Source organism: Pyrus communis, chromosome 1, assembly GCF_041283825.1.
Source record: "Pyrus communis isolate YQ-2024b chromosome 1, ASM4128382v1, whole genome shotgun sequence".
NCBI classification, from domain to species: Eukaryota; Viridiplantae; Streptophyta; class Magnoliopsida; order Rosales; family Rosaceae; genus Pyrus; species Pyrus communis.
Window position 1 is genome coordinate 10,828,101 of NC_142565.1, and position 69,736 is coordinate 10,897,836.

General features: G+C 36.4%; 8 protein-coding genes and 2 long non-coding RNA genes across 11 annotated transcripts; 3 read left to right on the forward strand and 7 right to left on the reverse strand.

Annotated features, from left to right (window-relative positions):
- Window positions 1–228: 228 nt before the first annotated feature.
- LOC137720652 (desiccation protectant protein Lea14 homolog) lies at window positions 229–1,297 on the reverse strand. Its single transcript, XM_068459740.2, has 2 exons — window positions 943–1,297; window positions 229–686 (listed from the first exon to the last, which is right to left on the reverse strand). The coding sequence occupies exons 1-2, from the start codon at window positions 1,278–1,280 to the stop codon at window positions 392–394; spliced, it is 633 nt and encodes a 210-aa protein (XP_068315841.2). The 5' UTR covers window positions 1,281–1,297; the 3' UTR covers window positions 229–391.
- Window positions 1,298–3,026: 1,729 nt separating this feature from the next.
- On the forward strand, window positions 3,027–4,293 carry LOC148699141 (uncharacterized). Its single transcript, XM_088697038.1, has 2 exons — window positions 3,027–3,481; window positions 3,564–4,293. The coding sequence occupies exons 1-2, from the start codon at window positions 3,191–3,193 to the stop codon at window positions 4,161–4,163; spliced, it is 891 nt and encodes a 296-aa protein (XP_088553164.1). The 5' UTR covers window positions 3,027–3,190; the 3' UTR covers window positions 4,164–4,293.
- A 362-nt stretch (window positions 4,294–4,655) lies between these two features.
- LOC148699142 (uncharacterized) lies at window positions 4,656–5,751 on the reverse strand. Its single transcript, XR_015964261.1, has 2 exons — window positions 4,989–5,751; window positions 4,656–4,885 (listed from the first exon to the last, which is right to left on the reverse strand). It is a non-coding gene; the product is annotated as an uncharacterized LOC148699142 (long non-coding RNA).
- Window positions 5,752–9,709: 3,958 nt separating this feature from the next.
- LOC148699143 (uncharacterized) lies at window positions 9,710–10,429 on the reverse strand. The gene is made up of 2 exons (XR_015964260.1): window positions 10,236–10,429; window positions 9,710–10,092 (listed from the first exon to the last, which is right to left on the reverse strand). It is a non-coding gene; the product is annotated as an uncharacterized LOC148699143 (long non-coding RNA).
- Window positions 10,430–12,270: 1,841 nt separating this feature from the next.
- On the reverse strand, window positions 12,271–13,674 carry LOC137720651 (desiccation protectant protein Lea14 homolog). The gene is made up of 2 exons (XM_068459739.2): window positions 13,373–13,674; window positions 12,271–12,660 (listed from the first exon to the last, which is right to left on the reverse strand). Exons 1-2 carry the CDS (start codon window positions 13,582–13,584, stop codon window positions 12,420–12,422), a joined length of 453 nt encoding a protein of 150 aa, XP_068315840.1. The 5' UTR covers window positions 13,585–13,674; the 3' UTR covers window positions 12,271–12,419.
- Window positions 13,675–18,348: 4,674 nt separating this feature from the next.
- LOC137721345 (desiccation protectant protein Lea14 homolog) lies at window positions 18,349–19,833 on the reverse strand. Its single transcript, XM_068460443.2, has 2 exons — window positions 19,518–19,833; window positions 18,349–18,938 (listed from the first exon to the last, which is right to left on the reverse strand). Exons 1-2 carry the CDS (start codon window positions 19,721–19,723, stop codon window positions 18,611–18,613), a joined length of 534 nt encoding a protein of 177 aa, XP_068316544.2. The 5' UTR covers window positions 19,724–19,833; the 3' UTR covers window positions 18,349–18,610.
- Window positions 19,834–21,917: 2,084 nt separating this feature from the next.
- LOC137719501 (hevamine-A-like) lies at window positions 21,918–22,910 on the forward strand. Its single transcript, XM_068458551.2, has one exon. The coding sequence runs from the start codon at window positions 21,953–21,955 to the stop codon at window positions 22,847–22,849; it is 897 nt and encodes a 298-aa protein (XP_068314652.2). The 5' UTR covers window positions 21,918–21,952; the 3' UTR covers window positions 22,850–22,910.
- A 3,650-nt stretch (window positions 22,911–26,560) lies between these two features.
- LOC137721344 (putative WRKY transcription factor 24) lies at window positions 26,561–29,461 on the reverse strand. The gene is made up of 2 exons (XM_068460442.2): window positions 28,853–29,461; window positions 26,561–26,984 (listed from the first exon to the last, which is right to left on the reverse strand). Exons 1-2 carry the CDS (start codon window positions 29,329–29,331, stop codon window positions 26,807–26,809), a joined length of 657 nt encoding a protein of 218 aa, XP_068316543.1. The 5' UTR covers window positions 29,332–29,461; the 3' UTR covers window positions 26,561–26,806.
- A 2,928-nt stretch (window positions 29,462–32,389) lies between these two features.
- Window positions 32,390–36,879, reverse strand: LOC137720527 (alpha/beta-Hydrolases superfamily protein). The gene is made up of 10 exons (XM_068459608.2): window positions 36,408–36,879; window positions 35,059–35,195; window positions 34,786–34,959; window positions 34,271–34,507; window positions 34,077–34,177; window positions 33,917–33,989; window positions 33,754–33,822; window positions 33,530–33,637; window positions 32,977–33,102; window positions 32,390–32,784 (listed from the first exon to the last, which is right to left on the reverse strand). Exons 1-10 carry the CDS (start codon window positions 36,733–36,735, stop codon window positions 32,590–32,592), a joined length of 1,548 nt encoding a protein of 515 aa, XP_068315709.2. The 5' UTR covers window positions 36,736–36,879; the 3' UTR covers window positions 32,390–32,589.
- Window positions 36,880–41,683: 4,804 nt separating this feature from the next.
- Window positions 41,684–44,533, forward strand: LOC137721269 (3-methyl-2-oxobutanoate hydroxymethyltransferase 2, mitochondrial). 2 transcript variants are annotated; one of them, XM_088697083.1, is made up of 6 exons: window positions 41,790–42,282; window positions 42,680–42,886; window positions 42,985–43,131; window positions 43,492–43,545; window positions 43,634–43,896; window positions 44,405–44,533. In XM_088697083.1, exons 1-5 carry the CDS (start codon window positions 41,869–41,871, stop codon window positions 43,865–43,867), a joined length of 1,056 nt encoding a protein of 351 aa, XP_088553209.1. In that variant the 5' UTR covers window positions 41,790–41,868; the 3' UTR covers window positions 43,868–43,896; window positions 44,405–44,533. The 2 variants fall into 2 exon arrangements, with proteins under 2 accessions (XP_068316472.2, XP_088553209.1); XM_068460371.2 differs by lacking the exon at window positions 44,405–44,533 and having other exon boundaries at window positions 41,684–42,282; window positions 43,634–44,257.
- Window positions 44,534–69,736: the final 25,203 nt, after the last annotated feature.

A 69,736-nucleotide genomic window follows, 5' to 3' on the forward strand; every position in this document is an offset into this window, starting at 1 on the left:
CAAAAATTTAGAGTGTAAAGTGATTTTTTTAGAGTGTCAATAACATTCTTCAATGGATATTCAAAATGTTATCTAACTCAAAACATCTATTTATATTTAACATCCATTCTTTTCGTGACAACCTCAAAATGACAAACATATGAAGGCCTTAAAACAATTGCGTTATGAGCATCCTGTGGGGGCAAGACATTCACCTAACAAGAGAGATAGAAGATAGATAAAACAGGGTATTGCAAGAGTTGCATCCAAGATTTCGCCTTACTAGAAGATTATAAATTGAGTATTAGTTCTGTTACAAGGAGAAACCCTTAAGACTCCACCCTCCCTCTTATAATTCTTTTACCAGATGTATAGGATGGGACCTATAATATATAGAAACTATATTTCATGTTTAAGGCACCAGCTGCTGAGGATTGATTTGGTCCAACAATTTGGAAAACAGATGAGAAAGCTTGAGTTCGCCCTGTTGGCATTGGCAAGGAATTGGTAAGGATACAACGTTCCCAATTACAGGAAACTTAATCTTGATACTCAAATCGATCTCATAGTTAATATCTGCATCTCCAGATATGTCCTTTGCGAAGTTTATGAACACTCTTAATGGCACCTTCACTAACACAAACATAATCGACTCTTCTCCGGGCTTCAGTGACGCGGCATCTTTCAATGTTCCTGTTAAGACCTCGCTACACCACACATGAAGTGAAAACAAACAACATATTCAAACGCGTATGCATTAAAAATTTCTGTATTGACATATATTGACATGTTATATATATTATCGGACATTTGACCTACTAACCATCATTTTTAAACAATCGATATATACAACTACTTTGTCATATTTAACACAGTTATGTGACGGAAATGGTACATAACAATTGTACACAAGAACGTCTCCAGGATGGAGGATGTGAAAAGGAGATGTGGATCAAAACCTACCTGCCGGCGCTTTTGAATTTGAAAGAAGCCTGACTGACAGGGAGATAGAACTCAAAGGGGTTGAAGATAGATATCTCGAAGACGAGTTCTGTGGAGTCCAAGCTTTGGTTCCCAAATTGAAGGCCTACAATAAGTGCAGATCTTTTCTTCATCTCAGCCAATCTCGATTCCACATACCCCTGCGCCTTGCTCGCTACATAGTTCTTGGCACTGCCCGCCAATCGTGACACGTTCAAATACCAAGAAGAAACGAAGGAGGCACTTCTTTGCATTTTTGAAGAAACGAAAGAGGCACTTCTTTGCATTTTTGAAGAAACGAAAGAGGCACTTCTTTGCATTGTTGCTGAAGGGCAAAAAACTGAATTTAAAATATTTAGTTATGGGACCGATTACTCTACTCCCATTCATATATATAGGAGTTGGTACATTTGTAGAACCTTTTGGCTTTTGGAGATGGGGCCAACCATGGTCCTTTTCTTGCATTTCTTCCTTGTAAAGTGTCCCGAAATATAAGTAAAGAACTGGGTTCCCTCTTACTTCCCTCCAAAAATATAGTTGGTGTTCTTTAAGTTCATCATATTGTGGAATCAGATATATGTTGTGGGAGACCTTCCTTGTTTAATATGGTCATTGATTCCAAATTATTATCCCTTTCCCCTGTCATTGATGTTGTTCCTGTTCTGTAATTCCCTTCTTTTTGCTTTGGTCAAATTTGTGGATTGCCCTAGTTAGGGCATTCCTCTTCACGTATTGCGTTCCAGAGTCAAACCCTCATCTTTCTTGGTGTATATTATGGCTTGTAATGAAAAAAAAATATATGATTTACTTGAGTTTCACGTTTATCCTAGTAATTTTTGTCATTGCATTTTCATCCTTTTAGTTTCAACAGTTAAACTGTTAGTTCGATCATTCAAATGAGGCAGACTTTCACCACACATGTTTTTCAAATGAGTATACGTGCATAAAAATTGAGGAAAAATTCAACCAAGGGCATTATTTGATAACTATTGTATGTTAAAGTACACACAATAGAAGTTATAGGATAAAAGAGATCATGAACGGTCATCCTTGAAAGATTCTAGAATATCATAAATTTGAGAAAAACTCTTGATAATGAATGGTCTTCCTCTTCACTTGTAAGTGAAAGGTCTTAAGTTTGATTTTCGCCAAATGTAAATTTGAACTACACTATTACCAACCCCATTATAAGGCTAATCCATCTATTTCTTTTTAATGTAGATAATATTATTTAAAAAAAATACAAAATACAAAATTAAAAAAAAAAAAAACAAAAAAAACAAAAAACAAAAACGAAATAGTTATCGCCATGTCCACAAGTTAAAGTATTAGACTAATTAAAAACACGACAATGCGACAAAAGAAATGATGTGGACATTTCGAGTGTAGTAGTAAACTAGAGTTCGGAAAAAAAAAAAAAGTGACCCTACTGATAAAATTGTCTTTTTTTTCATCTCAAAAAAAGAAAAAAATAGGTGAATTATACAAAACTACCTCAATTATGGATCGCACCACAATCTTATCTCTCATATTTTAAATATTACAATGCCATACCTCAAATTATGAATTCTTTGCAATGTCAAATCTCCATTAAGACCATCTCCAACAATGGCTTATAACCTAAAATTCCCCTTTTTTTTCCCCTCAAAACTCACTCTAACCCATGTGCTAAATAAAACCTAAAACCCAAAACTTAAAAGAAGGCCAAATACCAGCCCGTTTTTAGGCCAAAACTCATTATGGGTCCTACCTGTTGTGAGTGAAACACGGGCTGTGAAGCCCAGTTTCCTTTCCTCCAGACGCGCACGCGCCGCACGCGCTAGCACCAAGTCAATGGCCGACAGCCCCACGTGGGCCTGTTCCTTCCGGTTTCAATGCAAAAGTAGCCTAACGGCTACTTTTTGTAATCCAATGGTGAATTTTAATGGGCCGTTGGTTAATCCAACGGTCCAGGTTTAAATTTTTTTTTTTAGTTTTATATTTATGTATTTATTGAATCCAACGGCTTAGATCAAATATAATTAAATATAACGGTAAAAAAAAATCTAACGGTCCAAATTTAAATCCAACGGCTAGAATAATTTAAAAAAAATTATTTAACTTAAAATTCAACCAAAAACTCTATAAATACCTATGTATTTGTTCAAACATCCACACAAAACTCACTTTTCTCCTACAATTCTTCCAATTTTTCTTTATACCATTTATTCTCATTTCTAGAATTTTCAAGATGGCAAAAGAGCATGTTAGAGGTCGTAATTGGACATTTGACGAAGATATTGCTTTATGTTTGGCATGGATTTCGATTAGCGAAGATGGTGCCGTCGGCACCAATCAAAATAGAAAGGTTTTATGGGGTAAAATCGTTGATAAGTTCCATGAAAACTCCAACGCCGGTCGAAGGGAAGTTGGTGGTGTTTATGATCGGTGGAAGATTATCAACAAAGCGTGCTCTTTGTGGAAAGGAAGCTTGGAGAGAGTCATGGTTGACATGCCTAGTGGAAGGGGCGCCTCAGAAATTGTGAGTTTATTTGTTGATATTTTAGTTGTCATGTACATAATAGTATTTTGCAACTAATTGTTTTTATGTATTTGTTGCATAGGGTGACAAAGCAATGGCAATTTACAAGACAAGAACTACACCAAAAAATCAAGCTTTTAAGTTGCATCATGCTTGGAACATCCTCAAGGATTGTCCGAGGTGGGGAACCGATGCGAACCAACAATGTGGAAGATTATTTCATAATGAAGCCCCACCCCCAAATGATGTCAATGAAGGTGTGAATTTTGCCGACAATGAAGGTGTCGAACAAATGACCCCAACTTCTTCTTTTGCAAGGCCCCCGGGTAGAGATAAGCAAAAGGAAGCAAAGAGAAAAGGGAAGTCCCAAGATCCGACACGTGCACAATTTGCTAGCGAAATGGCAATAATGAAGGAAATCCAGTGCCGTCGGCAAGAAGAATCAGCCCAAATGCTTTTGGCCATGAAGGAACAAGGGGATAGGGAGCAAGAAAGGTACGAAACTAATTTGATAATGGAGGACCTCGACAAATACACTCCAGAGAGGAAGAGATACTTACGTGGTAAGCAAAAGGAAATTTTACGAAGGAATGCCACAAGGAGTATATTTCAAGATGACGATTCATCTCAAGACTATCACCCAAGTCCATCACCAAGTCAAGATGGTGAATATCATTATTAAGTTTACGTAGTCTATGAGTTTTCGATTGTATTAAGTTTATGTAGTTTATTAATTGTTTTTTTTTATTTTTTAAGTTTATGTGGTTTATTAATTGTCTTTTTTATTTTTTAAGTTTATGTGGTTTATTAAATGTCATTGGTATTAAGTTTATGTGGTTTATCTTGATTTTCATGTATTGATTTAGTGATTTTTCAAAATTTATCGGAATTTAAATATTTTTAGGTTAAAATGTTCATAAAATTAATTTAGGATAGTCTACATAAATTTTTTTTTTTTTAAAAGTTAATTTAAAAAAAAATAGCCTTAATTCATTCTTTGATAATCTGGGGCTAAAATTTTAAGTCAGAAGGGTTGGACTAGAAAAGCTGTTTCTGGGCTAAAACCTAAATTTTCTGGGCTAAATATTTTTAGGTTTTAGGTTACCATTGGAGATGGTCTAATGATTCTGTCAAATTGGTAGTTAATGATTTGGCAAATTAGAGGACCCATATATTTGCTAGCGTGGCAGCCAACTCATGCCATTATAAATAAATAAATAAATCATTTAAAAAATTAAAATTTTTATGTGTCAAAAAATAAATAAAAAAGAGTGGGCCCCACTCTCTTCAAATTCACAAAATCCATTGTCTTCTCCGACTGCAATCCGCCATCGCCGATCTCCCCTCTTAGTCTCCGACCTCCCCAAAACCCCACTGCAGATATTGACCTGCCTTACACTAAATCTGTCATTGAAAAAGAGTGGAATTAGCTATGCAAAACCTTAACCATAAAAAATAAAAAAATAAAAAAAAAACCCATTGCACAATTTAATTTCTTGAAATTCACCCAAAATCTCAAGCTTTCTCCACGGACCACCATGAAGTTTTTGATAAGTTTCCTTCTTTTTTCCCTGCTTTGCATCGGGTTTTCTCAGAAGACCTTGAACTCCACCTCCTGTCGCGGCCGTTGATCTCGAATACCTAGAAAACACCGATACCCACTTCAAGGAATTCGAGGATGAGATGGGTTTTGGGGATTCGGGTTTGGGGCTTTGTGGTGAGAGTGGCGTAGAGGGCTTGAGGGAGAGTTTGGGGATTGGGTTGGTGTTGGATTTGGGATTGAATCTAAGAGTGGAGTGGGAGAGAAGAAGGGTTTCAATTAAGGGTTTGGTTTCAGTTTGAATTTAAGGTTTCGTTTAAACGGAGGCGTGGGAGAGAATGGTGGAAGAGTGCAAGGATTTGGAGAGTAATGCAAGAGAAGAAGCTGGCTCCGAGCTTACCGTACGTGAAGGCGGTGAGATGGGAGGTCAGCGAAGGCGGAGGATAGGTCGGAGAAGACAGTGGGTTTTGTGTTTTGACGGGGGTGGGGCCCACTTTTTTTAATTTAACTTTTGACATAAAAAATTAAGAAAAATAAATGAAAATGACTTAAAAAGTTTTAGTTTTAATAAAAAATCATGTTATGAGTTTTGTTTAATAATTAGTACAAGGTCCATACTAAAGTAGTACAATTAAAAATGTCTTAATTATAATAAATTATGATTTATTAATTTTATCCCTAAATTTCTTAGGTTGAGTTCCAAATTTTTGTCGTTAATGGAGTTCATCATTGTTTTTAGGGGTGGTTCGGTATGGGATCCCATACCGAAACCATTGTCCCGATTCCCAAACCGAAATTTTTGAGAATCCCAAATTCAATCCCAATCCCAAACCAAATTTTCGGGAATCCCAATTTTCGGGAATCCCGAAATAATTTCGGGATTTCGGGTCAAATCGGGAATCCCGAAATGCTTTTGGGCTTTTGGACTAAAATTTGACATATTATGTTTTTGGGCTAAAATTTGACATATTATAAAGTAATAAATAAAGTAACAAACTCAAAAGTAAAAATAGTAGTTACAAGCCAAGGTTTATAAATAAAGTAACAAACCCAAAATCAAAAAAATTAGTTATGAGCCAAAGTTTCAATAATTAAGTTACAAACCAAAAGCTAAAAAGCAAAGCTTAAAGTCTATAAATATTGTTGGCCTCTTCGGCCCCTTCGTCCCCTTGATCTTGTTGATGCTTGTGGTTGCTCCCTTCTTGTTGGTAATTGTACTCTTCCCCTTGATGTTGATGGTTGAGCCCTTCCCCTTGCAATGGGTGGTCGTGGAGGTAGTGATTGATTTTGACGTTGTTGAACTTCAACTTGGAGTGGTCGAGGAGGTGGAGGTGGCATTTCATTTTCTTGTGTTGTATTCTCCTCACCTCCCAAATTAGCCGTGCCTAAAACAATAAACCACAAATCATTTACATTGAATTATAGTCTAATAGATAATAAATACTAAGAAAATAAAAGAGGAAATTAAATTGTTTACTTACTTCTTTCTAAGCGTTCAAGCTCCTTGTAGAAATGGAATTCGTCAAGTGTAGGCTCCTTGTAGAAACAAAATTATTTTCCTCTAAGCCAATCACTAGTACACACTAAAGCCTCAACCGTTTTAGGTGTTAAGGAAGTTCTAAAAGGATCAACAACTCTCCCACCAAGACTAAAGGCATTCTCACTAGCAACGGTGCTACTAGGAAGGGCCAAAACATCTTTAGCAACTTTACTAAGAGTTGGATATTGAGCACAATTTCCTTTCCACCAATCCAAAAGATTGAAACCCTCATATGTTAGGCTTTGATGTGGATCATTGAAGTACATATCCACTTCATTGGCTATCTCATTTTGTTGTGCCTCCGCTCTCTTTCGTTGGATCTTCTTTGTCATCCTTGAAGCAACATCAATATCTACAATCACACCCCCCACATCATCTAGTACAACACTTGATCTTTACTCCACATTTGAGGTAGCACTACTACTAGTACTACTAGTACTACTACTACTAAGGACCACTCCCTCCTTGTATGCATTATACAACTCGGTTACATAGCCTTTAACCCTTACTTTCTCCTCCCTTATTTTGTCCCATCCATAGCCGAGCTCTTCTAGATTTGTCTCCAACATATCAAATTTGTACCTAGGGTCGAGTACTTGGGCTACAAAGAGAATAGGATTCACCTTTTCAATGTGACCCCAATATTTGTCAAACTTAAGCTTCATTGAGGTAGCCACACTTTGCAAAGTGGCATTAGCGGTGTTTAAAATTTGTTCTTGTATCTCCACTTGCAAGGCAATCACTGTGCTAAGTATTAAGTGTGACGTTGGAGTAAGGGTTGCACTCAATGTCAAGGTGGCATCATAAAACTTTTTAAGAAAATAAGCAAAACTCATCGACCTTTCCCAATCATCCACCTCCGGAGGACCCACCCGCTTGGTCTTTGTTGTCACCCCATCAACCTCTTTCGAGACCTCCTCTTTAAAGTAAGCAATAAAAGAGTCACACTCAAAGGCCATCTTAGAGAACACTTCTTTAAACTTGAAAGCACTATTAAGCATCTCATATGTAGCATTCCACCTTGTGACAACATCAAAAGGGATACTTGACATCCTATCAAATCTCAACAAGACACAATATTCCCTAAAAGACTCCAACCTTGCCGGGGATGAGTGTATAAACTTCACACAATTTCTTATGGCATCAATTTCACAACTAAGCTCCGTCATTCCATCCTTAACTATCAAATTGAGGATGTGACAAGCGCACCTCATGTGCAAGTGAGCCCCGTCAAGTAAAAGAGTACCATTTGACTTGAGTCTTCTTTTCATGTATGCAATGGCGGTGTCATTTGCACTAGCATTGTCAACGGTAATGCTAAACACCTTGTCAATGCCCCAATTATTCAAGCAAACCTCTAGACATCTTCCAATATCATCACCCTTATGAGAAGTAACTTGGACAAAGTTTAGGATCCTCTTATGCAACCCCCAATTAGTGTCCAAAAAATGGGCCGTGATGACCATGTAGTTTATCATTTGAATTGAGGTCCAAGTGTCGGTTGTAATACTCACTCTCAACCCCTCAATCACACTTTTTATTTTAGCCTTCTCTTCAACATACAACTCCAAAACCGCCGCCGCCACCTTATGCCTATTAGGAAGTTTGTATTTTGGATTCAAATCACGAATAAAATCTCGAAAGTCTTCTTGATCAACCACCCTAAAAGGCATCTCCGCTATTATAATCCACCTCACACATCTCCTATCAAGTCTTTTTTGATTGAAAGTGTGAGTGACAAACGGACCTCCCATCCTCGCTTGTGTCAATGTAGGTTGCTTCGGATCCACATTCTCAAAGAGACTAGAACCCGGGCATTTCCTCAAATGCTTAAGAATTCCCGTCGTCCCATGAATTATAGGGTGTGCCGGTACTAAGAGTTTGCAATGCTTGCATTCGGCCATGAAAGATTTCTCCCCATTATTATCGGTGATCGTTACCCTCTTAGCATCATTCCACGCCGGACTTGGACCCTTTCTCCTATTGCCCTTTTTCCGAGGAGGACCCTCCCATTGTCTCACTACTTCTTCTTCTTCTTCTACTTCCTCTTCCCCCTCTTCCCCCTCTTCCTCATCTTCTTCTATTTGTTCTAATGCAATATCCTCCTCCATATCGGGATCATCATCCCAACAATCTTCATAATAATCATTATGCAAATAATCTTGAGGTGAGGGAGTACCTAGTTGAAGGGTACCACTAGGTTGGGTTTGTTTTCGTTTTCCTAATACCGAGACCATAGGTGTACTAGATTGGCTACTAGACCCGTCCATCCTAACAAATAAAATAACAATGCACATTAATATATCACAACCACAATTCAGCATATATCCAAATTCCAATCAATAAATAAAATAAATGGTTCAAAAATCTGAGCATTCAACAAGAAAATATATGGTTGTGAGAAAAATAACTCAAAATATATAACAGAAATCAAAAGAAATCTGCCTATTCAATACTTTCATGGCATCTGCCCAATCTGCCAATTTGACATAGTTTATACTTTGCTATCAAACATTAAGGCAAGACCATGTATCTAAGATTCTCAAAGCCAAAACAAAAATATTACCTGACGCAATGTGTGACTAATTTGAAGTTTGAACAGTGCTAAACCTGCAAACACTGCCAGGAAAAAATAACAAGGTGGCCTATCCCTAGTCAACACAATAAGCAAGGTCTATAATTAAAGATTTAGAACATGCAAAGGAAATTGCTTGACGAAATTAAGATTAGTACCAAACATAACAAGGTGGCTGTGTCTCGTCTTAAAACAAATCCAAAAACATGTTTCTAGGTTAGCGGCCGATCATTAAGATTGGTTGACAATTTGTGTCCCCTAACGAAATTCACAAATAACCAGTCTTTGCATGTTTGACCACACGTATCATGGATTCATGGCTACGATTCTTTCTGTATCTCACTTATCATATGACTAGACCAATCAAACAAAAACTCTAACCTCGTCACACAATTAGACTAATTAAAGTTATCAAACAAGAGTCTAATCACGTAATGAACAGTCTTAATTCGATCAAGGGTGGCGGGGCGCAGGAAAAGAAAACACAGGATCTCCCACGAGCAACGGAAACCAAATAACAAAACTAGTTCCAACATGCAATATCATTTATGGGTATATTTCAAAAGCATTAGATAATATAACTCATGCAACTAAATCACTACATTCTATGAACGGCAACAAAGAGTTTATGACAAGCAGAAGGGCAATGAAGAACACATGCCCATAGATTTTCTATGAATGTTAGCAACTCCTGCACATAATAAGGCCGTCTTAAATGTTTCTTACAAATACGGGCAGTGAAATGAAGCAGTTTTCTTTACATTAACAAAGTTCATCACAATTTACATCCTGCTGGTGATTTGCAAAGGTAAGAGGCGGCTTTTACCTGAGCTCTGAGAACTCCAGTCCAACCAATATTATTTGAAAGCAGCCACATCAAAGCTCAAGTTCAGAATCACATATCTTGTATGAGATTCGCAATCAACAGAACAATGCCTAAATAGGAAAATAAAAGGCTGTTGAAGAAGAAACAGGTAAAATAAAACTGTATCAATTCATTTGTAACTACTCAAAAAATGTAACTACAATTCGGTGAATACATTAGCAACTGCAAGCTAGAAAAGTGCACAGTTGACAGCAAGTACAAAACAAAACGAACCCGCGCAAAAGCATAGTCAAACAAGCTGGGTGTTGATTTGTGAAGGAAGGCTGAGCCGCTGGAGAGTCAGAGACGAGAAGGAAGGCTGAGCCGCTGGAGAGTCAGAGACGATTCGAAGGAAGGCAAGCTGGGTGGTGATGGCTGGTGGCACAGCACTGGCAGTGGGAGTGGCACAACGGCTGCGCTGATGGAAGTATGGAAACGGAAGTGAAAACTGAAATGGGGGAGAGATCTAACCTAAAAACAAATGAACGGCACAGATTAAATCTAAAACAATGAACGGTTGAAATAATTTTCTTATAATTAAAAAATAATATATATATATAATATTTATTTCGATTCGGTATGGGAATACCGAAAAAATTGAACTGCAATACCGAATCCCATACCGAAAATTTCGGTTTGGTTCGGGATGAAGTACCGAAAATTTCGGGAATTTTGGTTTGGGATTTTTTTGGTTTGGGATCGGGATTTTTTCGGTTTGGTTTGGGATTTTTGGGATTTTTTTCCAACCCTAATTGTTTTGCAGACCTTCTTCTTTTTCTTTGAAACAAAAATATAGATCTTCATGCTATTTAATTTATATTTTGTATTATTTCACTGAAATGTGATAGTCGTTATTATTCATAGTATATTCGAGGTATTGTTTTTCAATTTTTCTTTGTCAGTGGAGTTCATCGTTTGTTTCTCTATAAAATAAATTTGAGATCTGCATGCTATTCAATAATAACTACGGATCACAGTTTCTGAACTATAAAAATAAACTGTTTTTGGATTTTAAGTAATACTATTTCTAGAATCTAAGTCACTGTTTCTGAATCCAAATGAAATAGACACTTTGTTTCTTAAATGTAAGCTAGAAAAGAAATAGTAAAATTCACTGTATTTAGATTCAAAGTAAAATAAGCATCATATTTCTTAAATATAATCACTTGATGCATGAAAGAAAAGAAACAGTCAAAGGTTAAAACATAGACTGTTTTTGGAATCTAAGTCACTATTTCTAGAATTTAAGTTACTGTTTCTGAAATTTAAGTCACTGTTTCTGAATTTTGGTTGTTTTCTTTCCAGATACAGTGTTTGTTTGTACACAGACAAAACAAATACTATATCTGATTTTTTTTTTTCTTGAAACAGTGTTATATTTTGGGTTCTCCAGAAACAGTTATATTTTGGTTTCTTTTTTTCCACACTTTTTTCACTTGTTTCTGCCATTAAACTTTTTTGAACTTGTTTGGGCAGTTTTGTTTCGATGAATGCTTCCTTTTTCAACTTTGATTTGAACGTTTGGGCAGTTTTGTTTCGATGAATGCTTCCTTTTTCAACTTTGATTTGAACTTTGATTTTGTTGTTTTTGAAATGGAGGAATTCGATTTGATAGGAAGACATGGAGTTATTATGACAGTTTCGTGCTGGGTTAAGATTGGTGAAGAGTCAAGACAATATCGAATCATTTAAGGATATTTACAGAATGTAGATTTGTAGCAGGTTGGGCTTGTAAGTTTAACTCATGAACAATAATTTTGGATGGTTTTTTATTAAACTTTGAACCATTTTGGTTAAACAGCATTTTGAGATGGTTCTTGGTTAAATATTTGTTTGCCCAAAGCCCTTTTCATTAAAACTTCCAAAAAATTATTGTTTTAAATGATATATATATTTTTTTAATGGCACAGTTGACTACCACATCAGTAAATATATGGACCCTTTATTTGCTAAATCATCACTTAACGATTAATTTGATGGAATCACTAACGAAAATATGACATTATAACATATTCCTAAGTTCAGATATAATATTGCAATGTTTAAAACATGAGAAATGAGATTATAGCACAACCTATGAGTCGAGATAGTTTTGTGTAAAGTTATATCATCTTACAGAGATAGAAAGAACAAATGCAAGAACACACATAAAGCTACTTTATTCCCCTTGATTTCTACTAGTTAGATTTCAAAACATTTAAAATTTCATTGTAAAATTAATTAACAATATAAATAATAACATAATTATTTATAATTATATGCAAGATCATTTCTTTTCCCGACATAGAATTTACTTTCTTCAACTTTATTCCCACCGTTAATATGGTAAAACATAATTAAATATCAAAACATCATTAGCACCACCCTAATTCCTCATCCATTCCATAATGAAGTTATACATCTGAAAAGACATGGTGATTAGAAGAGGGTGGGAAGCTTGAACTCTCCCTTCTTGTTGAGTGGTATGGTGAAGTTGCCGATGACAGGAAGGTCAATGGTGAGGCCTATGTCCAACTCATAGTCAAAGTCCCAATCTGCACCCAGATCCTTTGCCAATGTCACCAATATGCTATGTGGCACCTTCAATAGCACCTCCAGCACAGTTATGTCACTTGCCTTTAGTGATCCAGGGTCCGGTATAGTCCCCGATGCAATCTCCCTGCAAATATACACAAAATCAAACTTCAAATTGAGGGAAAAAAAGAAGGTCAAAACGTTTTTTTGGTCCCTCTAAGATTCACAAAGTTTTCACTATCCTCCATGTACTTTCAATTAAATCCACAAGTTTTATTTTATTTTGAAAAAAAAAAAAGCGATATTTTAAGCTAATCTAAATTAATGGGAAAGGGGTTTGCGCCAGGACGAAAAAGGAAGGTCCTACACACAATATCAATCCACCACCTGAACTTTTATTTTTTATAAAACAAAACTGGATGGAGATTAAACTAAATCACACAATGACGGTTAATCCAGTATCAAACTCAATCGTACCTAAAACTTTCTACTTAAAGAGAACTGCAACACAAATGACTTTTCAATTGCATCAAGTTTGATTCACGTAGTTTGTAAACTCTTCTCACCCGAGGAAATTTGCAAACTACGTACTGTACCAACCCGAGGACATTTGTCCATTTCTGTTAGTTTCTTGCGACGAAATGGTCAAAAGTAAATGTTAGGGCAAACTTAACGGATTTAGCACAAGAAATCAACAGATGTTAAAATGTATGTCCTCGGATACAATTCGCAAATTACAAGGATCAAATTTGACACAGCAAAAAATATATGCACGAAAGCGGAACTTCGTAAAAACAACATGACCTAATTAACGCCAAGAACCCAATTGAGCAGTGTTAAAAAGTGAGAAATGGAACCTGTTAACGCTTTTGAGGGTGTATTTGATATCACAAATGGGGATGGAATGGCTGTAGGGATTGGTCACGGACACCTTGGAAAGGTACTCCACATGGCTCAAGCCCATCTTCTTGAAATCAACATCTGTGACTTCTGCTTCTGGTTTCGCCACATTTGATATCTTATCTGTGACAAAGTTCTTGGCCTTATCCATGAAACCTTGCTCGGCCATTTTTCAAACGCAAACCTACAACCAAAAAATGAAAGATTTTTGATCGAATCCAAGAGAGATTTCAAGACTTGCAGGCTTATTGATCGTTTGAGGATTTCTCAGATATATTTATAGGGAGGCGGTGGTCTGTTTACTAGGTTTGTGACGCGTGTCAAGGAGGTCGGTAGTTGAGGACAACTGAGGATGTACGTGTCCGCTTGATGCAGGAAAGAAACGGATTTGGATCTGATACGGATCCAAATTGTGGGATCTAAGGGATTCTCACATCTTAACCTTTAATCGTGTATCGTGTGGTTATAAATCATTTGAATTTTTTTATTTAAAATACAAATAGTACCTGATAAAAACTCACCGCATAATATATAATGAACAATTATGATGTGAAGATTCCTATAATTTCAAAATCCAAAAGAAACAAGAAGGTAGATTGTCTACCCTCCTGTTTGATGCCCTTCACATCTCCTCATATTTTGTGCGATCACGATTAAGTCATATTAATATTTTATATTAATATTTTTATAGTGATACAAAGATAAAAAATAATAAGAATATAAAATATTGACGTGACTTAATTCTGAGCGCACAAACCAAAAGGATGAGAAGGGCACCCAAATCTGCCTCCAAGAAACAAAGGACCCGGTGAAAAGACTAGATATTTTTTTCGGTCGACTGAAAAAACAAAAAAAACAGATAAAAATTTGTGCTTACACAGTTACACTTGCATACTAAAAGTTAGGGTTATGTTGTCTCTTTTTCCTCTCTGTTTTCCACATCTCAAGATTCTCGACGGTGGAGAGTGGCACACAAACAGAAGCCCTAATTATAGTTTTTTTTTTTAATGATAATAATTTACTCTATGTATTACGAAATTTCAATGGTATTTTTTATTATTTATAAAAAAATTAGATGAAAGTACCCTGAAAATATAGAAATAAATAATTGTTTCCATAGAAACTTCTTTTCTCACGAAAATTGGTGGTTGATGCAAATCCAAGCCGTTCATATCATTCCATTCGTTATTATCTTTATTACTATTACTGAATATCCAATAACAACCAATTTATTCTTTCATACCATTAGGAAAAAGAATGATATTAATTTACCTTTCTATGCTTGTGCTCGCATTATACAAGGGCTTAGTTGAGTAACATTTATGCCGGACAAAAAAAAAAAAAAAAAAATAGTGATCACTTAATACTACCAGACCCTAGTATTTTTTCACTTGTAAGTGAGAGAGTCTTAGGTTCAATTCTCGTTAAAGCGAATTCGAACCAAATAATTATGGTTAGTTCATTCAAAGGCTTATTTCCCCCATCTCTTAAAGTAAGTGATAGCGTATGAATTTAAAAAAAAAAAAAAATAGTGATCGCTTTTGATTAGTTAATTAAAATGGTCAGATATCGTGAATTAATGAGTCACCAGCACGATAGATTAAGTTTTCGATTCCCCTTTTATAACTAAAAACAACGACACCAATTTATTCAACTAAAAGTAATTGTGATTGACGAAATTGTGATTATAGTTTTCTATCCTACTAGAAAAATTTTGCGGGCGTCAATACCTCGTCCATCTGTGGAAGCTATTTGTTGAGACTTAAGCTATCATGACTTCTATAAATGTTGGTTTTCGAAGAAATACTTAATTGCGAAGCTGAAGAAATGGAATGATCATCGAAGTATACGTCCGTATTAGAGTTTAGTTTAGTTGAAAAAGTAATTAAATTTGCTAAAATTGGTATTAGAATAAGATGTTAAAGTAGTTTTTAGTATGTCATGCTTTTTCTAACAATTTTGAATTGACAATTCTGTTAATGATTCAACCAATTACAACCGTGTTATTTTTTCTTATAGTGAGACTTCAACTTAAAGTTTTACCCACTCTTGTTTTGCTTCTCATTATAAGGACATTATGCTATTTAGTACTATAATCTAGTGATATTCCTCTTCATTTGTTAGTGAGAGGTCCTATGTTTGATTCTCGTCAAAGGTGAATTTGAATCACATTATAATGGACTATTGTGAGGCTCAACTCACTGTTCTTTTTCTTATGTAAATAATATCGTTTGTTAAAAAAAAAAAAAAAATTAAGAAAATGCAAAATGAAGGATAAGTCTTGATGGGAGCATCAAATAAAACATCTTATTTTTCTCGCTTTTCTTTCTCTTGTCGATTGGTTTGTAGGGATTGACTACAACCAAAACAATAAGCAGATAAAGATGAATAAACCAAAAATATGAACTCTGAATTAGTCACATTGTTGAGTTTTACGGCTCAAAATTAGGTTTGTGTTACTTATTTGGTTTTGGTGTCCTATTTGGTTTTGGATTTTGACTTCTTATGGTTTCCTTGGTGGAGAGATTTTGTTAATTACCTATTTGATTAGGATTTGTATTTGTATTTACTTCCTATTAGGATTCTTATTGTAACCTAAATCCTATGTACTGCTATAAATAGGAGCTTAGGGTTACTGTATTTTGTGTGGCTCATTCGTGTGGCAATTTAGTGAGAGTCAATTTGTAAGTTTGTGAGTTAGAGAGCAATTTGGGAGAATCTTCTCCGTTTGTTTGAGTTCTCTACTCATTTGGTTTAGGGTTTGTAATTTGTCGGATTTGGGTTGTGAGAGTTTAAATACTCTTTTGTAATCTCCATTTGTTTAGTGAAATTCTTCGTCATGCTTCGCTCGTGGTCGTAGACTTTACGCCAAACATGTAAATCTCTTGTGTTAGTTTGAGATTCTTTGTTTTAGCTTTCACCTGCGCATAAAAGTACAATAAGTGGTATCAGAGCCTAGGTTTTGGCTTGGGCTTTGCTTGGCAGTCACTATGAAGCCTTCTATGTCGTCAGTGAAAGTTGATATTGAAAAGTTCGGCAGCAATGACTTTGGTATTTGGCAATTGAAGATCTGTGCTTTGTTAGTTCAACAAGGGCCTTTAAAAACGCCAAAGGGTGTGAGGGCTGTGCTGAATTCATGGACTAATGAAGAAAAAGAAGATGTTATGGAGCGGGCACTTGGAGCAATCATGATGATTTTATCGAATGAAGTCTTGCGTGAAGTTGGTAACATCAAATATGCACTGGAGTTGTGGCTAAAATTGGAGAGCTTGTATATGACCAAATCCCTTCCTAAACGGTTGTATTTGAAGAAAAGTTTGATACTCTTCGTATGGATGAATGTACGTCAATTCATAAGCATGTTGATGAATTCAATAAACTTATGATGGATTTGAAAAGTGTGGACGACCAAATTAGTGATGAGGATTATGCGATAACTTTGTTGTGTTCTTCATCTCCTTCGTATGAACACTTTGTCGATACCATGCCATTTGGTAGAGAAAGTCTTAGTTTGGAAGATATTAAAGTCGCTTTGAATTCTAAAGAGCTAAAGAATAAAGTGTCTAACACACAAGATGGAGCTTTGGTAGTTCAAGGAAGGAATAAGGAAAGGAGCAAACTTGGAAAGAACACTTGTAGCTATTGTTATAAGGAAGGTCATTGGAAAGTAGATTGCCCTAAACTCAAGGGCAAAAAGAAGCCGTTTGATAAGTCTTTTGCTAGTGTTGATGCAAACATTGCAAAAGATCGTTGTTCTGAACTCCTCTAAAGGTTATGTAAAAAGGTGGAGCTTGGTACTCAAGCTCTTTGGGTGGAGTGCAATTCGCATTTTTTGTTTGTCTGTTCAAGCTTTTGCTTGTATTTTGTTTCGTATTTGTTAGTTTCCATAATGGAATTTATTGGAGAAGGTGTTGGAGGAAATTTCAAGTTTGAAAACTTTTGGATTTTTTTATTCTAGGTGGAGATCAGTTTCAAAAGAATTTGGTGCATGTTTGCGTTTGTATTTTGGTATACCAAATATGAAGTTTGTATTTGATTTGAAAATTTGCTAATTTCTCGTCGAGGTCGAGATTGCTGAGTTTTACGGCTCAAAATTAGAATGATGCAAAAATTAGGTTTGTGTACCTATTTGGTTTTGGTGTCCTATTTTGGTTTGGATTTTGACTTCTTAGTTGGTTTCTTTGGTGGAGAGATTTTGTTAATTACCTATTTGATTAGGATTTGTATTTACTTCCTATTAAGATTCTTATTGTAACCTAAGTCCTATGCACTATAAATAGGTGCTTAGGGTTAGTGTATTTTGTGTGGCTCATTCGTGTGGCAATTTAGTGAGAGTCAATTTGTGAGTTTGAGAGTTAGAGAGCAATATGGGAGAATCTTTTTCGTTTGTTTGAGTTCTCTACTCGTTTGGTTTAGGGTTTGTAATTTGTGGGATTTGGGTTGTGAGAGTTTAAATACTCTTTTGTAATCTCCATTTGTTTAGTGAAATTCCTCGTCGTGCTTTGCTCGTGGACGTAGGCTTTATGCCGAACCACGTAAATCTCTTGTGTTAGTTTGAGATTGTTTGTTTTAGCTTTCACCTACGACGTTGATATTGGTACTTTGTTAGAATTCACTTCCGTTTGTGCATAAAAGTATAACAAGTCGCTTAGAGCATCACCACCAATAGAAAAGTAGCAAGCTGGAGATGATTTTATATTTATCAACTATGAATTACTGCATCCTCTTTAATTTATTTGTATTCTAAGCCTTCTTTCTAGTTATTGGATGAAAGAGATGAAATAATAGAATTAATAAAGAAATCCTATCTAAAGGTAAAAAAGAGTATGAAAATCACTTAGTTTTAAATAATAAGAAGACTTAAAATCACGAAGTAAAAGATAAATGCATGAATAGAAAACAAAAAGTACATCTGAAGCAAAATTACAAGGAAAAGATGAAAGGGTACCGCATGAAATTAACCAATTCAATGCCGGGAAGAAAATGCTCATCCACACGGTACAAATTAAATCAAAATTCTTTTTAATCTCAAACCTAAGCACATAACATAATTAACCAAACTGCTCTTACATGTTCAGCCATTCAGGACAAGAATTCAATTTTCACCTTTCTTTTTCTTAAGATAAACTATGTGCTCTTACATTTATGACGAGAATTCGACTTTCAACTTTTCTCGCTTTTTAATCAAGTCATATCTACTTTGAAGTCTCCTTTTTAGTCTCTTTGGAAGCCTGTTTTAAAGCTTCCTCCTTTGCAGCTTCATCCTTTGAACCCCAAATGACTTCAGATAAGGTGGGAAGCTTGATTTCGCCCTTCCTATTGAGTGGTATGGTAATGTTCCCAACTAGAGGAAGGTCAATGATGAGACCCAAATCCAACTCATAGTCGATGTCCCAATCCGTGGCAATGTCCTTTACCAATGTCACAATAATACTGTGCGGCACCTTCACCGGCACCTCTAATACAGTTGTGCCACTTGCCTTTATCGAGCCAGGGTCTGGCATGTTCCCAGATCCAATAACACTAATTCACATGTATACATACAAATCAGAAGAAAAAAAAAATCAATATACATCAACCAAATGTTTGGATGGACAATTTCAAATCAAGAAAAAAGATTTCCCGCACTTTTTTCTCCTTCTACACAAGTCTATCAAGTCTCTTTTGATTTATTCAATCTAAAATCTCGAAATAAATAAAGGCATGCATGAAAACGAAGAAAAAGTGGGTATGCGGAAGTTCCTTTCCTAAATCATATAATAATCATTTTACAATTTTCCGTAAGCCTATCTACCCTTAATTAAATTTTGAATGTGCGGATCAAACTCAAGACTCATGTACAACTTTACTCGAAAGAATGTCCAGTTTCAAATCCAAGCTCATTTCAACAGAGTTTCGGCTTTGATCTCATTTTTTGATAAATTTAGGTTTCGATTGTGATCTCATATTTCAAAACCGAAATCCCCTAGTTGGTTTGATTTGTAGAATTGGAAAATTTACAACTTCATAAAGAGGTTTCGGTTTTGATCACATTCGTTGATTTCAAAAAATCACTAGTACTGAAAAAAAAAATATATGTAAAGGTGAGAGGTGAAAACTAACTTGCCAATGCTTTTGAGGGTGTATTTGATCTCGCAGATGGGGATAGGATGTGGGTAGGGATTGTTCACAGCGACCTTTGCAATGTAATCCGCAGAGTCAAAACTCACTTTCTTGAAATCAACACCTGTGAGACTTGCATCAGGCTTCGGCACATTTGCTATCTTTTCTGCGACATAGTTTTTGGCCTTGTCCACCAACCCCGACATTTCAAAGGTGGAGATGAAGAAATTAAACAAACCAAGAGATTAGCCAAAGAAAACAAAGATGAACAAAAGAGTATAGATTGATTTAGACAAGCCTTGCGGCCTTGCTAATTGAGATTTAGAATTTCACTTGGGGTTATATATAGGAGGTGCATTGCTTAATTAATTTGTGGTTTTCCCACAATTACCTTAATTATAATCATATACGTGTTGGGATTATATATTCCTTATTTGGACATCCGTGATTGGATAACATGGATGCTTTTTGGTTTTTTTTTTTTTTTTTTTTTTAATGGTAATATTTGTCCATTTGATTGAGGTACGTTAAGACTGATCATTGCTGTGAGTCAGGTCAAATGCAGCATGTATGCTACACCAGACATTTTCTTCTTTGTTTCTTACGATTTGATTAACTTAGGATAATACTAGGGAGATTAAATTTGTAAATTAAATTTTGAAAACTAAAAAAATGAAAGTTGATGATTAGTTTGTTACTTAAACGTTGATAAACGTGCTCATTCCTATTGGTGCCAAATCATTTAGTTTGCAAATTTAATTTTTAAATTTAGTATCCCTAGCATTACCCTATTAATTTATCTTGAAAACATCGGAATACAATCCAATCGGAACATGCTGTGACATATTCGTCCACTTTAGTAATAATTACGCAACATATTCGAATTCCTAAAGAAGTATCGAAGAGAGTGAATTTGATACGTATGCTAAATATTCCCTATGCAAATTCTCTTTTTGGACTTACTATTGTGTGATAAATATTCCATGATGTAGAACAAATAGCAAAATAAATCGAAAGAGATGGACTGTAGGGAGACAAAATGATGTAGTGGGCATTTGTCTATTTGGTGTCCGAGTCTTAAATTGGGCTCATGATACTTTTTTAGAGAGAGAACAACGTCATGAATGACTCATGACTTTGCCATGATAAAGCCATGATATACAATAGATTTTAACTATTCGGGATCGTTTCAGTCTTTAAAAAACAAAATGTTACCATTCAACCTTTGTTAAGGAATGACAAATTCATGATAATATAATATTGAATCCACATGAATTTCTTCACTCTAAAAAACAAAACAGGCGTGGAGAGAAGAGACGAGTGATATGGTGTTAAAGATTGGCATGTCAAAGTCACACGACCGGCGGAAGGGTTATTCCTTTTACAAGGCGAAGGTTTGGTTTGGTTTGGTGAGCACTTCTGCCAACGGTAAATAGAGTGTGACATCTGTTTCAATACCTCGTCACAAAACATGAAGGGCGTGAGAAAGTTGTATTTTTTTCTCACAATATCAACTAAAAAAAACAAAAAATCAAATGTATTCGTGGAAAAAGTACATGGGATGTTATATATAGGCAATATTGGATTATGTGGTCAACGAGGGTTGATTGAGTTGGTAAGTATCATTCTCTTCGCTAAATCAAGACCTAAGTTCAAGTTCCATCGCCGAAAATCCCTCTATAAGTACAAATGCCAAATGAAAATATCATATATAGAAAACTTGTTAATTACGACCTAGAGAGGAATTGCATTTGCTTCAGAAGAGAGAGATTAGATTTTACAATTTGACATTATTTCCACAACGTAGAGACAGAATAGTATTCCTGGAAACGGAACAATATAACAAATTTGCAGGCGATATTGGATTATTTGGACATTTATTTTATTTTTTGAAGCATCCGTTTGCATTAATCCACAACCATTTACATCACAAAGAGACATATATAGAAGAGACCGAAAACTGAGAAATATTTTCTTGACAATGTGTCTAGCAACACCGTGACTGAATTTTTATTATTATGTCGTTAAATTCATATGTCTAGCAACACCGTGACTGAATTTTTATTATTATGTCGTTAAATTCATACTTCACCAATATAAATATTTGTCTGACAAGAAAAGTCTAGTCTAAACAAAAACATTTCTTGGGTACCATTAAGCACAAGCAGATGTTACATACATATGATGCCAAAAATATGTGAGATTAACTCTAATCTAATATATGCCGTCTGCGTTAATTAATCCGCAATATTGTAATTTGATACAATGGTAATAAGTGACTTATCAGCCACGCACTCTACCACAAAAGCACAAGGTGTTGCAATCACTATGGAGTCAAATTTCTCTTATAAATAGACAATGTTTTCTCTAAATACTAGAAGCAAGTAGTAACAAGAAAAACATTGGAGCTAGCTAAGCAAATTTTCTAGTACAGAATGGTACTACCAAAGTTAGCAATTTCATTAGCACTCCTCATTTCAGTAAACCTATCAATACAATTTGGAGCTGAAGCTGCAGGCATTGCCATTTACTGGGGACAAAATGGGAATGAGGGTACATTAGAGGAAACTTGTGCCACAGGCAACTATGAGTATGTTATCATAGCCTTCCTTCCAACTTTTGGCAATGGCCAGACCCCCATGATCAACCTAGCCGGGCACTGTGATCCGTACACGAATGGCTGCACTGGTCTGAGCTCCGACATTAAATCATGCCAATCGAAAGGTATCAAGGTCATTCTTTCCATCGGAGGAGGAGCGGGGAGCTACTACCTTACATCTAAAGAGGATGCTAGGCAGGTAGCAACTTATTTGTGGAACAATCTCTTGGGGGGAACTTCTTCATCTCGCCCACTTGGTGCCGCTGTTTTAGATGGAATTGATTTTGATATTGAGGGAGGAACACCCCTACATTGGGATGACCTAGCAAGGTTCCTCTCTGCTTATAGCAAAAAGGGGAAGAAAGTTTACTTAACTGCAGCTCCTCAGTGCCCTTTCCCTGATGCTTGGGTTGGAGGTGCCCTAAAGACAGGCCTTTTCGACAATGTTTGGGTGCAATTCTACAATAACCCTCCTTGCCAATACTCCTCCGATCTTAGCAACCTTGAAAATGCATGGAAGCAGTGGATTTCGGACATTCAGGCGACCAAGATATTCCTAGGACTCCCAGCTGCTCCTGATGCTGCTGGAAGTGGATTCATTCCTGTGAATGACCTCATTTCTAATGTGCTTCCAGCAATTAAGGGTTCTCCCAAGTATGGAGGGGTTATGCTGTGGTCCAAGTATTATGATGATCAAGACAAATATAGCTCTTCGATCAAGAGCCATGTCTAAGATCAATTTGAATCACAGACAACTGTAGTTGTCTGTGAAGTTTGTACTGTACTTATACATGTATCGGTATATTATGCATAAATATATAGAATTTGGTTTTTCTGATACTTGTGTTCCTTCCTTTTCTTTAAGATTAAACATCTGTATTTTGCATAAATATATAATGTTAGGTGCCAAGCTCTCTAAATAGTGAGAGAGCCACAAAAAATTATCAGAAGTTAATTCATTGAAAATCACAAAATATTGGGCTCGGTTGCTTGAGGGCCGGTCCGCTTAAATACTAATATATATGGTGTGGTTCCTTTGGCACTTGAGGAACAAGAGTCCTTTTGAACAGGATTTTGTCCCACTGGATCCTATGTATGTTGTTAATTACTGCCTTCTTGAAAGAAAGGTTTGAGGCTAATGGAGTTTCCTTGCTCAAGCCTCCACGAACCCGTGCCTTTTATTGTTAAGAACCTCCTCCATAGAGCTAGGTAAAACTTCATGTCGGCAGGTGTTGTAAAGGGCTAGTTTTATTGAAGTTCGCAGTGTCTTCAGAAATTCTCCAAAGCAAGAGATTGCGGGTTTTTGTGCGTTTGTCGATGTGAGATTCTAATTGCTGAAATTTGGGGTTAGGGGTGGGTAAACGGGTCTTGGACCCACAGGTAGGGGCAAGTACAAGCGGGTCGAGACAGGTACGCATTACTACAAAAGAGGCTATCACTGGCGGTGTAAAAGCTGACAAGAAACCCCAATTACTGTCGGATTTTTGGTAAAAATCCAACATCAAATCGTGCAATGTCGGATAGGGGAATCGACACCACTGCTAGCATCACGAAAAGGGTATTGACGTCGGTTAGTCCCTTAATCCGCCACCAAGAAGCAAAGTAAGATAAAATAAAAAAAGAACAATAGTGTCGGTTAAAAGTGACATCGAATATTACGTCAGTTAGAAGCGACATTGAATTCTGACATGATGGCGGTCCTGACCGACATCAAGTAACAATTAAACAATTAAAATATCAAACCTATTGTCGGTCTTAACCTTCAGTGATTAAAAATCCATACCTAAAAGGTTCCTAGTTCCTACATCAGCCTTTCTCTCCCTTTCTCTCTCCTTGATTCTCATCACGTTTCAATCACTTTTTCTTTCTATTCTTTTTTCCTTTTGTCAAATTTTTCTTCAACTATATCAATTAAATTGCCTCTTTTTCATCAATTGAATATGATATGCTCGACGATGGGGTTGCAGACGCAAGGCAAGCTGGCTGCAAGCTTGTGCCAATTTCACTTATGCTTGATTGCCGCCAAAGATTTTTCATCAGATATAAAGCTCTGTCTAGATAACTATATTGTAAGTAAATTGATAACACCAAATAAACTTCAGAGAGCTCGATTTGAAAAATAGCTATACCTGAGTCTTTGATAACACATCCACATCAAAGCCTTTGCAAGTTGTTGCACATTTAGAAAGCCTATGAGGGATTTCTCTAATTAGCTTTGCTTTTTTTGTAGTTCAGTTCTCTCTTGATTGAATTAATTGATCGTTTAGTTGTCTCTTCAAATTCTGGACATCCTGCTTATAGTTCTCAGTTAAGACCTGGAAAAATTTGATAAGTCAAAACCACACATAGAACTTAAGCAATAAATAGAAAAGCAAAGGTCAGGGAAACGGAAGAAAAATAGATGAAGATTAGACTGATAGGAGCTTCGTCACTTAGTGGGGAGTTATTTGAAGGTAATCAAGGTCAGCTATGAAACCTTTGTTCATTTTCAACCATGTGTCTTCATCAACCACATTGCTAAAATCATATGGAAAAGGGCTAAAAGCATATGGAATGGGGAGTGTTGAAGATATCCCCTTGAGAGAGAGAGAGAGAGCTGAGGGAAGGACAAAGAGAAGGGGAAGGGACCAGCGACGCGAAGAAGAATGGCGTGAAGGGAAGAAAGAGATAGGTTTTAAGTAGGGATTCAACGTTTCAAAATTCGACAATGTTGGTTAAAACCGACATCACCCTACCCAGTTTTGTGTGCAAAACTAGCGAGAAAATCCTGCCCAAATATTGGATACACTATCAGTCCAATGAGACTGACCTTAACCTGCCCACTGACAAGAAGTTTGAAAATATTTAAAACAAATGGTGTCGGATGAAAATGTCAAATAAAGTATTTCATGCGACAGTAACTTTATGTCGGTTAAAAGTGACACAATTTTCTTTTTATAAGACACCACCATTTAAAAAGATTAAAAGCTATGTCGGTTATAAGTGACATTAACAGTCTATGTCGGTTATAAGCGACATAGACAGTTTATGTCACCTATACCCGACGGTAATTCCGACACCATGTAAGAAGGGTGTCAGAAATGTCTTATTTGCCATTATTTTATATAAAACTGACACCAGACACCGACACAATAAGCCACATTTGTAGTAGTGAAGGGGCGGGTCTAATTTGTATAAATCTAAAACGGGGCGGGGCGGGTCCAAATTGCTAAGAAAACGGGGCCCCGGCCCGAACCATATCTACCGTTCAATATGTGGAGATTTAATCTCCACCATTGATTAAATCCTACAATCCACCTGGCACGGTGTTCGTCGATGTAGATTCTGGGCTGAACGGAAAAGATGCGACGGAAGAAAGCAACGAGTGTTGAATATAGGCTTCAAATAGGCACTATGCGATGACGATATGGGTGGGAGGTTCATAAGGACGCAGCAGTAGAGGTTTAAGATAGGCACGAGATGGTGGTTGGTTAAGGTTTCAGTCGAAACTGGACACACGGGTCAGGCAGTGGCAGTCTTGAGGTGCATAGGTAAGGCTGAGTAACAGCGACGATCCAGTGTGAGAAATCATGCTAAAGTTGACCTTGCCAGTGATGGGGATTTGCTGGCGGGTCTCCGACGAGGATAGGAAAATAGTGAACATCCTCGACAAGATTCTGATCTTGTGGCTTAGAAACGACAGGAATCACAGGAAATCAAGCTTTGGGTAAACGACGAGGTCACCGATATTGGTCTCGGTCTCACTGCAGGAGAAGGTGGTGGTCCAACATCTCCTGGAACGATTGAGATTCGAGAAAGCTAAAGAAGAAGAGGAATAAAAAAAAAAAAAAAAAAAAAAAACACCTGTGGACCCGGCCTGAATTGACCTATTTGGGGTTGTTTTGCAACTTGCGCAGAATAAGGGACTTAAGAAGATTTTGGTTGAATCTAATTCTGCCCTTGATGTAGACTTGATTCTAAATGCTAAACTTGATAATCAACCTTTGGAAGTTTGGTTTTAAATTGTCATGATTTTATACACCATAGTTGGTTCTTTGAAATTCGGCATATTATTTATCAAAAAATGAATTTTGTTGTTGATGAATTGACTCATTTCGGTTTAGGTCCATTCTTTTTTTAGCAAGCTCCTCCATCTTGTCAATCTCATTTGATTGCTAATATAGTTGGGATCATTTAGCCTTGGCTTTATGTCCCATTGACAACCAAAATCCTATCATTTCTTTTATATTGTATTTTTTTTACAACTTGCCAATACTCAAGTTATAATTAGGTTTTAAACTCATCATTCATGAAACTTTAACTTGAGACCTTCCAGTTACGAGTGGAACACTATTCACGAGCATATCATTTAAAAATCAAGAATAAAATAAGGAGTCTAAACATATATATAGTAACAAAATATATAAACGATTAAAGCTTAATGCATAACATATACTAACATAGATTTTGGTACATTAATTTTTATATTTAATTTCTTTTTCTTATCACATAGTCACAGTTAACGTGTACAATTTTTTTTTTTTTTTTTTACAAGAAGATATTAAGAGAATGGGTCTCGAACACATGACTCGGGTGCAGGGTAGACTTTCTTAACCCACTTTTGAACTACAAATCTCTCCCTACGTTGTGCACAAAGGTTAATATATAAGTACAAATGCCAATGAAAGATGATATACAGTGACCTTGTTAATTAGAACCTAGAGAGGAATTGCATTTGCTTCAGTAGAGGAGTTAGGGTTTCCATGAGTTTCTCGCAAGGATGATTGTGGATTCCTTCATACGTTGTCATGACAATGCTCGTGTCTTTAGACAGCCTCTGGACCTGTTTTTTCACATTGCATGTGTGATGTGTGCAGCGGTAGTAGCTCCTACAATACATAAGTAATGACCATATGTTTAAAATGAAACATAGAGGAGATATTTTAAACTCGACACAATGGAATGAAGAACACTAACTAATAATTGAGTAAATGCCCTGATAGTAGCATTGTGCTTAGATGGAGAAAAAAATTAATTAAACTAAAATATAAAATTCTGAATCATTCGGTTCCTATATATTGTCACACATTTATATATTTGGAGGGTTATATCCCATGTAATACAGATAACCAAACAACTACGGGAGTTTTGGGATTCAAATTGCTAGCTAAACACCTCAAATGTTGCTAGCTAGAATACGTAAGGTATATATGACTAGGTTCAATGGCTTCTTCTTTATGGTAAATTAGTTTAATTTCCCTAAACAAATTTGTATTAATATTAGCATTTTAAATGATTTGGGAGCTCTCTTTTTTTTTTTTGTGGGAAAAATGCTTTGTTATAATTGTATTTTCTGCTAAAAATATACTTTTTGGCAGAATTATATGATCATAATTTCTGAGTCCAAATGGCAAATATTCACGTACTAAATTTCCTTCTCGGGTCAGGCTTAGAAAAAGTTTTTCTATAGACAAACCCAAGTCATGTAAACAATTGGGTATTTATTTTTTTAATTTTTTATATAATTTAATGAGGATGATGAAGGTATTTATCAAATATAGCAAAAAATTAGTTCTTAATTTAAAAAATATCAGTTTTTATAAAAACTTTCAAATACGTCCAAATTCCACTTATATAGACATTAAATCCCTTATTTTGTATGTATAACTAGGTGGTTTTTTTTTTTTTTTTTTTTTTTGAACAAACCATATCATCTACACTAATTAAAAGACTTTTTGTGCAATAATCAAGAGTTGCTCTCACTAATATTTTTTTTTCTTTTTTTTTCATTTCTTTTCTAAACGCAGAACAAATGTTTCTCTCATTTTTATTTTTTAATAAATAATAAATAAAAAAAACCTTTCTTTCTCGCCTAGTTCCCACAAAACACTTTAGTGATCAGAGCTCTTGTTGCTGCCATTCTTGCAGCAATATTTTACTTTGTGCTTAATCTGTTTATTCTTTACGATGTTCTTAATCCTCTCCTTGTGGTAAAACCTAGTTAATCAGCATGAGAATTTTGTTGGTTAATTTCCTTAATTGTGGTCTTGCTCAACATTTCCGCTTTTCTCAATACTGTAAAAAGCTAGTACCATATGTAATATCATACTCGAAGGGCAGCTTGGAATTATGAAAAAGTCCTTTTCGTATTTATTTTTTCGTGCTATGTTACATATATGAAGAAAGATTTAAAGATCACTAGGCTTCTTTGATTATTTTATTAAAATATAAAATTGAGAGAAACCTTTGTTCTTTGTTTGGAAAAGAAACGAAAAAAAAGAAGAAAATATTAGTGAGAGCAACACTTGAATATAGCACAAGAAGTCTTTTAGTTAACAATTAGTTATTCATATATTTGAGGGCATTTGTGTCTATTTAAGTGGAATTTTGGATATATTTGAAAGTTTTTATAAAAACTGACAATTTTGAAATTAAGGTTATTTTTTTTGTTATATTTGATAAATTCTCTAAACAACTTGACTAAATAAATTGATTCTCTATGTTCATATGAGATAATTCACAAGTTCTGACAAATTAAGCAACTAAAAAGAATATATGCAAATGATAATTCGTTTATGTCTCAGATTCTCTTGATTCACCAGCCAGCTAAGTAACCAATATTCATCATTTTCAAAAAAAAAAAATTCCCTAGAATATTAAATAAAATAAAATTTGTTCTCTAGATTGATACATGTACGGTATAAACAATGTGTTCATATTCATAAATATTTGCAAAGTAATTAAATAATGAATAAACCTGGGATATGAACTGTTCTTGACGGCTTTCTGACCATATTTTCTCCAGCGGTAGCCATCATCAAGAATATCATCCTCACTTCGAGTCTGAAACGCAAACCTAGGTCGGCTCGCCGCTGGTTTTCTCATTTTACCCCCACCTTTCCTTTTAACACCCACCTTTTCTTCCTGATCAGCTCCAGTATTCCCAGCAGAGCCACTAATATTATTGTCCATCATAGCCATAGGCTTAAAACTATTAATCTGATCATGATTAAACCCGCCTGCCGCTTGAGTACCACCAGAGAGAAGGCTAACCCAATCAATGTCTAGAAGATCGGGAGGGTTGGTCATCAATGAGGAGGATGAAGAGGGTGTGAAGAGATAGGGAGGAGGGGGAGGAGGGTTTTGGGGTGGCGGCGGTGACAAGAATGGTAATGACAAGGGCAGCGATTGGGAGGTTAATGGAGGTGGATTATGCTGTTGATGACGATCTTCCATTATAATTAATAGGAGTGTTTTGATTATAATTAGTGGTCAATAATCAAACTAAGGGTGAGAAAGGAAGAGAGAATTTTGATGCATGTATATATAAAGTCTTCTCCAGCAAGGTGGTGGAAGGTGAGAAGAAGTTGGACTGACGCACACGAACAAAGTTAGAGAGAGAGAGAGAGAGATGATTGCTTAGGGTTGAATTAAATGAGAGGAAAGGGTTTTTTGCCGTTTTTGGTATAACACTATCTTCTTTACCCTAGCTAGGGTAAAGGCCAACTACATCTCAACTACTTCTGTTCAACTGCAAATTTCAAGTGCATAAGGTGACGTGCCCCAATATGCATATCGTTATCATCAATGCATGGATTTGCATGCATGGCTCTCTCTCTCTCTCTCTCTCTCTCTCTCTCTCTCTCTCTCTCTCTCTCTCTCTCTCTCTCTCTCTCTCTCTTCGATCTTCGATCTAGGGGTGGGCACGGTGCGGTTCGGTGCGGTTCCACCCCTAAATTGGAACCGGAACCGAAATATATTAACGGTTCGATTCGGTGCGGTTCCACTTAAATTTATGACTAGAACCTTACGGTTCGGTCTACACCGGTTCCGATTCGGTTCTTGCCGGTTTACGGTTCCTAATAATAAATTATTTGAACACCAAATCATTATGCATTCAAATACATCTTCTAAAACTGATTACATAAAGTTGCATACAACACATCTTTTTTAATGCAAATGTCTTTGGTAGTGGCACCAAGTCAACAAAAAGAGACAACTAAAATACATATGCACTAGTCAATCAGTCAACAAACAAAAAAATGATGAAACAAATTGCAAGTTTTCAGACTTCAGAGAGCAAGCAAGAAGCAGCAGCTCCTGTACACAATTTTTCAACCTATTTTTCAACCTATTATACCATGACATGTGTGTGTATATATAATTTATTTATTTATTATTAATAAAACGGTTCGGTTCGGTTCGGCCGGTTCTTGGTCATTGGAAACCGGAACCGGAACCGGTTTGAACGGTTCGGTTCGGTTTTTCACTCAAATTTGACTTTTCCGGTCAACATGGTTTTTTTTGGTTTTTTTTCTTACGGTTCGATGCGGTTTTGCGGTTTGGCGGTTTTTATGCCCACCCCTACTTCGATCTTCACCCACAAGATTCATGGTATAGGTGTTTCTGTAATATTTTAATATATTGAGAACTGTAGGACACATGTTCAAATAATCAAAGTTTGACTAGATACTGTTTACCAACCAAGGCAAGCAAAAAGATTTGGACCGAGTATCATATGTATGTTGCCGACGCCATCCTCTTCTATGTGACCCACAAGCATTGTGACAGGACTCCCGCTTGTCTTTTATCTCTCTATTGATACTTTCCTAAAGCAAATAAGTTATGTGTACATTGAAGATGTGTGTATGAAAGGAGAGATTGACAACCACTTCCTACCAAAGTTAAGGTTACCTCGCCGCCCTAATATGCCTCATTTGGTGGTTTGGATAGGATAGAACTTGTATTTTGGATAGACTAGGTTAGGATTATAGTGGACGGATTGGAGTCTTATTTGGTGTTTTGGTGCAATCAGGGCTTGTGCAACCCACCTACCTTCCCTGAAACTCAAAAAATCAAATGATCTTCTTTGCAAGGAGTTCGCAAAATCCACCTACAAAATAGGTTCAGAAGAAGGGTTCAGGGTTTGATTTGATGATGATTTGGGAGCACGTTTGATACATAGGATTGACTTAGATTGCTTTGATTAGGTTTGAGTGTTTCTATTTCGGCGTGTTGTTTAAATTGTCTAAAATAAGTCCACATAAAGAATGTAATAATCTCAGCTTGTCCAATGATCAATTAATCCTATACATTGGTTAAAGATGATATTAGTGTTGAATAACCCCATTCAGTACTAGTCCGGTCAATCAATTGACCCCTAATAGATTGACATACGAATCAACTAAGAGTACAATTTATAACTTTACATAGAGTTGTTTTCTCAATATTTTTTATAGACTACCAATAAGAGTGGGTAAAAAGTGTAAATGATGCTTAATAAATTATACATAGCTTCGATTATTAACTTTTCATACAATACTTTTATAGCTTCGATTATTAACTTTTCATTCAATACTTCTATAGCTTCGATTATTAACTTTTCATTCAATACTTCTATAGCTTTATCGTTTGAAAATGCTTATTTAGAAAGAATTTCTCTTTGAAACCGCTGAAAATGCTTATTTAGAAAGAATTTCTCTTTGAAACCGCCTTTAACATCAACGCTTCTATTATTTCAAAAAATTTAACAAAAATGCAAGTGTTTTCTTGAAAAACACTTAAAAGTATTTCCTTAAACACTTGAACATGTGCATCTTTTGCTTTTTTCAACACCAAAGCATTTTTTAACTTTTCCTGAGAAACACGGTCAGAGGCATTTTGGTGATTTAATTATAAAAGCACTTCCAATATTGTGTTATATAGTTCCTATATCACAATGATAAGATATAGTTAAAAAAACAACGGGCCTTAAAAGTGTTAATTTTAGGGGTATGCTATTCATACATCTATTTTTACTTCTCACACACCTTCTGTTAATTTCTGTCATTTGATATTCTTTAATTCATTCGATCTGACAACCGCAAATTAAGAGGGTGTGTGAGAAGTAAACAAAAGTGTTCGAATAGCACATCCCTAATTTTATATTCAAGACTATTCTAAACAGCTCTAAGAAGGAGGAGAATTAGAACTTGTATTATTATACTAGTCAACTAACTTAACTCACATTTGCGTGTGTATTGAGTAATTAACAGTACACATTCGCTTAATTTTATAGAAAATCAAATTTTGCTTAAAAAGAGATCATTGTAAATAAAGTCTCTAAACCAATAATACAAGCCTCAAATTGAACTCTAACATATAGAGAAGCTCCTTGCCGCAACTAAGGCACCATTATAAATGTTTTGTTTGGTAGAGGATCGGATCAAAATGAGTAAGACATTATTTTTAAGGTACGTTGAAGGAAGCAATAAAAAAATTGTGCGGTAGGAGATGGAGGATTAAAGGGAGAAGGTAAGAAATGAAGAGTTTATCAATTCTAACCTCCCCAAAATAGTAGGATTAGAAGAGAGAAGTTTCTGTAATGTCTAATCCAATCATCCATACCAAACGAGGCCAAAGTATCAAGTAAATAAGTTGAATCAACTCCAGACCACACATTTGACCAAAAAAAGTACAAACTACAGAGATTTAGTGCAGGAACTGCCATGGAAATCAGAACAAAGGCTTCTTTCCATCTAGCATTCCGATCAAATGATCAAAAACCTGGCTCCCTGCATCGCGTAGACCAGAATGCATGAATTCGTTGGTTATCCACAACCGAATCCCTGCTATCTGCGAAGCAGTTTCCATGGCCAGCTTGAAGCTGACATACATATCTTCGTAGTAAACAGCAGCTGCAACAGGTACCTGTCAACATTGACAGAAACAAATTTAATTATTTACACACTTATGGGCGAAACTGCTGATAATTCACGTCAAGGGTTTGGTACAAATGGAAAACATCACAGGCTGCGAGAAAGTTTAGGTCTCCTTCCCCTTGTAAAATTCTTATGGAGAGATGCTATTCAAGTAGATTAACTTCATATAAAGGTAGCACACCTTGTTATTTTTTAGTGTATCGATGTCATATAGGGGAGGCCAATCCTTCTTCTCAGCCAATACATGAGAAGCACCTTTGAATTTCCTTAAGGCATGAATCTCATCGAACATCCATGGGAAGATCATCTGCAGGAGCAAAAAGCCCAATATTTGTGTAAAGCACTTTTGAAAGCTGCAAGTAACAACATGCTGTCGGAAAGCTCCTACAATTTTCATCAAGACACTTGCCCTGTATGCTACACAGTTGTGAATCTACTGCTTCCTGATGTACATCGGTCAACCCATAGACTGGTCCAAGGGTCTACAGCTAGACAGCTTTTATACCATCATGCAATTAAATCATAAATTTATGCACAGCTAGATATCATCGATTAATGTTTATAACTCCCCAAAGTATTCTACATCTCATACGCTGTCAATTATTTCTATCCATGAGATGTATAAAATGAATTAATATCTAAATACATCATCAACAACCCGTCACTCATAGAACTGAATGTCAACATTATGTCTTTTTGTCATTTTGAAAGAGAAGGTTGGAACAAATGCCTACCTCTCCTGTAAAAAGTACGGGACGACCTTCTTTTGCAGCCCGAACTGCATCAAATTTGCCCTCATCTTCAGCCCTTATTCTATGAGCAGACCACCGTGATGAAGCACCCTTCAACAAATAAATAACTACATAACTAGATGAACTGATAAGCTAATGAAAACTATATAAATATTTAAGAATATATAGTATAAACTTCTGTAAATTAACAAGATTAAAGCAATTACTTGACAGTATATGGACTCATGAAGAAGAGCATAAAGTGGATTTGTATCAAAAGAAGACCACTTGTCAAACTGCAAACATGGAATGGTTTAAGGTTTATAACTTTATACCAGGAATATTCAAAACCTTAGATTTGATATCAAGAAAAAGCAGTTATTTTCTTACAGCATCCAAGAAGTAATAACTAATTTCCTTTCGTGCTCCTGGAACTATTATAGGATCCCAAGCCCTCTCAAACCTATGGGTTGAAGTGAAATTAAAATCACTTAAAGAATGACTAAATTGTAACATATTAAAATCTAGATTCATATTAATGAAACCTTACATGTAATGTAAGCGCTCAAAACCAGCACTGGATCCTAAGCCACTAAGACCAAGAGTTTGCAATCCCTTTGGGGTTAGGAAGCCCCCGGATGGAAGTGGGACCTGTACAAAAACAAGGGTGAGTGGGGTTAATTTCAAAGATCTTAAATCTCAACAGTAGGAACAGAACCAAGATCATCTGTTCTAGACCCTCACCCCGCCGCCCTCTGATTCTGATAGATAGTTAACAACTTCACGAACAACCTCAATATCTTCAGGATACCTTTTGTAGTACTTCTCATTCTGATGTATAATCCGTTCAGAGCATGCTCTATATACAACGTCTCCAGTGAATCCATTTCCTATTGGAGGGATTCCTCCAGTTAAAAGGACTTGCTTTAGTCCTTGTGGTGCGAAACTCAAATAAGTTACTGCACAAAAACCACCAAAGCTCTGCACAAGGGAAAGGAAAAAAAGCTGTAATTCTGGTTCAGTTGTACAGGATACGGTTCAAACAATCCATAAGAAATGACACGAAAGAAAAAGCTTCACATATAAGAAGAATGATATCGACATTATGACTGAACTCTTGGATCATAAGAAAGTCCTTGATAACAAAGTAGGTCTTTCAGCAAATAAGGCAACTACAAAGCGTCAGAACTATCACAGTATAGTCTAAACCCTAAAGATCACATGCAAGCATAAATACCAAAGGAAGTTGTAATTAATACCTGACCCAAGATTGTCCATGGTGCAGCATCAGGAACAAGACGTGCTCGAATAAACTCTGCATCATTTACTATATTATCAGCTCGAAAATGTTTTACATAATCAACCAATTTCTCTTCAGACTTCAATTGCAACAAAGATGAAGCTGTCAAAGGAGTTGATAAACCTGTTCCTCGCTGCAAGTAAAATACATCAGCACAATTATAATAAACAAAGTATTGCATATCGACAAAAGCTTGTAATAAGATATGTCTCTATAGACATGCGGCCCATGCCTGATCCAGCAATATAACACGAAATTCTTCACATGCTTTACGTATCCATCCACTGGATTCAGTTGGTCGGGGGGCCTCAAATCCAGGTCCACCTTGTAGATATAATAGGTATGGCAAATGTTGTTCTTCTTTACCAACTGCAACATAAAATTTATTTTATTGAGGGAGTAATGAACCACATGTAAAGCCAAATGTCTTGTCTGCGTGTGCAAAGAATATTAACATTCTGCACAATGGCAAAATGGAAACAAATCTTGCTTGCCAATTAAATTACTATCTACTCTTCACTAGAGGGAAAAAAAAAAAAAAAAAAAAAAAAAAGAGAGAGATTTCATAACTAAAAGCAGACAGTTTTTGAAGCCCCAGTTTACAGGTATGCACATGCTTTCACGCTCAATTTTAGTATGTCTTTATCTCGAGTGTCATAGCCACATATGTATGCAACTTCTGACGTTACTTATCTCGTTATGAACCATCCTTAAATGGAGTTTAAGCCTCTTGCATGCACATATGCCAGTGTCTTAAGAATCCATATACAGCTTACTTGAATTAAATTAAATACCAAACAAAAGAAGAGTATTACTCTGGAACCTGCCACTAGTCTACTGAAAACTACTACACATCATATTTCAACAGTCAATGACCTGTTGTGTTATTAGACCAACATTCATAAAAAATCAAAGTGTTAAGAACAACGGTATGAGCACCTTTTGCATCAATAACAGAATACATCACATCAACAAAACAGTTTCAGTGTCTACAATGCTAAGGAAAAAGGAAAAACGCAACAAACCCAACTTTCACATAAGTGGGGGTATGTGGAAACTAGACATTAGCTCATAAACAGAAATTTCGGCACAGTTTTACTAGTTTCGTGACAATTGAAATTCACAAGAAACTTCACATTCCGAACATTGACATATTTATTTCAAGTACTACAATTGTCCTTCGAAAGTGCTTGTTTAAATGAGTAAGAAAACAAAATGTAGCAGAGTAATCTTACATATTTTCTGAGGGCCAAAACAACTAAGAACTATCACCATTGTTAGTTATTGGATTCGAATGACTCTTCCAATTCAAAACATTAATCAATGCCTTTTTCTTAGCTGTAGTAAACAATGTCTCAATTCTCTCCCTTTCCACCATTTTCTTGGCAACCAAACAGAGCAAAACACAAATATGGTCAACGACTTCAGCAAAAATCTGAACTCTGAGCTTCACGAACAAATTAATCACTTCAAATCACACACACTAGATTGCATAATTCACAACCAACACCATGCAAACAGTAATTAGCAGCTAACAACGCGAATTAAACTAAATTAATGATGTGAATAAAGCTTAATTACCTGAAACAACTTCGCGAGCGAAGACTGAGATCTTAGGCGAAGCGGTACGATCGACAGAGTAGTCGAGAGGCACGGTGAATCGGTGGTCTCGGAGTCGGAGCTCCGGCACCGAAAACCATTTCCCGGCAACGTGGTCCGGCGATGATACGGCGGACGCGGCGGTCTGTACAGACATGGCTGTTACCGTACGGAGTGAGCTCTGGCTATAACGGAAGCAGCGAAACTTGGCGATGTCAAGTAGTGGAAGCGTGCGAAGAGAGGAGAGAGGGGGAGAAGGAAGGCGGAGGAGTGAGGTTATCGATGACGTTGGCGCGTGAGTTGCCAGCATTTTGGGAGACAGTGTGAGTGAGACCCTCGGGGGTGGATTCTGGTTTTTAACACGTGGCGCGATCTAGTTGTGATTTGGGTTGGATGATCTGAGTGGTTGGATGTCTAGACTTTTTTTTAACGGTTCTGATTTGGACTTAGCGATGTCGTTGCAGAAGCAGATTCGATTATTTACGTAAGCCAAACCAGTGGAAGAGATTCGATAAGGAGAGGACCGATGGGAGATAATAGTTTAATGTAAAGTTATGTTTTGTTTCTAATAATGTAACATTATATCCAACAATTCATCAAACAGAATGACTCCGTTACATACAGTTCTTACACAATCAAATAAGACGGTCTTTTTAGCTGAAGAAGGTAACGATCTACCCCAGTAACATCCATTTTTTTCAATTTAAGGCCTTTTTAGCCGGTTAGGTCATCTCCAATAGAATGAGGGTTAGAGGGCTCTCTTTAGTCCTATAGTCCTCCAAGAAATTAATATTTTAACAAACAATGTCATGTCATATTTTTTATCATCTCCAATCGAGAAGGCTAAATGACCATAGACCAAACATAGCCCTGTGACAAAAAATCATCTCCAACCGAAATGGCCAAAAGGTCATAGGCCAAACATAATTTATTATTTTAATTGAATTAATATGGTTACTTAAATTAAACTACCTCAATAATTTTTTGAGATGTAATCTCAATAATTTGACGGATAAGATTTCGAGTGACACATGTCGTTAAAGTGAGCAACTCTCCAGATTTATTGTCGATATATAATCTTAATAATTTTTCGAATATGATTTCAAGTGCCACGTGTCGATATGTGAGTAACTCTCCAGATTTATTGTCGTTATGTAATCTCAAAAAAATTTTAGATAGGATTTCGAGTACTACGTGTCAAGATGTAATTAGTTGTGTGAATTTTAGATAGGATTCTTATTTGTGTGGCACTTCTTATCTTCAGCTTCTAATGTCCATAAATAGGGTGGATATTGGGCTATAATTCACACACCTTGATCTTTGCCCTTTCCAATATCTCTTTCAATTCAAGTTTGCAATGAATTCTAACTTTGGATCCTCTTCGGATTCCAACTGGAAGTCCTCATCCAATTCCGAATTGGAAGATAAATGGGCACAGATGAAACGAGAAGATGAGGAGTTTGATGAAGAAAATGAAGCATGGCGTAACACAACATATATGGCAGCAATGGCTGGGGTCATGGCATGTGAGGCAACTAAAGAACAACCTTAATGGAGTGGCTCTGTTGTTGGTCGCTCTTACAAGCCACAAAATAGAGAGATGGCGCATGAGACTCTAATGAACAACTACTTCAACCCCAACTTAGTATACACAGAAAAGATTTCAAACGTCGTTTCCGAATGAAGCGAGCGCTTACTTCATGATGTCCAACATGTCAATTTATATTTTTGACAGAAGCTGGACAGAGTAGGTCGCCCTAATTTCTCACCTCATCAAAAGGTTACTATTGCACTTTGAATGATGACCTATGCCTCATTAACTGATGTGATGGATGATACATATGGTATGTGTTGAGTCTACATGCCATCATAATCTTGCTGAATTTTGTCACATATTTGTTCAGATTTACAAAGAGGAGTACCTATGTGAACCAAATCAAGCAAATCTAGATCGGCTCATTCGCAATGCTGAAAACTATGGCTTTCTGGGCATGAAATGGTTATTAGATTGCATACATTGGCAATGGAAGAATTGTCTCACTGGATGGCAAGGAGGATTTAGCAGAAGATCGAGAAAACCAACCATTATGTTAGAGGTGGTTGCCTTGTTTGATACATGGATTTGGCATGCTTTATTTTGAGTCCCAGGATCCCAAAATGACATTACAGTACTTGAGCATTCACCCCTCTTCAATAACTTGACGAAGGTTAAATCACCTCAACTTGACTACTACATCAACATGTGTCATTACAATATGAGGTATTACTTGACAGGTGACATCTATCCAAAGTGTGCGACACTTGTCCAAGCAATTGCAAACCCTGTGGATGACACCCAAATGTGGTTTACCCTACACCAAAAGGCATACTGGAAAGATATTGAGAGAGCTTTCGATATTCTACAAGCACTGTGGAAGATCATTAAGGAACCAACAAGAGGGTGGAGTCGAGATAAATTGAACTCCATCATGATGTCGTGCATCATATTACACAACATGATTGTGGAGGATGAGTGAGATAGCTATATTGACGGGAAGTTTGATGATGACCAAGATGATCCAAATTGGTCAAGGAAGGCTCGTGCGAAAATATATAATGGGCCTAATTTGCCTTTGGATCCAAGAGCTAGTAATATCTCTTTAAATGAGTACATGAGGCGTCATAGGATGATACGTTTGTGTGCTACAAACAAGTACCTACAACAAGATCTTGTTACACATCTTTGGACAAAAAAAATGATGGAGTAGGCGTTTAAGTTTTATGTTGTTAAATATTTTTTTTAATGTTGTTTAAGTTTGAATAACTCTCCCAAGTAGTACTAGGGTGGAGATTGTGTTGTTTAAATTTAATGTTATTTAATGGCTTAGGTAGTTATAGGAAAAAAAAAAATTAGAATTTAAAAAAAAAAATTGTCCCAAAAAAAAAATTCAAATCCAATGGTCACTTGACGTCAGCTAGCGTTATGCTGACACCAGGTAGCTATTGAATTTAAATTTTTGGGCCAACCCGGGGCTGGCTAGCTAGTTTGGGCCAGCCAGTTGATCGGATTTCACATTTTTGGCCCGGTGGGGCCCACAAGCCCTTTAGCCTAACCCTTGGTTAGAGACGGTTTTCATGTCATTTCGAGCTATTTTTAGCCCTATAGCCATTTCATTGAGTCGGTTGGATTTACATTCGTTTTTTTTCCTTAAACTAGTAGTATAAATGTATAATCGAATCAAAGTAATTTATTTAACAAACAACTAGCATTTGCCTACATACTTTGTGTGTATGAACACATTTTTTAGAAAATGAGAAGGAGAGAAGGAGAGAGGGGGAGAGAGAGAGAGAGAGAGAATGTGGGGGGAGTGGGAGGTTTTTTTTTTTTTTTTTTTTTTAATTTTAAATATTAGAGATATTTTAACATCATCTGAAGGCTTCAATAAAAAAAAGTAAAATTTGGATCTGTGAAATTACATTATTACCCATCATTTTTTTTGTGTGATAGAAGACGAAGTTGTCTTTTCACCATCTTTTTGTTGACAAAGAGGGTTTTATTAATTAATAGAGATTTGGTTGTATTTGACTATATATTTTAAGGCTTTTGTGGCAATTCAATATCTCGTGAGATTTTCTACTCCATTTCATATGTCAAATCTTTTGTTTTACCTTCTATGTATCTAAAGAGGGTGTAAATCTCGTGGGATTTTCACCCTCTTTTGATTGACAAAAAGAGTTTTATTAATTAATAGAGATTTAGTTGTATTTGACAATATATTTTAAGGCTTTTGTGGCAATTCAATATCTCGTGAGATTTTCTACTCCATTTGATATGTCAAATCTTTTGTTTTACCTTCTATGTATCTAAAGAAAGATGACAAAAATGGCGGAGCTTTCATAATCCAAAATTGCCCTTCTCTCATTAAGCTTAAAAAATAAAAAATAAATAAATAAATAAAAACAAGCCTTCCACCTAGTGGGACTATGGTGGTTAGTAAGTTTATTATTTTCTAAAAGACTTTCATAAAATCAATTACAACTAAAACAAATAAATTTTAGGAGGCTAATGAAGAATTTGAACCACACTATTGCTAGTTCATTGTGAGGCTAAACCCATCTCCTTCTCTTTTAGTGTAAATAATATCGTTTATTCCAAAACAAGTAAACTTCAAGAGAAAATACACACAAGATAAAATTTTAATTTTTAATTGAGACAAGGCTTGTAAATTATTTCTTTGACCCTATTAGTGTAAAAATATCTATGTATAAGAAAAAATAACCAATTCGGTTTGATCACTTCACGTCATAACTAAAGATCTATTGGTGTTTTATTTTCATTATTGTTGAAAGAGGTACTATATATGAATCTCTCCCCCCATTGATCATTGATTATTAAGAAAGTAGATCTTACGTAAAAGAATATTTGAAACCTTATAAAGGCTTATCAAGAGTTGGGTCACCCCAAACCTTTGAACTCGCCATCTCGTTGGTGCCCTCCTCCCTCCGGTTGGGTAAAAATTAATGTTGATGGTTCCTTCTGTTCCTCTCGAATTCGGGGGGGTGTTGGTGTGGTTTTTTGTGACGAAACCAGCAGCTGTGTTGGAGGTTTCATTCGCAAAACACCACATGTGACCAACCCCAAATTGGTCGAACTCATGGCTGCTCGGGATGGTATCTTATGGGCTGTGCAGCGGCATTAGCAGCATATTATTTTGGAGAGTGACGCCCTGCAGGTGGTTCAGGACATTGGCAGCTTGAAGGGGGGGCCCTCTCCTACTCATCTTTTGGTCGAGGACATCAAAGAAAGTCTGAGAGGCTTTGAAGAATCCAAAGTATGTCATGTTAGTCAATCGGTAAATGTTGCAGCACATTGTATGACCAAGTTGGCCTTATCTTCTGATTTCAATTTTTATTGGTTTGAGGAACCTCCAGATTTATTGTCGTAGGTCCTCTAAAAAGATTGTATGCTTTCTTGATAGCTTTGAATAAACCACTACTGTTTGTCTTAAAAAAAAAGAGTTGGGTCGCCACCCTTATGGTTAAGATTTAAAGTGAAGTTTTAACTTCGTTTTGTCGTAGTCAGAAAAGATAGCACACACCGCTCTAACCTTACGTTTGATCTTTTTTTGAAGCTTGAAACACCACTTAATGGGCTGCAAAGAGGTATTGGGCTGATAAGCCCAACCCATATTATATGATGTTACGGTCAGCAGTGATACTACCGTCAGCAATTTACCATTTTGCCACCAAAATGTGGCGCGCAGATGACATTTGTCTCAAAAGTCAAAACCCGAGTCGGTCAAATCTCACCCAATTCGAATGCAACTTCGCTTCTCTCACTCATTCCACTCCCACTTGCTTCCAGCTCCCTCAATTTAGGTGGCGCAGCCGAAACAAACCCCCAATTTCTCTCTCTCTCTCTCTCTCTCTCTCTCTCTCTCTCTCTCTCTCTCTCTCTTCAAATATGGCACTCTTAGCAGCCGCCGTCAAGCGAGCCTCACCGATGTCGCGGGCCTTTGCTCCGATCCTCCGTTGCATGAGCAACGTGCCGGAGAACACCGTCTACGGCGGCCCGAAGACCCAAAGCCCGGACCAGAGAGTCACGGTGACCCACTTGAAGCAGAAGTACAAGAAGGGCGAGCCCATCACCATGGTCACCGCCTACGATTACCCGTCTGCGGTGCATTTGGATTCCGCCGGCATAGACATTTGCTTGGTCGGTGACTCGGCGGCGATGGTGGTTCATGGCTACGACACCACACTACCCATCACGCTTGATGAAATGCTTGTTCACTGCCGAGCCGTGGCTCGTGGCGCCAAACGGCCGCTTTTGGTTGGGGACTTGCCCTTTGGGTTTTATGAGTCGAGCTCCAATCAGGTATTTACTAAATCAAATGGAAATTTGTATTGCTAAATCGGGTTTTGATGTCTGTTGTTTTATGGGTTTTATTTTGTATGTGGAGATAAACATGTTTTTGATAGTGAGAATATGAAGGAAATGGACATTGGAGACTGGTCGGTTGCTGAGAAAGTAAAAGAAATGACTTTTATTCATTTTTATGTCTCTGTCACTTTTGACTGATGGAATTTATGACCCAGATGATGAAATAAATGATTTACATGATTTCTTACATATTCGAATTTCATGGGTACCAAGCAGAAACAAACCAAATATTGAATTGTAGAAATGAGATTGTGTCTTGTTTTTCTGATCGGGTTTATGATTTTATTAGCGGGCCATGGGTGGTTGATGTTGCTGTTTTGATCATGAGCAGGCTGTTGATTCAGCGGTGAGGGTTTTAAAGGAAGGCGGAATGGATGCGATCAAATTGGAAGGTGGGGCACCTTCGAGGATTACTGCGGCAAAATCTATCGTCGAAGCTGGAATTGCTGTAATGGGGCATGTGGGACTTACTCCTCAGGCCATTAGTGTTCTTGGGGGTTTTAGGCCTCAGGGAAGGAATGTTGCTAGTGCTGTAAAGGTCTGTGTGTGTGCAAGTGGTAATTCTGTTTCGCTATTTTGGTTCTTCGTGTTCTTTTTTGTCTTAACAATTTGTTGCACTGGAGTTTTCGTTTGCAGGTTGTTGAGACAGCGCTGGCTTTACAAGAAGCTGGGTGCTTTTCTGTTGTTTTAGAATGCGTACCTCCGCCGGTGGCAGCTGCTGCAACATCTGCTCTTCAGATTCCTACAATTGGCATTGGAGCAGGGCCTTTTTGCAATGGGCAGGTTAGTTGACTATGTAGTCTTGTTCATCATGCTGTCGATGTTTGTGAATGTAATTCCTTTTGGTGTTAAATAGAGATTACCATCCTTGAGAAAGTTTGTTTACTAGCATATCATTCTAATTTTCTGTTAACTTTAAATTTTGATTGTGACAGAAGTTCTAGGATTTCAGGCTGGAAATAAATAATAATTTTCATTGTTCCATATTTTAAAGGCTATGTTTCCACTGTCGTTGATGAGTGTAGTCGATTAGTTCGCTCAAAGCTACTAATTAATTTCCTCATAGTTTTTGCATGTATTTTTGTCGAATACATGGTTTAGTTATTTCTGGCACACTTAATCTCGTTCTCCTATATCATGTAGGTGCTAGTTTATCATGATCTTCTTGGAATGATGCAGCACCCACATCATGCCAAGGTTAGCTCAACCGTTGCATCTCCTAGTCAGCTGTTTCTCTCCACTTATGTGAACTTATCTAAACAAAGAACCACCTCACCTTTTGCAGGTTACCCCGAAATTCTGCAAGCAGTTTGCACATGTTGGAGAAGTCATCAACAAAGCTTTAGTAGAATACAAGGAAGAAGTGACTAGCGGTTCATTTCCTGATGCTGCCCACAGCCCGTATAAAATCAGTGCTGCTGATGTTGATGGCTTTTCAAGTGAGTTACAGAAGTTGGGTTTAGACAAGGCAGCATCTGCAGCAGCTGAAGCAGCTGAGAAGATCAATAGAAGCAAATAACCTAGAGGAGGCAACCCAACAAGTGAACGGTAAGGGGCCAACCTAACAAAGCTCATTTAGGCAGGGCTCATGGTAGTTGGTTATTACCGATTCAATTGAAAGTTGCATAACGAAGTAAATAGATATGAAATGAAAATGTTCAACGTCCATGCAGTCTCTTGGAAAATCTTTACACAACGGTCTTGCCTTGTCTTCTTGATTATAAGAGATATCTAACTTATTACAGAAGAGTTTGAAGGAACGTGACAATTTCTCTTTTGTAACGGTGAGGTGTCCAGATTATGCAGTCGGGTTCCATTTTTGTAATAGAAATTCTCATAAAGTTGTGTTCCGAATTTGGAAGCAACTACAGAAATAAAATTTTGAAGCCATTTCGGGATTGATTCGAAACTTTGTGTGATTACTATTTGAGCATACAATACAGGGTTTGTCTTTCGTTTTCCACATTTCTTTGAACAAATAAAGGTTGGGAACGTTATATTTGCTGTTCGATCTGATGCAATTGAGGAGTGACGTGATATATATTCGTTTTGATAGGACAAAGAAGAATGGTTTTATTTGCTAGTTGGAAGAATTTTGCACAAATTCGAATAAGACCTAGAATCTACAGTTCAATTGAGTATGGGCGCACTCCATCCCTGTTGCGGTTTCTCCGACTTTCAACTTGAGGGGGCGTTTGTTTGCCCTCACTAAGTTGGACTGGACTGGACTGGACTAGCTATTAGTCCAATACTGTGTTTGTTCCATGCTGGGACTAACATTAATGAGACTAAAGGGGACTAGCATGGACAAAACCCTTCACTAAGAGGTCTTAGCGAGACCCCCCAATAACCATGGGACTAGCTAAGACTATCCTCTCTTTCTCGTCCTCGTCATGCTCAACGACCACTCCCGACAGACTCCTCATCATCTCCGGTCACCTAGATCAATCATTAACTTTCCGACTCTCTTTTAGATCCATTTCACAACCAACTTTCATATAAAATATACCAAATTGAAGTTTAGAGTGACAAGATTACGATTTTACCTGAATTGAGGCCAAAATGTGGTTGAATGTGGCCGGAAAATGGCCTGGAAGTCTCGGCCTGTTTGGGCTTCTTCAAATCCATGACAAATTCGAGCATTCAAAGCTAAGATCTCGATCTAGGGATGGTGATAAATTTTTTGGCGGTGCTAATTTCATTCAATTTAACGAGAGTTGGCCGGAAAACACATCGGGAAACCTGCAACTCGTCAGGAAAATTGGAGCCATGAGGTTCCATTCGAACAACGCATTGCTAGAGAGGGAGGGAGGACAGAGAAATAGAGGTTGGAATCAATAAGGAGTTTGACCAGGAATGAGAAAGAGACATGAATTGAGAGGTCTAAGAGGAAAAAAAGAGGGAGAGGGTGGGACGATGAGAGAAGAGGAAAAAAGTGGGACGGAAATGGTAGGAAAAGATGAAGAAAAAGATAAGATCATAATAAAATATTAATAATTTATATATTAAATAATATAATATTAGAATTTGTTATTATCCAGCTTCTTAGTCCAATACTGCACCAAACGCTTCACTAAGTTAGTCCAATTTAGTCTAGTCTAAGCCAGTCCAGCTTAGTCCTTGAAGCTAATCCAGTCCGAGATAGTCCGGCGCAACAAACGCCCCCTGACAGGCTTCAGGAACGCGGTCTCCCGGGCTTTCAACTTTGACACTTCACAAGCTAGGGATAAACGATCTTCCAAATTTTCAACTTTGATCTTTGCATTTTAATTCTTGTTTTCCTCACAAGCTTGGGAAAAATATATTATGTAACCGCTTGATAATTATTTTGTTTTTGTTTTCATTTTTTCTTGAAAAAGTCCATAAAGTTAATTTTGAAAATTTTTTTTTTCCTTTTCATTCTCATTCACCAATTTTACGCCACAAAACATTATCACATTTTAAATTCAAAATTTGGAAATTAACTGGACAAAAATCTAAAATCTTTTGACTTGGATCTCCCTACTCAAGTCAATCATGAGACTACCGATCCACATTTTAACTTCGAAAAATTACTGAAAAAAATGTTACAGACTCCTTGCCATTTTAATTTCATGATCTCAAATTCACATAGACCTCAAGAAGAATTTCATTACCGAAATTTAACATAAAAAGGAAAACATGGAAAAGGAATGATAAGGAGAGTTTTTAGTTAGAGGGGCCGTAAGCAACAAGAAAAGTTACTTCCCCCGAAGTATCATTCTTAAACCCTAACCCTCGTCCATATCCCTCCTCAAGCTCCTTAAACCCCAACCGTCCCCATAACCCAATCCTCCTCCGTCTTCCTCCTCCTGAACCACCACTCTCCACCAATTCTGATCCCAACGACTCGTTAGTAACCCAATTGGTCCAACTCCTCCAACCCAACGAAAAAGACTGGAACTTTGACCAACTCCACCGCCTCCTCTTCTCCAACTCCGCAGAGGCGCAAGTCTTTTAGAAAGTTGATGAACCCTTTCTCTGTTGGATGAGTTTGGACCGAGTTAATATGCACCGTAACCGTTTCCAACAATCCAGCGAGGGCACTTGTCCCGGCCTCCCCTCGTCCTCACTTGGCTCCTCCCTGCGTAGTTGGTTAGTCAGCTCAAACCTACTGAACTTGAGCTAGGCTCAAGCTCTGGACAAGCATAGGACCACAGCTTGAGCTGGGTCACGAGCTTCAGTTGTGTTACTTCACTTCTTTGAATTTGTACGATGTGCATAAGTTATTTAATTTTCCCATATATCAGGCGTAGGCAGGTTGGTTTATCATGATCTTCTTGGAATGATGCAACATCCACATCATTCCAACTCAACAATTGCATCTCCTTAGTCGAGCTTTTTCTCCCTACTTTTGTGAATTTAATCTAAACATAGAGCCACGTCGTCTTTTTCAGGTTACCCCAAATTTTTTCACAAGCTGGAGAAGTCATCAACAAGCTCAAGTAGAGGATATATGCCATTTCGGGGCTAAGAAAATAAGGATATATGTCGTGTCCTAAGCTACCGACCACCATCATTTAGGTTTAGTATGACATCGTTCTTGTCATCCTCTTCCTCAACTCAACTCTCATGCGCAGTATCACAACTCAGATTCAAAATAAAGTCCTTTTAAGCAGAAGAAGGAAGGAAGCTCTCCCTCTTCTAATCACCTACATCTCTCAAAGCTCAGTGACGCCAGTTAACTGCATAACAGCTACCAGCCTTAACTTGAACCCAGTAAAGCAAATAAGAAAAAGATTCTGGTTGGTGCCCTAATACCCTAAAAAAAAATTTGAAAATCAGAGGGATAACTCTACCTTTTTTTATGTGAAGAAAATGTCAAGGGAGACCTGGGACCAGTCTAGTCCCTACATGGCTCCGCCCCCGACAACAGTTTTTTCCTTGGTGCTGCACATATCTCATATAAAATCAGTGTTGCTGATGTGAATTGCTTTCAAATGTTGGGTTTGGACAAGGCAGCATCTGCAGCAGCTGTTGTGGAGCCAAAAATAATCACAAGGTGACACGTGAATTTTTGGGTAAAAGAGGACAAAAATACCCTTGAGGCATATCGGGATTCCTACGCGCGAGCAGTGGCGTCAATCAAGTCAAAAGTGTCCAAAATAGGTGACCAATTCAAAGATATTCTCATCCACCCTCATCTTAGGTAATTATTTTATAACCTACATAACATTCCATTTAAGTGGAGGTTAATTGGCTAATTAATGGATTAATTCCTAATTAATCCATTAATCACCAATTTAACCACAATTTACACCCAAAAAATACCTAACCACTTCCATTCCCTATATATATGACCCTATTTTCTCTAAAAAGTTAGGCCAATACTCTTACTAAAATTCTCCAAAACTCTCAAACACTTTTCTCTCTAAATTCTAACTTTGGCATCGGAGGTCCTTCGGCCAAAGCCCCACACCCTTCATTGTGGGCGCGTGAGGCTCTTGGCCTTGACATAAGGTGTTATTTGTTTTGTAGGTGCAATTTTGTCCAAGATCAAGGAAAAAGAAATTTGCATCCACAGCTGTAACAGTGAGGTATCCAAATTCGGCAGTTGGCCGGGTTCCACTTTGAGTTGACATGCCCTTCGAGTATGATATTACATATGGTACTAGCTTTTTACAGTATTGAGAAAAGCGGAAATGTTGAGCAAGACCACAATTAAGGAAATTAACCAACAAAATTCTCATGCTGATTAACTAGGTTTTACCAGGAGAGGATTAATATAGATAAGTTTTATACTTCTGCATAAACTTGTGTTTAGATTCTGAAATAAGATTCGAAGCCATTTCGGGTTTATTCGAAACTTTTCGAGATTACTATTTGAGTATACAATACAGGGTTTGCCTTTCATTTTCCACCTTTCTTTATAAAGGATATGAGAACATTATTATTTGCTGTAGAATCTGCTGCACTTGAGGAGGGATTTATATTCCTTCTGATGGGACAAAAGAAGAATGGCTTTAGAGTGTGAAATGCACTCCTCTTGTGGAAATGGAATAAAACCTACAATCCCATAGGTGTAACATTTTCGCGTTAACTTGTAACGAGGGAAAGTAAGAAATTAGGTATATGAGAGTAAAGAATGAGAATTGGATCGATTAGATGGGAGTAGTTGATCGAATTTCTTGTTTAGAGAGTGGTTGATTATTAGTTTTGAAGGATATATTTTTATTTTTATTTTCATTTGAAATTTTATTGATTCCTTTATATTAGTAGACATGAGAGAAGCTAAGAATCGAAATTATTCTCTTTTTTCTCGTACCTATGCCCAATAACAGAACTGTGTGCTATAAAATCGAAATAGTCTCAAACAAATCAAGTAATGAATCTCACACAAATCACATAATAAATCATCAAGCAATTACAAGTTTACTAACAAACCCATCAAAGAAATTTAAAAAGCCAAATGAAAATAATTTTCAAATAATTTTCTTGTGTTGGTTCTCGCTTTTGCTGATAAATACTTATTTCAAAGAATTTCTTTTCAAACTGTCCCTTTAATATAAATACTATCGTTTGTTATAAAAAATAAAATAAAATAAAATAAAATAAATAAAAAAACTCCTACTTTTCTGTGCACAACAACTGATCTGTAATTTTTAGTTAATTTATGTGAATTATGCCAATTTTTTGCTAATTTTGTACATGCCTTGGTGTATATCTATTTGCTTATGAGACAAATTTATAGGATGCGACATGCAATGAGGTTGTGGTCTGCCTTAGCGGATGATTCGTCTTATGCAGTCAGTTTCATTAATTTGAATTTTGTATTTTTAATTTTTAGAATCAACTACATTTTGTACCTTTCAAATTTATGGTTAAAATGAGTCATGAAATTTTAAGTTTCTCATTTTACACCATAAGGCGTCAGCTTATATTTTTAGTTGGATTGATTGTTTGATCCTTCGTTAATTAAATTGATAACATGGTGAGTTGAGGCCCTTATATGGCAGCAAACATGTAAACAATAATTGATTCTCAGGGTATAATAGAGGTTTATTAAGGTATAAATTGATTCTCCGAATGCAATTTGAGAAAACTAGAATCTGCTCCTGACTCGTTTTAAAAGTTACTTCAAACCTAGAGAGATTCTCAGAGGTTTGAATCTCTTTTGGAACCTCATATATTTTTGGAATGACGAATAGCTAATATGGTATGCAAACGGATTCAGACAACTTACTTATCATTGTCGTTTAACAAATTTGTCCCTTCGAAATCTGACAACTTTGGATACCATATTATTTAGTTTGCAATTTGACTATACAGTTTACAATGGTAATTAACTGAATGAACCAATTCATGCATGAACCAATTCGTTGAATTCAGCCTTATCAGATATGCGTTCCATTAACTGAATGAAACCTTATCTCGACATGCATTTATAGAAAATATTCCCCAAATGAACTATACTAATTGTACTTTTTTTTAATGGAAATACGATAGCTTTATTGCAAAAACATAATGTGAGTGCAAATTTTGGTTGAGGATATTCCTAATAACATCTGGGGGATTCCTCAAAGTCTCAAACCATACTACAGAATTACCACTAATAAACTGAACTTGGCAAGGTGGTGAACCGCACAATTACAATGACGGGGGACATATGAGAAAGTACACCCAACAAACTCCGACGCTAAGGCCTTAATGTCAACAAAATGAAACCAAGATTCGAATAATCCAATAAGCCACCCTGATAAGTGATAAGCAGCCATTGCCTTCATGAAATCCGTTTCCACCTGCAATTGCATACAACCAGCAAGTCGTGCTAACTGGAGAATGCCCTTATTAAATCCTAGAGTTGACACGTGAATTTTTACCAACGAAAGACGAGATTGCCCTTATTAAATTGGTCAGACACACATTTAATCCATGCACAGTTCAACATCTTTGAAAGCCAGAGTAGTTGACTACAAGCTCTCCTATAGCAAGGACAAACATCAAAGGTATTAAATATATGATTAATTACTAAATATTATCTGATTAATTACTAAATATTATCTGCTTTTCCAATTGAAGACCAACCCAATGAAGTATGGAATCACAATCATATTCAATCAGGAATATTACAAGATAATCCCAATATATTGTTTAATTAAATAGTATTTTGGGTTAACTCTTTCCTCAATCATCCAATAGTGAGGAGAATATTTAAAGGTATTAAAGATATGATTAATTACTAAATCTTATATTTATGTTTTCCTAATAAAAGATCAATTCAATTAAGCATTGAATCACAATAATTTCCAATCAGGGATATTACAATATAATCCTAAGATATTATTTAATTAAATAATATATTCGGCATAATTCTTTTCTCATCCATCTAACCACATTAGCCAATCGGCTGCCGACACATGTTAAGAAAACACTACACATGTAGCCGGCCTATGCTCTGAAAATACCTCATTCTTCACTAAATTATAGTAAACCTTTATTACGGAATTAAGACCTACATAAACTGAATTATGCATCGGATATTAAATTATATTTCTAATCGTAATAGCTTAGATATTAAATTATATTCCTTGAATCCGTTTATGACGAATTCATGAAGGCATAAAATCTGATCCGGCTGATTTGTTTACTATTATGGTTTCATAATTTGTATTGCTTACAAAACAGATCCTTCAAAAGAATCGTTGAATCCCACCTTTAACGGTTCATGTAATTATAGAAAAATATTATCAACTTTGGCTATAAATAATCGTGAATTTGGAGAAACTAGTAACTCAGAAATCAAGTTTTATAGGACACCTACAAGTCACGATCACAATCCCTTCCCTCTTGATATTATCAAATTGAAAAAAAAACACATGGAGAAAGGTTCAATCAAGCTTGCTCTTCTCATTGTACTGGTTGTCACTTTTGCTGGTAAAATACTTATTTCAAATCATTTTCCTTCACTATTTTTTTTTTCTTCATATTTTTCTTACCTTTTTTCTTCCAACTTGTGCAACCTCTTTACATGCATGGCATATTACCATGTGATATTTTTGTTGTTAATAATCAAGGAAATATTGATGGTAGGTTTGCAGCTTCAAGTCGGAAGGACACATGTTGCAAACGTGAGGATATTTGAATAAACAATAAAAATAAAATATCAATCATTATTTTTAACTTAGTTTGTGGCTTCCTATTGTATGACGGACATTCCAATGCCAAACGGGTATAGGAACCGTGGGTCGGGATGGGTAAGGGCTGGTTCCAATTTTTTAATAAGAGAAACGGGGTGGGGCGGGGCTTTGAAAATTTAGGGGCGGGCCAGTTCCAGAGATATAGGAAAACGAGGTCCCGGACTGGCCCATTTGTAATTGCAATGGACGAAAGAGATTGAACCCTAACCTACCATCCAATCTTAACCGTTAGTTTTACCCTAGGTTCTCTCTTGTCTTGAGTCCACAACTCCAGTGGACTGGACCTCAAAGTTCGAACTCGATTCTCTCTTGCTGACATCACCGTTAGTCATCTCCTCCACCACCCCGACATCACCGCTGTGATGACCACTACTATGACAACCTCAAAACACAACACTATATAATTTGCATAAGTGACTTACCAGGTGGAGCTGCCATCGAATGATCAAGTGAATCGGTCTTCTACTTCTAGCATACAGTGATGACCACTACTAGTAAATAGGGTTTAGTTCTTGAGAACCACACAACTCGTACAATGAGTTTACGTGTAATTCAAGAAACCTAGTTGTTATCTCATTGTCATTCACACTTAGTTTAACATTCTCCCACTTGAATGTCAATGATATTCCTCAACACAACAAGAATCATGATGAACATTAAGTTTACAAAAGTTTGCAACTGGGGATGGCAATTTAATCTTTCAAACTCGATCCCCATAGGTAACCGATCTGAACAGTTCGGTTTTGGGGATCAAATTTTGAATTTTTTACGGTTATGGGTAACCGTTGGGTAAATTGTTCGGTTTCGGGTTCGGTTATGGTTATAAGGGTATCCGCCCCGAACCCATACCCGAACCTGCCCTGTTTTCATTCTTTAATAATAAAAAATATATAAATATTTATTTTTTATATTTTTTTATAAAAGAATGAAATCCCTATTTTGTTTTTTCGCAGCAACTTAATCATCAATTGAGGGATTCTAGGAGACTCCAAAGGTCTTGAGCGTGCAAGACTTCAAAGGTCTCTAACTCTAACCTTATTCCAAAAATTTTAATGCTTTCAATCAATCATGGAATCTGGAAGAACTCAAAGGTCAGAAAAGATGGTTCAATACTTCAATTTTGGGGAGAAAACCTATTTGTTTTTTCTTACAAATTAGCAGTAGTAGATATTGCTTCAAGAATCAAGCCTTCAACCTTTTGCAAATCTCCAAGTTTCTGAATCCATCAATAGGTATGTTTTCTTCAAATTATTCTTCTTCGGGGTTGAAAATTCGGTAGCGGAAAATTCTATGTTCGATTCTATGTTTTCTTCAAATTATTCTTCAAATAATGGTATGCCCGATTCTATGTCTCTTGATGAGGTAGCAGAAAATTCAGTCAATGACTTGCCCTCATCTAGCAACCTCGAGACAGCCTGCATGATGCATAAATTTAGTCATGTCCCTCGGATAGATCATCTTGAATATTAAAGTTTCATAACAAAAGAGTTATAGGTATAATCAACATACCTCAATTCTTAACATAAAAATTGCCTTCTCTGAGGAGAGAGCTTCAACCTAGTATAGGGTTTAGGGTTTTAGGGTTTAGGTAACTAGACAAAACCTCTCATTTAAATGAACAAGGGAATTAAAAACGGGATCCTTCGCTTAAGCTCAATTTCTATATCTGTTGGATCTGGTACTCTGAAAGTCATGGCATTCCCAATATTTGTGTACTTGTTAAAAACACTTGTGTGCTTGTTTAATTATTTGGTTCTTTCTTGTTTAATTAATTAGTTTGTTGTTAATTTTTATTCTTTTAATTTTGTTTGTGGTAATCCACTATGACTAAAAGAAAACTTCGTTCTCAACAATTTGATCCAATTGATTTTAATCAAGAATCTCAACCGAATCCAATCGTTTAGATTCAAGAAGTACCAAATCACACTACTCAGCCCCAAAATATAACAACTCTGAATGTGGTCGATACTCAAGATGTAGAAGGTGAGGGTGAGGAAGATGCTGAGGAAAGGGTTGAGGAACTTGGAGGTGAATGTAATACATCGAATCTCCGAATTGAGGTATGGAAACATTTCACCAGACAATTTATTGATGGAAAAATGATGGCAATATGCATGTATTGTAAAAGGAAACTTGTATTGAGGTGGCTTATTGGATTATTCGAATCTTGGTTTCATTGTTGTTGACATTAAGGCCTTAGCGTCGGAGTTTGTTGGGTGTACTTTCTCATATGTCCCCGTCATTGTAATAGTACGGCTCACCACCTTGTCAAATTCAGTTTATATAGTGATAATTCTGTAGTATAATTTGAGGAACCCCAAATGTTATTAGGAATATCCTCTACCAAAATTTGCAATAAAGCTATCCTATTTCCAGTAAACAAAAAGTACAATTGGTATGGTTAATTTGGGGAATATTTTCTATAAATGCATGTCGAGATAAAGTTGCATTAAGTTAATGTTATGAATTTTGATAAGGTTGAATTCAACGAATTGGTTCGTGCATGAATAAGCTAAAGAAGTTAATTGTAAACCGTATTTCCAAGGGACAAATTTGTTAAACGACAATGGTAAGTAAGTTGTCTGAATCAGCAGGTTGCATACCATATTAGCTATTCGTCAGTCCAAAAGTAATTAGGCATAAAAAAATATATGAGGTTCCAAAAGAGATTCAAACCCCCACCCTGCAGTGCAGGCTGCTGTCTCTAATGACTATAAACCAACGACTATGGCAACTGAATAACTCATTCCATATAGTTTATTCCAAAAGAGATTTCTGAGTTAATAGATCGTTATAGACTTATAGGTGTCTTACGATCGGAATTATGATCAAGAATGAATTCCTCCCCTATAAAGTCCAGGGTTTATGAGTAGATACATTGACAGATTTATTGAAAAACTGAAAGAGGTGATGCATTAATAGGTGGAAGTATGGCTGTTCAGTGTAAAACTTTATAGGCCTAAGCATGGCCCACCATCAATATCATCGATATTATCCTAATTTAATTACCTATTACATGGTATTGAGTTTTATCAGAAGATGTCTCGATAAGGTTAGGGGTGGAAACTCTCATATATTAATTCTATGTTATTTTGTCATAATGACCAATGTGTAGAATTATCAAAGAGACGGGCCAAAGGCCCTTCAACACCAGGGTTTTATTACAAAAGGCATCGATATTAGTTAAAGTGGTGTTATGGTATTTAAACTCTTCTTTTCTTAGAGACACGACCGATGTGGGATTTCAACGCGATGTGAGATTCTATTGTCCAACAGTTAGGTGCCCTCACAATAATAATTAAGCTGGTGTTTCTTTCTTTGTTTTCTCTTGTATAATTTGATACAAAATCAACTAGACCCATATCAGAGAATTGTACTCTCTCAAAAGCGGAACTCTCCATGTACCTTCCGACATCTCATGTTTTTGGCACAATTCTCGTGCCAACATTATAAAATACTAACCTTTCTGCACATGCCTTGCGCGTGCGAAATGCATTTTTTACATCATGGCACGCTATGCGTGACATACAAATTCTATTAATCGCAAGCGTTACGCACCCCTAAAAATCTTTTAAATATATGACATTTATTTGTAATCTTGCTCTAAGTCCCTCTATCTTTTACTTTAGATTAATCCATAATGCTTAATTTCTTTGCCGATTTCTTCTTTTGTTAGACCTTTTATTTCTCTAGGGCACTACGCACCCCTAAAAATCTTTTAAATATACGACATTTATTTGTAATCTTGCTCGAACTCATATTTTTTGCTTTAGAATCCATAATGTGTAATTTGTCTACTGATTTCTTCTTTTGTTTTCTACTAGTAGCATTCTTTCTCGTTCTTTTTCCTCCCAGATTATATTGTGCATGTAAAAGCATAATTAAAATCACTGAAAAAATGGTAGAACTCTTCTGCCTATTAAAACTAAGAATGATACAAACATAATCAAAGTTTGTAAGAAAAGAAAAAATCACACCAATTGGATACCAAAAAAAAAAAAAAAAAAAAAAAAAAAAACATCAACCAACGAAGATACAAACCTAATCAAAGTGTGTAACTCCCCGAGATGCTTTGGTGCATTCCATATCCTATTTTGCCGCTACAGTCCTTGGTGAATTGATGGTCCCTCATCATCTTTTTTCTCGACTGCCCTCTTCCTCCTTCATATCTTCCTTCAGCTAAGATTAAAGCAAAAACTGAAACCCTGATCATTCCCAAACATGCAATTGGAATTTGAATACAAAGAAAACATAAAATTAGAGGTCCGGGCTGGGGATTGAACAACACTGACGTCATTAAATATCAAGGAAAACTAACAAAAAGTCCTTTAAAACTTTAGTTTTAATCAAAATGACAAACCTTTCTTATAACTGTATGATCCTACGCTCACTCAAACGATGTATGATATCTTCAATTGCCAAGACAGTACCAAAAACGCAATGGCTAAAATGATCGAAACTATCCTTCCCATTGAAAGTATATACGGTCTGCTAGCAACCTAAAATCCCAAAAAAAACGTCAATAAAAAATTCAAACTTTGAAGCGATTTCATAAATGGACGTGGGAGTTTGAAAACTGAACGTAACTGCTATGCAATTTGAACAAACGTGTTGCACATGGTGATTCTTTCCTTCTTTTTTTTTTTTTTTTTTTTTAATTTTATTTATTTATTTATTGTTTAAAGGGCTTTTCGGTCTTTTTATTTATTTATTTATTTTTTTTTATGAAGCCTTGAGACACCAAAGTATGCTTCTAGCTTTGTAATATTAGACTAGCCTCTCTGCACGCACTAACATGAGTGCGAGAGACATTTTTGCATCACGGGAGCTACGCGCCCCAAAGATTTATTGTTTTAGATATTCTTATATTTCTTAAGTGATTATTTTATAAATTGTGGATGTGTGTCCATCACAACAATTTTTTATTATTTTCAATCATCTAACTTAGTCTTTTTCACCTACCCATTATACAGAAAAAATGAAATTTATGAATTGCACACTAACCATTCCATATTTTTTTACTTGCTGATTATTATGGTGTCATTTTTTTTTTGAGGACGTGAACATCAATGCATAAAAGGTGTTCTAATGTGAAGCTTTTGATGATAGGAATAGGGAACCTTGGCCTTATACTTCTTCTAAAGCTTAATTTGCTGGGCCTTAATCCCTTATCTCATTTTCCTGGAATTCAAGACTGCTGCTCAGCTACAAGCAATATATTTGTACTCCAATCCAAACAACAACAAACAAAACAACTCAAGTAAGGTCAAACCTAATAAGTTCCCACATTGCCCCACTCACTCTACTAAAGGATGTAATTTAGGGTATGAACAACATGAAGGTTGGACTCAATAAGTGAAATTAAAGGAAAAACACAAAATGGAGAACAAAATAAATCTCTCTTCCTCTCTCTCATGCAAAATGTCAAATATCTACCCAAGTCCTTAAATCAAAATTTTCATTTTCATAAGTTTTCAGTTAACGTTATAGGCTAGCCAGAGATGAACTCCTAATATATGAAGCAAAGCAAAATATGGACAACATGTACATATGTAAACATAGCGTCTACGTGTGAAATCAAAGCTATGCTTCCCACCCATTTACTTGCACTTGATGCTTTAGATTTTCATGGTTAATCTGCAAGCAATGATGATAAAATAAGAAGTCTAACTATAATGCACAATCCCAAATATAAAGGTTGTAAGCAATTTAACCTAAATACCTTTAACTTTGACAATTTTCTCATGGCAATACTTTTACTCTGCTTACTTTTAGAATACTGAAAGATAAATAATTTGTCAAGTTTGAGGTAACAAATTGTAATCATGTTTACAAAATGATATAGTAAGAGATGTTACCTTAATCTTGTACTTCAACCTTTGTACTCTGAGACGGGTGTGATACTTGTAAAACTGACAAAAAAATGCAATTTTATTTCTATTTGAAAATTGAATGCAATTTGAATTTACAGTATACTTCCGTATGAAAATAAGAGAATACTTACCGTATTTAGAAAAGTTGTTTAGTCAGTATTTAATCTTTTTCTTGCACCCATAAATTGTTTTTTTTTTATTTTTTTATTATTCGAGATAATTAATTTGTAGATTTTTTTTAATTTTATAATTTGAGATAATTAATTTGTAGAATGATATTGAGAATGCCATTAAAAATAAATAGGTAAGAAATGGTGTTGTACTTAATTTGTTGGACTTTATTCCAAATTCGTATGATGCGAGGAGCTGTTCAAGGTTTTAATTCTTCTACAGCCTTTTTCATGCGCCACCTATATATTGAAGGTATATATAATGTTAGAATTTATTGTACCAAATTTAATAAAGAATTTAGAATACATACTGCTCATGCTTCTTCTTTTTCCACTCTTTGAGAATCAGTTGGCTTAGATCAATAGTTTTTACTCTGACAGATATCTCCCAACCAGGGGAAAAATAGAGACCGTTTGTTTGGGATCTTATCAATAGGTAGTTCCTTCTCCATAGCACACGTATAGCACATCAAGATAATCAAAATTGAAACTCATAATCTGACCAAAATTTAAAAAACGCACAATGAAAATTTCAAAGGAAGAAGCTTAAAAAACTAAAATTGACTTAGAAATACTAAATACAAACTCATATATACATCCTGAAAGTTGCAGTAGACCGCATCAAATTCATCACCTAAAAGACAAATTGTAAAAAAACCTAAAAACTAAAAAGGTAAATTTAGATTGAGATTTACCCAAAGTTACTCAAACCTTTGAACTTTGGAGCCTAATAGAGTCGTCTTGACCCTATAACAAAAAGAAAAGAGAAAGAATAAGAAAATTGAAATAAAAACACCAAGATTTTAACCACAAAAATGCATATGCATATATTTATATATATATACACACATACACACACACAATTGAATATGTAGACGGATTTGGGTTTGCAAAAGCTATAGCACATACATTTGAAAGGCGAAAACTCGTGGAAGTGAAAAAAAAAAGAAGCTTACAACCAGATTAATTTCCTTTTTACGCCTGGGGAGAAGGAGAGGGGAAAGAGAGATAAGAATGGCAAAGCTAAAAAGCGAAAAATTAGACATTTGAATTTGGATATGGAAAAATGAGTAGAAATGGAAAAAATGGAATTTTACGAACTGGGAATTTAGCGCTTGTAGTGGGCGAATTACACACCTTTTTGAAAACTCACGGCAACCTCTACCCCTTTCTTTCTCCCACGTTGGTTTCGTATATATCTATATATAAATATATAATTTTGTGAGATATTAATTCTTTTCATCTCATTTTTTTAATTTCTTAGATTTTTTTTTAAATATAATTTTGTTATATTAATATTTTCTCCAAAAATGGAAGAGGAGTGGAGTTGGTCACGTCTTTTTTTTTTGGAAAAAAAAATTCAATAAAACAAATTTTAAGTTTATGTTTTTTTAACAATATTTCTATGAGATATTAGTCCCATTCTCTCTCCAAAAATGGAGGAGGAGTGGAGTTGTCATGTCTTTTTTTTTTTTTTTTTTTGTTACAATACTATGACTGCGTTTTATTTTGTATTTTCTTGATCCAAAAATAGAAGAGGAGTGGAGTTGGTTACGTCTTCTTGTTTTGTTTTTTTTTTTTCATTTTTCAAGGAAACAAATTTAAGTTTTGTTGTAGGCCTATTTGATTGAGCGATCTAGGGTTAGAGAGAGAGAGAGAGGTGCGGCAAGCATTAGGGAGAAGAGAGATTGATTTAATTGTGAGGTGTGTTTGATTCACCCTATTGTGCCTTTATTTATAGTAGTAGAAAGGGTAAAACCTTTCTCTTTAGGATTACAACATTTAATAGGTAATCTAATCCTAATAGGAACATAAGATACATTCCCAGATTCCCTAGAATTTACACAATCACATTCCTATTCTAAATATGACTGCAACACTCCCCCTTGAGTGTGTAAATATTCAACAAACCATCGCATCATATCTTCAGCAGATAAGGTAGAATAGTTGATGAAGTCATCGGCACAATGGGTGAACACTCGTCAAGCTGGACGAAGGTAGTGAACTCAACGGAGTCTGATCATCCCAGGATGGGTGCCTCGTTAAAACCTAGTTAGGTAGCAAAAATCCAGCGGGAAAAATGCTCCTAATCGTAGGGAAAAAGAGTACATTAAGATCATGTGAGTATGCTTCAGGATACTCCCCCTGAGTTAGACATAACTTCTAAATAAGAGAACTACAAGCGATTCAACTCAGATAATTTATGTATACCGATTCCTTGAACGAGTTTCTGAAATGTAGACTTAGGCAATGACTTGGTAAAGAGATCGGCCAAGTTGTCTTGGGAACGGATTTGCTTGACTTCAATGTTTTGATGCTGCTGCTGCTGGTGTGAGTAAAAGAACTTCAGCGCTATGTGCTTGGTATTGTCTCCCTTGATGTATCCTTTCTTTAGTTGCTTGAGACATACTACATTGTCTTCAAAGATCGTCGTAGGAAGGTTAACGACTGATGTAAGACCACTAGTGCTTCGAATATGTCCCACAACTTCTCTCAGCCAAAAGCATTCACGCAATGCTTCATGCAGGGCGAGAATCTCAGCATGGTTAGACGAAGTCACAACTAGCGTTTGCTTGGTAGACCTCCAAGATATAGCGGTGTCTCCAACGGTAAAGACATAATCCGTTTGAGAACGTGCTCTATGTGGGTCAGACAAATATCCAGCCTCTGCGTAACCAACAAGGCAAGAATTAATCCGAGGACCATAGGGGGCGGCAACACTCGGAGATTTGCGAGTATAGAACAAGCCCAAATCCGTAGTACCCCTGAAGTAGCGGAAAATGTTTTTAACACCATTCCAGTGTCTGCGTGTGGGCGCATTACTGTATCTACCTAATAGATTCACAGAGAAGGAGATGTCGGGTCTAGTGCACTGATCCAAGTACAATAAAGCCCCAATTGCACTTAGGTAAGGAACTTCGTGTTCCAAAATCTCTTCCTCATCTTCCTTTGGACGGAAGGGATCTTATTTAGCATCTAGAGTCCAAACGACCATGGGTGTACTTGAAGGTTTCACTTTATCCTCATTAAAACGATGCAACACCTTTTGGGTGTAGTTCGATTGATGTACTAGGATTCCATCTGAACAATGCTCGATCTCCAAGCTGAGACAGTATCGAGTTTTCCCAAGATCATTCATCTGAAATTCCGATTTCAAGTTGCAGCAATTTCCTCAAGCTCTGTAGGAGTCCCAATGAGGTTCATGTCATCGACATAAACTGCAACAATTGCAAATCCGGAATATGACTTCTTTATGAACACGCATGGGCATAGTTCGTTGTTCACATAACCCTGACTTGTCAAATATTCACTCAGACGGTTATACCACATCCGCTCGGATTGTTTCAATCCATAGAGTGACCTCCTCAGTTTAATTGAGAGAGTGTTCTGTGAGCCAGTTAATGGAAGTCCTTCTGGAACTTTCATATAAATTTCCGTATCTAGATCCCTATAAAGATACGCGGTTACCACGTCCATAAGCTGCATATTCAGTTTTTCGGAAACTAACGAACTGATTAGGTAGCTGAACGTTATAACGTCCATTACGGGGGAATACGTCTCCTCATAATCAATCCTAGGGCACTGAGAGAAACCTTGTGCTACGAGGCGTGCTTTGTATCGTACTATTTCATTCTTCTCATTACGCTTCCTCAAAGAAAATCCACTTGTAGCCAACAGGCTTCACGAGTAGTGGTGTAGGAACGATAGGTCCAAACACTTTACGTTTCGCAAGCGAATCGAGTTCGACCTGGATTGTTTATTTCCAGTTTGACCAATTGGTTATACGTCGGTATTCATCGACGGAACGTGGTTCAATATCATCGCTAAGCATGATGTCAGTAACTACTAAGTACGAGAATGCATCATCGACGATCATCTCATTCTTATTCCAAACCTCATCCAATACTGTGTAGTAGACCGAAATCTCACGATTCTCAGGAGGCCGGCATGTTTCATCTGAAGCATCATCGTAATCTAGAATAACCTCATGCGTTGGAACAGATGAGTAAGCGATGGTTGGATTCAAACTAGGGTCACTAGTTGGTGCCATTTTCCTTTTCCGGGGTTGTGAATCCTTTGAACCAGGTGGTCTGCCACGCTTCAGGGTCGGAGCAGATAATTGGCTAACTACCAATGTACCTTACCGTGTGAAGGGTGCGGCCTCCCCACCTTCGGGGACGGTCTGGCCTTCCCATATGGGCAGTTGACGTACGTAGGGTACATATATCCTTGCAGGTGTGTTTGCAGCAGGTATATGTGATTTTGTCACCTTTGCTGGATCATTAAAAGCATCCAGCATGCTTTGAGCAAGGCTCTGAAGATCTATAATTTGTCACGCCTTAGTTTCAGACTGGGCAGTGCGGGGATCTAAATAAGACATAGTGAGAGCATACCATGACAATTCGTGGCATTCTACGGGAACGTTAGCATCCTTATCTACCCCTAACGAAGGGAAGGCTGTCTCATCAAAGTGGCAATCCGCAAAACGTGCGGTAAAGAGATCTCTTGTCAAGGGTTCTAAGTATCAAACAATTGATGGCGAATCATAACCGATATAGACTCCCATTTTTCTTTAAGGACCCATTTTGGTATGTAGTGGCAGCGCTATTGGCACATAAATGGCGCACCCAAATACCCGTAAATGTGAGACGTCAAGCTCGTATCTAGTAACCAATTGTAACGGTGAATGTTGTTGGGTAGCGGTGGGCCTCAGGCGGACCAACATAGTTGCGTGCAATATTGCATAGCCCGAGGCAGATACCGATAATTTGGTTCTCATAACCAAAGTCTAAACTATCAATTGAAGGCACTTTATGAAAGCTTCTGCCAGGCCGTTTTGGGTGTGAACATGGGGCACAAGATGTTCCACATTAATCCTTACTGACATGCAATAATCGTCAAAAGTCTATGACGTAAACTCTTCAGCGTTATCCAGTCGAATCGACTTAATCGGATAATCAGGGTGGCGAGCCCTTAGCTTAATGATTTGATCTAGGAGTTTAGCAAACGCGGCGTTACGTGTGGACAACAAGCAAACATGTGACCATCTTGTTGATGCATCAACCAACACCATAAAATATTTAAATGGTCCGCAGGTTGGTTTGATAGGTTCACAAATGTCCCATTGAATCCTCTGAAGAAATTTAGGGGGGTTGTGAATAATCTTTGTATGGGAGGGTTGAATATTCAACTTCCCTAAAGAACACGCTTGGCATGGCGGAACTCCAACATAGGGATGTAACTTATGCTTGTGAGACGATTTGAGGATACGGTGCATCATGTCATATCCAGGATGTCCCAAACGGTCATGCCAAAGCAATAAAGTGTCCTGGAACTCAAGCATAGGGCCGCCCACACTGTGGGCTTCTATGCCGTGAATGGTTGTGATATACAACCCACTCGGCAAACATTCCAACTTTTCATAAATATGCTTCTGGCCATATTCATACAAAGTGATAGAAAGAAATTCAGAACCATGATCTTCAATGATTTCAAGATGATATTTATTATCTCGAATATCTCTAAAACTCAGCAACGTTCTTCCAGAACGTGGATAATAGAGTGCCTTCTTAATGGTCAGAATTGTACCATTAGACAACATGATACGTGCATTTCCGTATCCTTCAATCAGGTTGGATGGGCCTGAGAGAGTTGTCAAATGAGCTTTCTTGGGTATTAAATTAGAAAAATAGTGTCGTTCACGCAAGACGGTGTGCGTAGTTGCACTATCTGCCATACAAGTAACTTCCCCACTAGACATACCTAGAAATAAATTGATTGAATTAATCACATACATAAGTATAAGTTCATTCATTCAATTAAGCAATTCGAGAGAATAATATCCATTCAAGTAACAATCCACAATTCAAAACAAACCAAAACCAAACAAATTATTCCAAATACATAGAAAAGTTGTTCAAAATTAAACCATAAACCTAGCAAATTAGGGTGTAGGGCCGGCCACTCCTAGTGGGTTCGGCCACTAGGGGTAAAACACCCTAAAAACATATCTAATTTATTCATCCATAGGCGTTAATGTCTCCTGAAAATCCGACATCTCTATTGATGTAGTTGCATCTTCCGGATGATCCACATGTGCAAAGTTAGACTCACGACGGGAATGATACTTGGCAATAGCCTCAGGGGAAGCTCGGCATACGCGTGACCAATGATCCTTTAATCCACAATGATAGCACATGCCCAGCTTAGTAGAAGTAGCCTGAACGGGAGCTTTGCCCTTGTTCTTGAAGTTTGGGACCTTAGGGGCGAGTGGTGAAAGCTGCTAGGTCGCAATTCTTCCTTTAAGTGCGGCACTCTGTTGACCTTGGGCCCATGGTTGGGCTTGTTGCCCATTGCCACGACCACGACGATTCTTTCGTCGCTTATGACTGCTAGAATAAGTCGAATGCGCTTCAGGCGCGGCGTTCGAGCCAATGGGTCGAGCTTGATGGTTCTTCATCAAAAGCTGGTTCTGCTTTTCAGCAAGAAGTAAAGTAGAGATCAAATCCGAAAACTTGGTGAATTTCTGTGCCCTATATTGTTGTTGCATGACAATATTGATGGCATGGAAGGTCGAATAGGTCTTCTTCAGGAGATCTGATTCAGTTAGTTCCACTTTGCAGAATTTTAACAAAGAACGGATTCTACAAACTTCAGAGTTGTATTCATTCACGAACTTAAAGTCTTGGAAGCGAAGATACTGCCAGTCATGTCTTGCTTCAGGCAAGTATATGTCTTTCTGGTTATCGAAATAGTCAGCTAGAGCAAGCCAGAGGGTGCGTGGGTCCTCCTCAAGTTCGACATGTCCCTAAAATGAAGGGAGAAAACGTGATTAGTCATATGGTAAGCCATAGACATATATCGTATAACATACAGGTTCTATAAACATGTAGTGGTTTAATTTATGCATGAAAACTACAGGTTTCATGTGGTATGCTTTGAATGAAAACTTCAGTTTTCAAATGCATTAAATTTGAAACTTCAGGTTCAATTTAGTTTTATGAACGATTAGTTCATAATGAGAGGTTCCTGCAAGAAACACAGAATGCAATATACTAAGTGTAGTGGATTTGAGTTGGCTTCGGGAACTCAAGTGTGAGAGCTTCGTTACTACGAAAGTATGTAACGGTTCAAAGTATAAAAATAAATTATTGAATCGTTAATGTCCAAAAGTGATCTTCAAGTCCATAATTTTGGATTCATTATTAGATTAATGGACTGCAAGTCATTTTTAATTAATTCAATAAATCAGCCCACACAGGGTCGATTTTAGAAGCTAAATAATATTAAAATAATATTATTGGATTTAAAATAGAGCCCCAAAATAATTTGGGCTTAGTGCCGTGAGCAAAAAGCTTAGGTGGCTGCTAGAGCAGCCCATGGGGTGGCTGCAGGTCATGGGATAGGCCCAAGGGCCTAAGGGGTGGCATGGGCAGGTTCAGCGAAAGCTGGCCTGCGGGTTTGGGTTACGGGAGAAAGGCCCAGCCTTATAGGTTGGTGCATGCCGTGGGAAACACCGAACCAACTAGGCTGGATTTGAATGAAGGCTGCAGGCCTGGGCTGGTTGTGTGGCTACAGGTCATGGTGCAAGGGTGAAGGGTTGCAGGCCGATCCATTTGGACCCCAAGTCGAGGCTTGGTATCAGTATGCATAGTGGTGGTGTGGTGGGTGTGCCGCACCATGCCCAATTTCCCTTTTTTTTTTTCAAATCCCTTAGGGTTTAGGAAAACCCCTAAATATGCTTCAAATTTATTTTATATAATTTGACTCACAAATTCCACATAACAATTTAATTGTGCGATGCATGAAACAAATATATATATTGACAAATATATGATCATATACAATATATATATATATATATATATATATATCGAAAGGAAAATATAAACATAAAGGGGTTCATGCATCATGGGGAATGTTTTCATGCTTCGTGGACGTTTCAAATATCTTCCTTTATTTTAAACGTACCTGATTAGCAGAAAACTAATAAGCCTTTGAATGTGGTGGATGATAGTCTCCTCATACGATGTGTCAATTCCTCAGCTTCTGGCAAGAGCATGCTGATAACGTGTTGTAGACCTATTTGATTGAGCGATCTAGGGTTAGAGAGAGAAAAGTGCGGCAAGCTTATAAACATAGAGGGGTTCATGCATTATGTAGAATATTTTTATGCTTCGTGGACGTTTCAAATATCTTCTTTTATTTTAAGCGTACCTGATTAGCAGAAAAATAATAAGCCTTTGAATGTGGTGGATAATAGTCTCCTCCTACGATGCGTCAATTCCTCAACTTCTGGCAAGAGCATGCTGATAACATGTTGTAGGCCTATTTAATTGAGCGATCTAAGGCTAGAGAGCGAGAGAGAGGTGCGGCAAGCTTTATGGAGAAGAGAGATTGATTTAATTGTGAGGTGTGTTTGATTCACCCCATTGTGCCTCTATTTATAGTAGTAGAAAGGGTAAAACCTTTCTCTTTAGGATTACAATATTTAATAGGTAATCTAATCCTAATAGGAATATAAGATGCATTCCCAGATTCCCTAGGATTTACATAATCACATTCCTATTCTATATATGACTGCAACAAGTTTCATTTTTTAACAATATTTCTATGAGATATTAGTCTCTCTCTCTCTCTGAAAATGGAGGCGGAGTGGAGTTGTCACATCTTTTTTGGTATTTTCATTTTTTCAATAAAAACAATTTTAAGTTTCTGTTTTTTGTTACAATACTGATTGCATTTTATTTTTTATTCTCTTATTTTTATTTCTGTGAGATATTAAATGCTCTCGCTCTCTTAAAATGGAGGAGGAGTTGTGTTGGTTGGTTGGGTTAAATTCTTTTTATCTCATTTGTTTTATAACAAAATAAATCAGGGATTTCAGCACGTCCCCTTTTTCATCTCTTTTTTTTTTTTTTCCTCGTTTTTTAATTTCTTAGATATTTGTTTTAAACGTAATTTTTTTATATTAATATTTTCTCCAAAAATGGAAGAGGAGTGGAGTTGGTCACGTCTTTTTTTTTTTTTTTTGAAAAAAAAAATTCAATAAAACAAATTTTAAGTTTATGTATTCTTAACAATATTTCTATGAGATATTAGTCATTTTCTCTCTCCGAAGAGGAGTGGAGTTGGTCACGTCTTTTCGTTTTGTTTTTTTTTTTTTTTTTTTTTCAAGAAAAAAAATTTAAGTTTCATTTTTTAACAATATTTCTACGAGATATTAGTCCCTCTCTCTCACTCTTCGAAAATGGAGGAGGACTGGAGTAGTCACGTCTTTTTTTGTTTTTTCATTTTTTCAATAAAAACAATTTTAAGTTTCTGTTTTTTGTTACAATACTGATTGCGTTTTATTTTTTATTCTCTTATTTTTATTTCTGTGAGATATTAAATGCTCTCGCTCTCCTAAAATGGAGGAGTGGTGTTGGTTGGTTGGGTTAAATTCTTTTTATCTCATTTGTTTTATAACAAAATAAATCAGGGATTTCAGCACATCCCCTTTTTTATCGCTTTTTTTTTGTTTTCCTAATAAACCGAATTATAATTTTTTTCTTTATGCCAAAATTACCCTTGGGTTTTTATATTTATTTTTCTTGTTGTTTTAATTTTTTTTTTTTTTTTTTTTTTTTTGAGGGGCTTTATAGTTCAATTTTTTTGGTGAAGCTTTGAGACACCAAAATTTTCTTCTGGCTTTCTAATATTAAAAATTAAAGATCAAGATATTTTGCCAAAAATATGAAATGGCGACAACTTCATGTAAAGTTTCACTTTAAGAGAGTCTCCTTAACATTTCCCAATATTTATTTAATATATTGAAAGATTGAACATTATTATGTTGAAAGATCTTTTCGTTTTGGCCATTCTAGTGAAAAGAATCTTATACAATGGAGAGAGACAGAGAGAAATCTGAAAATTGGAAGAGGGGGACCAAAGAGACTTGGATGAGGGGGGTTCCAAAATTGCAAAAAGACATGAGGAAGCTGTTTTATGTTGGGTGACCCGTTATGTGTTTGTACTTTTAACCCATGTGTCTATCGGCTTAGATTCTTTATACAGTCCCCGCAAGCCTAACATGTACATGGAGTGTACAGCCTAAAAATAAGGTGATGCCTCGTCAACTCGAGTTGAGAATGACTTCATAGACAACGCAATTGCAATGATGTTTCAAAGTAATTAGATAGTAAAAAGGTGAATCGCACTGTAATGTGTGAATAGTTTAAGATTTCATCACCTTAATGGCACTCTATTTCAATCTAAATAATGCTCCAAAATCTCACATTTTATGGAAGAGGGATAATTTTGGACGTTTGTTTTCTCCTTTAGCACGTCCTTGTTAAGCTTCGCCTCTTAATTATCTTATTGTTGTAGGCCTATTTAATTGGAGACGTATAGAGAGATGGGGGAAGAGGGTGCGGCACGAAGTAGAGAGAATTCTGTGAATTATGTGGTGTAATTTCTCATCCCATTGTACTTTTATTTTTAGTAGTAGGAAAAGTAAATTCCCTATGCTTTAGGCATTACAATACAATTGGAAACTATCTAACATTGTGTTTGGATGATAAAATTTAAGATAACTAAGAAATTTCAAATGACGGAAATAGAAACGATAAAATTTTATTTTCTAGAATTTGTGAATTTTCTTGTCCAATTTACCTAAAGGAACAATGAAATTTGAATGCTGAATTTTTTATTTTTAAACATAGAAATTTGAAAATAACACCCATTTTTAAACTTGGGAATTTGAGATCCCAAACTCCAAGTGTTTTTTACACGCGTAAATTTAAAAATTTTATTTTTATGAATTCAAACAAGTGCATGATAATTTACAAATTCTAACTTTGTTAAAATTCCAAGTTTATTTCCCTTATGCCAAACAGTGTAAAAGATACTGTAGAATCTCAATAGGATTTACACAATTACATTTCTAACCTAATTAGGACTGCAACACTCCCCCTTGAGTTTTTAAATAATCAAATAAATGGCGCATTAAGTCTTCATCGATGAAGTAAATTCAGTTGTTGGAGTCGTCGGTACAATGAACGAATGCGAGTTTCAAATCAACAGAAGAATGCATAAAAGATAAAACTCAGAAAACCTCGCTAAAAACTGAGTATAAGAGAAAAACCCATAGTCTAAGGAGAAATGTGAGAAATTTACATTAAATAAAACTATACGTCTTCTAGACATAAGTAGAAAGCTCACAAGGTTATGACCCACCCAGGATACCTAATCAGGTAGCAAAAACTCAGTGGGAAAAATGCTCTTAATCGTAAGGAAAAAGAGTACCTTAAGGTCAATTAAGTATACTTCTGGATACTCACCTGAGTTTGACAAAACTTCCAAATGAGAACTACAAGCTTCGCCAGCGAGAAGAAGCTCGGGAAGAAGTTTCAGGTCAACGGAAGGATGAGTTTCGGCAGTACATTGCTAAGATGACGCATACAATGACAACCTCTGGCATTCGCCTCCTTGATCATCCGAGCCACCGCCCAGGAGTAGTTAGTTTACGATATTTTACATCCTTTGTACAAATATTTCAGTTTTAATGTAATTAAATAATTTTTTTTAATATTAGGATTTCTTTTGAAATTAATATAATTAAAATAAATTATTATAATTTAACTTATGAATTAAAAAAAAATTTGAAAAGTCAGCTCGACATATACTTTCGTCAAGCATGTACTTTGTATTTTTTTAAATATAATTCCTTGTCCGACTACTGTTTGTTGGGAAAAATAATTTTTATTTTTTCTATTTCCGTGAACCTGAAGAAATACTGTCGTCGGCAAGTCAGATTCGACGAGCCAAGTTGGTCCACACTTTTCTCGATGAAAATGTCATCGGGTAAATAGTATTTGCCCGACAAAATTTTAATAAGTCATTGGGCACACGTTCGTGTGACAATTTTTACCCAATAAATTTTCATCGGGCAAAACATTAGATGGCCAAACCTTATTTGATCCAACGAAATTATTTCGTCTGGAAAGAATTTTTTTTAGTAGTGTATCCTACAATAGAGATTATGGAAAACTAATGAAAAATGTTTGAAAACTTTGAATTTTAATGATAAGAACAAAATAAAGAGTAAAGTGAATAGTACCAGGATTAACTTTTTAGTGTAAAAATGTGATTTTTTATTAAAGTAAACAGTACCGTGAACCTTTCGTTAAAACTCCCTAGAGATTAATGA

What these genes read in the sequence shown, in the direction of transcription:
- LOC137719501 (XM_068458551.2), top strand. Translation starts at nt 21,953, where the DNA reads ATGGTACTACCAAAGTTAGCAATTTCATTAGCACTCCTCATTTCAGTA.
- LOC148699141 (XM_088697038.1), top strand. Translation starts at nt 3,191, where the DNA reads ATGGCAAAAGAGCATGTTAGAGGTCGTAATTGGACATTTGACGAAGAT. An exon ending in GAAGGGGCGCCTCAGAAATT is followed by an intron (nt 3,482 to 3,563) that starts GTGAGTTTATTT and finishes TTTGTTGCATAG; the next exon opens with GGTGACAAAGCAATGGCAAT.
- LOC137721269 (XM_068460371.2), top strand. Translation starts at nt 41,869, where the DNA reads ATGGCACTCTTAGCAGCCGCCGTCAAGCGAGCCTCACCGATGTCGCGG. An exon ending in ATGAGTCGAGCTCCAATCAG is followed by an intron (nt 42,283 to 42,679) that starts GTATTTACTAAA and finishes GATCATGAGCAG; the next exon opens with GCTGTTGATTCAGCGGTGAG. An exon ending in AGCACCCACATCATGCCAAG is followed by an intron (nt 43,546 to 43,633) that starts GTTAGCTCAACC and finishes CACCTTTTGCAG; the next exon opens with GTTACCCCGAAATTCTGCAA.
- LOC137720652 (XM_068459740.2), bottom strand. Translation starts at nt 1,280, where the DNA reads ATGCAAAGAAGTGCCTCTTTCGTTTCTTCAAAAATGCAAAGAAGTGCC. An exon ending in AAATTCAAAAGCGCCGGCAG is followed by an intron (nt 687 to 942) that starts GTAGGTTTTGAT and finishes TGTGTGGTGTAG; the next exon opens with CGAGGTCTTAACAGGAACAT.
- LOC137721345 (XM_068460443.2), bottom strand. Translation starts at nt 19,723, where the DNA reads ATGTCGGGGTTGGTGGACAAGGCCAAAAACTATGTCGCAGAAAAGATA. An exon ending in ACCCTCAAAAGCATTGGCAA is followed by an intron (nt 18,939 to 19,517) that starts GTTAGTTTTCAC and finishes CATGTGAATTAG; the next exon opens with TGTTATTGGATCTGGGAACA.
- LOC137720527 (XM_068459608.2), bottom strand. Translation starts at nt 36,735, where the DNA reads ATGCTGGCAACTCACGCGCCAACGTCATCGATAACCTCACTCCTCCGC. An exon ending in GTGTTATATTGCTGGATCAG is followed by an intron (nt 34,960 to 35,058) that starts GCATGGGCCGCA and finishes TTTTACTTGCAG; the next exon opens with CGAGGAACAGGTTTATCAAC. An exon ending in TTTGAGCGCTTACATTACAT is followed by an intron (nt 33,990 to 34,076) that starts GTAAGGTTTCAT and finishes TTCAACCCATAG; the next exon opens with GTTTGAGAGGGCTTGGGATC.
- LOC137720651 (XM_068459739.2), bottom strand. Translation starts at nt 13,584, where the DNA reads ATGGCCGAGCAAGGTTTCATGGATAAGGCCAAGAACTTTGTCACAGAT. An exon ending in ACCCTCAAAAGCGTTAACAG is followed by an intron (nt 12,661 to 13,372) that starts GTTCCATTTCTC and finishes GTATATTTGCAG; the next exon opens with GGAGATTGCATCGGGGACTA.
- LOC137721344 (XM_068460442.2), bottom strand. Translation starts at nt 29,331, where the DNA reads ATGGAAGATCGTCATCAACAGCATAATCCACCTCCATTAACCTCCCAA. An exon ending in AAGAACAGTTCATATCCCAG is followed by an intron (nt 26,985 to 28,852) that starts GTTTATTCATTA and finishes TATGTATTGTAG; the next exon opens with GAGCTACTACCGCTGCACAC.